Here is a 72,089-nt window from a genome sequence, read left to right as displayed (position 1 = left end):
TTCGGGGACGTTACGACACTCCAGCCCGGAGAGCGCTTATACAATCCAAACTATTTGGAAGTACTCAAGCACAAAAGGAAAGCGCGGAGATGTTTATCCTGAAGAAGCTGCAACTGTTTAAAAGATTATTCCCGGACGGAAACCAAGAAACCATTTTGCCGACCTTAATAGAACAGCTTCTGCCACGGATAAGGCAAACGCTGCGCGCCAGCCCACCAAAAACCACGGAAGAATTAATACGGCTAGCAAGCGCCATCTCAGCGGACCAGGCCGAGGACACCAGCCAAGGCCGACCAGCAGGAGCACCTAAATGCAGATTTTGTCCCGGACATCACTTCCATCGGGACTGCCCCGAAAATCACGCGGGAAACGAGAGGGCGGGAAAATACCAGACCCCTTCAAACCCGCCCCAGCACCCATAGGGGTCACACATCCCACGGAAACGGGCCCAGAAACAATCGGGCGCACGCTCTTCGTAGCGGGTTTTGCGCCAACTGGGGAGGGGTGGGATGATGTGCGCCTACTGTGGCCAAAGCCCGCTCCGCAGAGCGAAGACAATTCAAATCTCCCGGCAGCGGAGAATATTCCCCTCCACCCGCGCTCCGATGCAATAGGGGGAGAGTCTGCCACGTGGAGAGCGCGACGTCACAATGTCACGTGGTCTCCCCTCCCCCGGAGTCCCCTCAGCGCTCGCCCATTGGCTACCGCCAGGGCATGTGAGCGATACGTCACAATGTCACGTGGTCTCCCCTCCCCCGGAGTCCCCTCAGCGCTCGCCCATTGGCTACCGCCCGGGCCAGGGCAGGTATATAAGGAGGGACCTGAGACCCCATCCAGTCTGCACATCGCGACTTTCACACTATACACACACCTACACACCGGCAACTTGAGTCATTCTCAGCCGTGGCTCCGTTGGGGGGGAGGCTAACTCAGTCCCTCCTTCTCACCCCTCGGAGGTGCTCGTGCTGTGTCCCCCCAAGGTCGTCTTGTCCGTCTACCTTAGGAAGGGAGCTAGTCTCCCATTGCACTCCTCTGGGAACCGGGCCGGTCCACTTGTTAGGGCTTTAGGGCGGGAAGACTCCTGGGTACGGACCTGCTGTGCCCGCTCTGCGGATCGGCAGGGGTGCCCGTGGTGTCCCCCATCTTCCATCTTCCCTCCAGTAGGTTGTCTCAAGTTGCCTACACACACACCATTCACTAACACATTGACACACGGGTATTACCCATTACACACATATACACTTTATTATTTTTATCTTAATCTCTCAAACCCCTCCTATCTAACCCCTGAGGGTCTTAATGGGTAGCGAGGGTTGTTGATCCCCCCTACCCCCAATTTGAACTTGAATCTTTTCTCAGATTTACTCTAAGTCTTACCGTTTACGAGATAACCGCCCAACCTCCTTTAAGACGTTGTCGGTGGCGCCATCTATTGATTTTCGCCACGTACTGCATCATATATTTTCTTTACTAAATTCTAAAACTACCCCTACCACCTCCCTTAGGGAAGCAAACTCTACTTAGGGTGATCGATCCCCCCCTTTCCCCCCCACTTTGGCTTCGAATCTTTTGTCAGATTCAAGCTATCTCATACCGTTACGGAGATACGGACGTTTCTCCGCTAAGACGCTGACGGTGGTGACACGGGTGTCAGCCAACGTCACTACTTTTCCCATATCCTTATATTTTCTCCAAAATTTTTTCAAATCCAATATTCTTGGGATTTCTTAGTCCCATCTTATAGCAAGAGCTGTTGATCCCCCCTACCCCCCATTTTGGCTCTAAATTTCTTGTCATTTTTGCGGTATCTCCAACCGTTCAGGAGATACAGCTACTTAGGATCTCAAGACGCTGACGGTGGCGACACCTGTATCTCACTTGCGCCGCCAGTTGAAATCTCCAGCGCTATTAACAGGTGGGCACGCCTGTTGAAGTCTCCATAGGCTCAACAGGTGAGTGCGAGTATTGAAATCTCCTGCCGTAATAACTGCGATTTACGGCCTTTCCTGACCAATATACTGCCGGTAAGACCCCCTTAGGCAGGGGTATCCAAACCGTGGATCCCCAAGCCTCCACCACCACCTCCCTACCTATCGAAGCGCAAACCACGCCTGCTGCTTCCACAGATGAATCCTCTGAAAATCGTGCGGGGACTTCCGATCTGAAATATCTTATGAACCTCGTTCCGAAACCACTTCCTATTTCCACGAGGAGTGGAGTACAAACAATCCGAGAAGCGCCTAAAGGGACGCCCCTGCGTCCCACATCCCCCACCTATAAAATGAGTAACACTCCAACTACCATGGACAGCCCAGCGTCTCCGGACCCGGAACCCCTAGTCAACCATCCTGCAGGCAGTCGTAATTTTGAACCATCGGAAGATACCCATAAACCTACATCATCCGGTATGCCCAACTCAACGCTACTGAAAACCCTAGCGTCCATCCTTCCGAGTACGTCCATCTCAAGCCAACTCGACAACGTCGACCTCTCTCTACGACCGGAACCCATGGACACCGATGGCTTCACCCAGGTCCGTAAGCGCAAGGCACATACTCCGCCGCTAATCCCCAACAAAACCACGGCTCCCATATCCACCAATAATAGGTTCCTTCCAATTGACCCCGAATCCGATACAACCACTCCTTCGAACAATGTAGAAGGCTCTCATCCTGATAACCCCACCACCCGCAGCGCAGGTCCCAAAATCCCGCCGATCTTCCTCAAAAGCACCACCGACTGGGCCTCCAAGAACAAACTAATCAACTCCGTCTGCACCTACACACCCATCTCCCACATGACTGGCAACAATATCCGCATCCAATGCCAAAACTCGGCAGACCATAGAGCGGTTACCAAAGCCCTAACAGACAACAACTGGGAGTACTTCAGCTTTCAATTGGCCGAGGACAAGAAGAAGTTCTTCGTTATCCGGGGGCTTCCTATTGACTCAAGTACCACTGCTATTCAAGAGGAACTGGCGCAAAAGGGCATCCAACTCTCCACCATAAACCAAATGCTGACCTCCCGCCCGACCGCGGCAGAGAGAAGAACTAGAGAAGAGGCAATTGTTCTGGACCCAAACTTCGTGCCAGTGGCGCTCCCAAAGCGCCCAATGCCACTCTTTCAACTATCCCTTGCGTCCGCTTCTATGGAAAGAAAACTAACCGAAGTTCACTCCCTCCTTGGGCTCTCAGTTCACTTCGAACACCATCGCCCCTCTCCTGGACCGCCTCAGTGTACCAGATGCCAAAGAATTGGCCACACCTATAAAGGCTGCGGACTCATCCCTCGCTGTGTCCGCTGCGGCCGCAGTCACTCAGAAAATGACTGCCCGCGCCTCTCCGGTGAACTTTCCACTCCCATCTGCGCCAACTGCAAGGGACCGCATCCTTCTAGTTACCGTGGATGCCCGGTATTCAAAACATTCGCCGAAAAACTCCGTACTTCACACCGTCATCATGAAGCCCCAGCACCTGTTATCACCTCACAATCCTTTCCCCCCCTACCCTCGCAACCTGCCGCTCCTTCTCAGCCGACTCCCGCTACTGCTCCAACCGCCAATTCTGATTCCTCATTCATGGCTAAACTTAAAGAATGGATCACGAACCTCATTCGAAAACTACTCGCCCCCCCCTCTGGAAAATCCCTCCTAGATACCCTCATAGAAGAGATAATCTCAGGCGCCCTTAAATTCCTTAATGGAAACTAGACCAACAATACCGAACTCCTTAACAATCCTACAATGGAACTGCAGGAGCATTACCGCGCACAAGGCGGAACTCCAACATCTAATCCATTTACGTAATCCCCAAGTCGTGCTTATTCAGGAAACGTTCCTTAAACCCCACCATGCATTTACCATGCCTAATTACAATCTCTTCCGGAAGGACCGTGACCCCGGCCAGGGCGGTGGAGTTGCAATTTTAGTTAAACGATCATTAGTTTGCAAACAACTTACCCCACCCCGTACTAAAATCCTTGAAATAGTAGGTGCACAAATAAAAACAGTGGACGGCCCGGTCAATTTCTGGTCGGCATACCTTCCTCCCACTAATAAATATACAAAAGTAGACTGCAATGCTCTTGTCTCCATACTCTCTTCCTCAGCCGTAGTTGGCGGTGACTTTAACAGTAAGCACCAAATATGGGGTTGCAATTGTACGACCCCCAAAGGCAAAACGCTGCTTGAGCTCGCTCAATCTTCCCCCTTCACCATATCTGCTCCAACTACGTATTCCCATATCCACGAAAAAGACCCTGCCGCGAACGACATCCTTGACATAGTCCTGACGTCCAACATCCCCATCGCTCCCTCCCCTAGCACACTGGACTTTGGTGCTTCAGATCACCTCCCTCTCATCTACTCCATCGATATTCATCCGTTTCTGGCCCCCGTCTGCACCTCTCGCACCGACTGGCGCGTCTTCACTGCAGAAATAGCTAAATACTCACCTGCCCTAGACCGCCTTCCCTTAAACACAACTGCAGAAATAGATCAGGCAGTTGAATTCCTCACGAAATCCATCCAGTCCTCGCAATCCATAGCACAACGCCCTCTCAAAAACTTTACATCGCCGGATATTCTACCACCGCACATTTTACAATCCATATCAGAAAGAAACCGAGCACGTCGAGCCTGGCAACTTAGTCGGCACCCACTGGACCGCATCGACTACCAAGTCCTCAGGAATAAGGTCTGCGCTCTGATTCGCCGTCACCGGGCCCAATGCTGGGAGAACTACATCGCCTCACTCTCCCTGGAAGACTACTCCGTTTGGCGCCTCGGCCGGAAGCTTCGGTCGAAGAAGGCGCCTGCAACCCCCCTCCGGTCCGGCCCCAACATTGCCACGACTAATGAAGAACGAGCAGCAATGTTTGCCAGCTCATTAGCCTCAAGCTTCACAAACCTCATTCGCTCCCCAATCCAAGCCGAGGTCACAAACTCGTTCACATCTCTGCAGTACACTCCAATTAGTAAGCCGGACTTTACAACCCCTAAGGAAATAGCCGCCCTCATCAACCACCTAAAACCCAAAAAGGCACCAGGCACGGACAACATATCTAACCTCTGCTTGAAAGCCCTACCCCGTTGCATTATTCGCTTCATTGCGCACCTTTTTAACCAATGCCTTCTGCATTCTCACTTCCCATCCCCATGGAAACTTGCTAAAATAATAATGCTACCTAAACCCGGAAAAAACCCCTCTGACCCTAACTCCTTCCGTCCAATTAGCCTCTTACCGGCCCTCTCCAAAGTGCTCGAAAGAACAATTCATTGGCGGCTACATCCATTCATCCAGGACAGTTTGCGACCTGAACAAATGGGCTTTCGCCAAGCAACCTCGACTACTCACCAAATTGCCCGTCTCACCGAGGAGCTAGTGCTTGGCCAAAATAACAAAATGAGCACTCAAGTGGCCTTCCTCGACCTTGCCAAGGCATTTGACAAGGTATGGATCGAAGGACTCATCCACAAGATTTCACACCTATCATTCCCTATATACCTGATTAAGATCATTCAGTCCTTCGTCACCAACCGCTCCTTCCATACCTCAGTGTCCGACGCCTCCTCCGACATCTTTCCCATTACCTCTGGCGTTCCACAAGGCGCAGTTCTATCACCGTTCCTGTTCAATCTGTACATAAACGATATACCATCACACCCCCGTACAAACCTCATGCTGTATGCAGACGATACCGCTATCTCTGCCCGCTCACTACAACCAGACAAGGCCATAGAGTACCTCCAAGAACACCTGGACCTCATTCATGACTGGATGTGCTCTTGGAAGTTATCCGTTCAGCCGGCCAAGTGCAGCGTCGTACACTTCTCTCGTATAAGAAGAAAAGGCGAGGGACCACCTCTCTATTTCGGCGCCGAGGAAATCCCGAAAAAACAAGAGGAGAAGTTTCTTGGTGTAATTCTGGACAAGAAAGTTACTTTCAACGCACACTTCACCTCAGTACTAGCCAAAGGGTGGGGTGCTTATCACTCCCTCTACCCCCTCCTCAGGCCATCGTCTCCCCTAACGCTATCCACTAAAAGAATCCTCTACCTCTCCATGATCCGCCCTATTGTAACATACGCTGCACCAGTCTGGGCCCATGCTAAAAATCACCAAATAAATCGACTGACCATATTCCAAAATAAAATAATCCGCAAATTGTCTAATGCCCCTCACTTCATCAGAAACTCAGACCTACACAAGGACCTCAAACTCCCACCAATGCCGAATGTCATAACCACAATCACACAAAATTTCCATTTCTCCCTTCAATCATCATCGAACCCACTACTTACAAATCTATGGGACTACGAATACGACGAAAACCTTAAACACCCAAGACCAAAATTTGCACTCATCTAACATTTCAATTAAACGCATTTCTACAGAAAATCAAACAATAAATAAGGCCAATTAATTACACAACACACCACCAAAATTATAACTCCCCGTAGATAGCATTTACTTGCTAGGAACGAGGAAAAGCACCAGTGAGCGGGCGCTCACTGACATTTTGCCAACTGCCAACTGCCGAACAGACAGAACGGGGTGGGAGTCCCAAGGGAGCCAGCGCAGTGAGAACATCCTCGCTCTCCCAAAGCTACCTGTTGGCGCAGTGAGGATATCCTCGCCTCAGGTGCACTCTCCCTCTCCCCCCCCCAAACGCTACCTGGTGGCGCAGCGAGGAAATCCTCGCCCCCAGGCTTTTCGCTCACCAGGACCAAAGCAACCGGACGGATGCCGCGTCCACCGCGCCGCCTCCCAGCGCCAACCGAGCTCGACGCCGCACGAAGGACCGACCCGCCGCGACGCCGCCCCGCCGCTCCGACACTCGACCACCAGCACCTCCGACGACAACCCCGGGATCATCGCCGACCCGCGAGGACTACCGGACCTGGTTGGCCGAGGCCGCCCTTCCTACGTGGCCGGTGCTGAGTCTCCTGACGCCGCCCCACCCCGCAGTACCGCCTCCGGCCCCTGGACTCTCCAAGGACGCCCTACGCAGAGGTGCCGAGGCTGCCCCTATTTGGCTCGCCGGACCGTCGGGCTCCCGCGACCAGCCAGAAGCCGGACAGGACCCCGGCCGCCATCCAGCTGCTGGAGCTGCACCGGACTCCACGCGCCCTTCAGGCAAACGACACTCGACCTTCTCCCTGGGAGAAAGTCCCCTTTACTGTAATCCTGTACTGGACGGAATAAACGCCCTTCGGGGTAATCAACGGAACGGCAGGGAAGTTTATTTTCTCCAGCAACCCCAGCCCTTGCCTGGGCAGATTGCTCACTCGCTCTCGCGTTTCGGGGCGGGTCGCACAGCCAACCCCGGTCGCCAGCGACGCGACAAAGTACAACGTTGAATGTTAAAAACGGGTATTTATTTATTTATGAATGTATGACCATATTTATGGCACATTTTTACTGGGTCGTATAATTTTTTTCAAGAAGGCGCCCAGAAGCAGAGTGGGCTGTGAATCCTTCGTAGGATGGACGATAGTAAATTTCTATTGCCCGTGGCATTAATTCTTTCCATTTATACGAGACTTCTGAAGATGCTTTCAAGCGACAGAAACCATTAGATCTTTATCTCCCCCCTTTTATCCCAGCTACTCGTAGAGAGTCCCATATTTCCTAGAATCCTTCTTATTTTTTTCCAATCGTTGACTTGAAAGAGTGGTAGGTCTACAGGATGAGGAATGGAAGAGACGCTAAACTTCGTTGGCAAGTTCATCCTTGCAACGGACCCACTTTAAAAACTTCCAACTGCTCCAATGCATCGAGTCCCCGGCCCTACTTTCAAAATCTTCTACTTACCAAATCATTTCGTGACTCCTGGATTCCGTGATCAGTTGACGCATTGTCCCAACCTCCGCTCTTAAAGTCCCCCTACCTCCAGGGCCCTCTTCCTGCTCTCACAAATGACATTTCCTCAGTGGCGTTCTCTGTTGACTGCTGCTCTAACTATTTGAAACTTCGAAGCGGAAAATATTTTTGAATCACGGTCCATAAAGCTCCATTTCTTTAGTTCCCAAGTCCACAATAAGGGAAACCCTGCATGAGATCGAGATATGGAACTAACTAGCTGATTTGATAAAACGAGGGTGGTTCCATAAGTACCCGACCCAACAAATAGAACAAAAAAAATTCGAAAAATGTATTTATTTTTCAATATAATCCCCTTTCAGCTCTATCCACTTTTCCCAGCGATGTTTAATAAGTTCGATACCCTTTTTGTGATAAAAACTTTCTTGCTCCTCAAATAGCCATTAACTGCCGACATCACTTCTTCACGCTTGGAAAATCTTTGGCCACCGAGCCATTTTTTCAAGTTTGCGAACAGAAAATAATCCGAGGGGGTTAAATCTGGCATGAGGTAGCAATTCATGCCTTAATTCATGAATTCTGGCCATTGCAATAACGAATTTGTGAGCTGGTGCATTGTCTTGATGAAACAACACGTTCTTTGCAGCCAAAAGCGGCCGCTTTTGCTCAATTTCTTCGCTCAAAAGTTGCAATAAGTTGCATAAAACTCGCCGTGAGTGGTTTTTCCTTTTTCAAAATAGTCAATGAAAATATCTCCCGCGCATCCCAAAAAACCAACACCATGACCTTGTCTGCAAATGAAACTGTCTTCGCCTTCTTTTGAGACGGTTCTCCCTTTTTAATCCATTGTTTTGATTGTTATTTTGTCTCGGGTGCGAAGTAATGGACCCATGTTTCATCCATGATTATGAAACGGCGCAAAAATTCTCTTTGTACCTGTGAAGCTTTGGTAATCCCTCAATTGAAGCATCTTCACGACACTGATTTTGCTCGAGTGCGAGCAAACACGACACACATCCACCGCACAGCTTTTTCATGTCCAAATTTTCAGTTAATATACGATGTACCGCACTTTTATAAATGCCTACTGGTTCTGCTAGCTCGCGCACTTTCAGTCGACGATAATCCAGTATCGATTTGTGGATTTTCTTCACCATTTCTGGAGTCGTCACCTCCTTTGGTCGACCAATGTGATGCTCGTCTTGACAGCTCGTACGGCCTCGTTTAAATTCTACTACCCAATATTTTACTATTGCAAACGAAGGAGCAGACTCACTTAGGGTATCATCCAGTTCAGCTTTTATATTGGTTGGGCTGAGGCCTTTCAAATAAAAGTATTGTCTCACATGTAACGATGACCAATTTTCTCAAATTAACTGAAAACGTTCACTATTGTTGGCTGCCAAACAAATAATAAACAACGTGGTGTCTTCAAACTTGAAACATGTTATCATTAAAGAGATGCATCAAATATTTGTTAAAATTATGCTGCATTGATGACAGCTTTCACAGATGTTCATTAAAAGGGTGGCTGATATTAAAATTCAATGCAGATAGCATCTGAGATCACCAGTTATTTGATTACAGTCATTATGTATATGCGTATTTCTTCAAGGGGTATTTCACCCACCAAAGGAGATATTTCAAGGGCATAAGAGGAAAGGATCATAGGGAGAGCAATCATATTTGGCAAATGTTGTTCCTTTCTTCTTCTGGCTATGCATGCCATGAAATGCACTTTTCAAATCCTTAATGACATTGTAGGATTCCTTTCCCTACTATTCTTTCCTCTGTGTCCTTGTCTATTTCTCCTTTTGTGGGTGAAATAACTCCCCAATGCCATCTTCTGGTCAAAGAATCAGGACACTAGTTTGCATCAACCCTCTGCAGAATCCAGTGTATTTTACATTTCCTCAATAGCTCAAGCTGTTAAAGTCATTGGCCTGTCAAGTCGAAGATCCATATTTACACTTCTAGTGAAGGAAGCTTTTTTGAACTTTTGATCTGCTCGATTCCACCTTCCCCACCATTCCTGTGTCCATCCTTTATGTGCGTTCCTATTCCTTTTCCTTATATAATATCTCCATGTGAATAAATATGTATTTCTTCTAAAATATTTATGTTTTCTAATATTTTATTTGATACTTTGCAGGGCACTTGATCAATATTTTCATGTCATACTACAGTGATATGAACCATAGCCTAAAAAATATCTTTCCAAACATTTACCTTCTGCCCTTGATGATGAAAAAGAAAGGTATGTCCAAATTTGACACCACAGTAAAGGACTTAGGGCAAACCAGGCACCATGGATCAATGATATACTCTGGGAACTATTACAGAAAACTCAGGATGAATATTTTGGACACAATCTGGTATGTGATTTGTATGTGACAGGAGATATACTGATGGTTTTCAAATAAACCATAAGTTTTTTTAAGGTAACAATGAAGTTCTAAAGAAATTCTGAGTTTAAGGCACTGGTAGAAATACCAGTAAGCATGAAAATAAATTGCATCAGAACTGATAATGACACAGAATATATGAATTAAAGTTTACAGGGCTTTCTAGCAGGAAATGAGATATTGTATTAGGCAACTGATATGGGCATTATAGAGCAGAATATTAAGGCTACAATAAGCAGTTAAGAAGTTGTGTTTCAAAAGAACCACATAAGATATTAGATTTAAGGAACAAAGGGTATATTTTTATAGGATATTTTGGAAGTACCAAGGGTTGCCATCTAATTGATCCTTACAATCCTAAAAAGATATTGAAAGGTGTGTATTTGATAAATATTCTTTCAGAGGTTCTGAGAATCCCTTTGGGGAGACTGTAATAGCACTGCAAGATGCACTAAAAATTTTAATTGTGCCAAGAGATAGAAAAACTGATGATGTTTTAGACCTGCTGATACTTTTCACGCCTTTCGTAAAGAGTAGGCTAATGCCGACGCCGGGTTTCTCTCCACCCTTCATCCTTTCCTGTCCATCCCCTATGGCGCAAATGACCTTAGCTGTCGGTCGTCTCCCCTCAAAACTACTACTACTATACTTTTCACTGGCGTGAGTAATAAGTGGATATTCCAAATTAAGAGAGATGTAAATAAAAATACCAATATATATAAATCCAGACTTTTAGCAAAAGAGTTTTGAAAAACTATGCTCTTCATTTGACAGTAACACTCTCAACTATGGCTAGGAATTCTGCTTATAGCGTACAACAATTGAGAAATAAATTCAATTTTTGAGCGTCTAAAAATGGCATTCATTTAATGGGTTTATGTTGGTGTTCCACCAAATTGAATAACTGGGAATAAAAAATTAACTGATATAATTTCAGTAACTTCGAAAGAAGTAAATATTTCTGTCCTATGTCATGGCTAAAAGTCTCGAATTCCCCCCTGTTGCGTGCTTGCTTTTGAATAAGGACTAGGGAACCAATTCTTTCTGAAGGTAACTGAGTAAGTTGTGCAATAAGATTCATTACTAATAAACTTATTGCACAAGAATTCCCAATCAAACAATTCTGGAGTCACTTTTTGCTTTAGTTATGATCAAAAATTAATTCATATGATATGCATGAAAATGTCAATTAGTAAAATTTTCGTTCTACTTGCAGGTTGGTCCGAAATTGTCATACCCCTTCATTTACATTGTAATGTGCTTTGTGCCATGTTGACTAATTTGTGAATATTTGTTGAAATGTAATGGAAAATTTTGGAATTAACTTAAATTTTAATTCTTTTACTATTTAGAATGACTCCACAGCCTGAATGCTGTTATTAAGTTAAATGTATATTTTACAGTTTGAATTTTTTACGTTTGGCAGACAATTGTAAAGCATTGATACTGTTTCATGGCATAATTTTACTTGGCATGGCTATATTTACTTACATGTGTGTATGTACTTGTATATTATCTTGCGTTTGTTTGTTTTTCAATTTGATTAGATCAAGTGAGTAACATGTCAATTTCTGTGAAGATAAACCAATATGAAACTAACACAATATTCAATTAGCGGACAGTCTGTTTAATTTTCTCCATGTCCTTCATTTTAATACTCTTACATAAGATTTAAATAGGAATATAAATCATAAAATACCAAATTTTTCCATCAATAACGCGTGCGGTATCAATACAAAAATGTTCAGATAATCAAAAAAATAACGATGACCGTTATATAATGTAAATTGAAAAATTCAAACGCATTCGTATTTTTGCACACACACACACATCCAATATAGATGTATTTATTTTTACACACACTATGTATAATTTTTAGGCGCATATATATATATATATATATATATATATATATATATATATATATATATATATATATATATATAGATATATATACATATACATATATATATACATATATGTATGTATGTATATAAAATATAATTATATATATATATATATGTATATATACATATATATATATATATATATATATATATATATATATATATATATATATATATATATACACATACATATATATATATATATATATATATATATATATATATATATATATATATACATATATATATATATATATATATATATGTATATATTTTGTGGGTCGCAGTAGTCCAGGGGGTAGAGTATTGGACTGCTGATTGGAGGGTCCCGGGTTTGATTCCTGGGCAAGGCTCTCTGGGCACCTGCAGCTCCACCCAAGCTATGTGATTTTTCAGGTACCAGATCCTCCTGGGAAACCATAACCGGCACAGGGACAGGAACTGGCCCCCCTAACCTGATGTGTGAATTTCACACGCTGTCGGGCTTAGTACCGGACCGCGGAAAAAAAAAGTCGTAGGTAGTGACTTGTTTATTTAAATTAAGACCAGCATGGGACGAAGAATACTTTCTTGCCACACACCAAAGTTTGTTGATTCTGTAGTGGATAAGTAACTGCTTGATATATTGTTGCAGTAGGTACCTATAACCTCCACTACCTAGTGTCTGTTTTTGAGGTAGGATTTAAGCCATCTGTTTGCTATTACCCTTATTCCTCCATGTTCTTCTATTTCCAGTAACAACGGGTGGTCTACTCAGTCAAAGGCTCAAAAGAGATTGATAAAGATTCCCACAGTGAATTCATTATTATCTAAGCCTGGCACAATATTATTGATGAAACAAGCTGAAGCTGATCTGGAGCTTCTTCCCTCTTGGAAACCTAGCTGTGCTGAATTTAACACTTTAAACTTTTTCATAAAGAATATCAATCTTTCTTTCATTAAATGTTCAATAATTTTGGAGAAATTAGGCAGCAGCGAAATCGGCCGATAAGTCCCATCATTTTCCCTGTCTCCCTTTTTAAACAGAGGCTTAGTTTTATATATTTTAAGCAGGTCTGGGAACTCTCCTTTTGTGGAAGGTTAATTTATTATATTAATTCAATATAATCAACAAGCCTTTCAATATTGATACATTTTATAATAACCGTGACTAGAATATCGTAAATTCCAGTACATTGCTTATTTTTAAGATTACATGCAACATTCAGTAATTCTTTTCCTGTGACAGGAAATACAGAAATAAATGTGGATAAATGATTTTTCCATTGAAAATCAGCATGATTCACAACTGGCTTGGCCTGTTTAAGGATTAGGGTATGTATATAAATTAAGTATTTATAAAGTTAGCAAAACATTCTGGATCGGAAATTCGGTCCCCATTTTCATTTTTTAGCCTTAGGTTTACCATACTTTCCACAGTGTCCCTTTTAGTTTTCCAGTTTACAATATCCCACATAGCTCGTTTTATTTTCGGCATTTTCAATAAAACAATAATTACTAGCCTTTTTTGAATTATTTATAAGGGTAGCGTACTCTTTCTTGGCCTTCTTGCAGTCATCTTTAAGGATGGGAACCGCCTTCGATCTTTTTATTTGACCTAACTCCTTCAGCTGCTTTAATATAATTTCTTATCCAAAATGTTTTATCGGTCGTTTCATTTTTTGTTTACAGATACATATTTTTCTCTAACAGCTATATTAAGCATTTGCTCTAAGTTTTTCAAGGGCACAAATATATGCAGACTTGTTAAATGATGTCCTGTAGCCATTTATTTGAAATGGGGTTTCATTTCATACGTTTCTGTGTAAATCATGAGGAGTAATATTCTATTAACTTTCAGAAGGGATTTCCATTCGGTGTTCTACTTATTTATACTTGAGATACAGCATTAGCTAACTTTTACGAGATTTATTTAAAATTATTTATACAATGTTATTTTCTTGTGTTAACTTTTGGTGATATTACAAAACAAAATATATTCCATTAAATTTTCCTCTAGGTCCCTGGTTTTTATTGACTTTGTCTATATCACTTGGATAATAAATTTTGTGTTATAAATAATATTAACGGTGAACACAGTACACCAAATTAATATCAAGGCAAAGAAAAGAAATGATGGAATATCATCTATCAATTTAAAGTGTAACTACATTAAGGATTCACTATAAAACATCGCCATCTCTGAGCGGGTTTCTCAATCAAAACAAGCGTGTAATAAAGATCTTAATGTGGGAGAAGATGCTCCATGTAATCAATAGGGTAGGGAAGAAAGTGCTAATTTCAACATCATTGTTCATAAATAGCCGCAGGTAATATGTAATTTTAATTGAAATTGGAGATTACGGAACAAAATATTTTATTTTTTTAAATTATTGGTGAAACTACGTATGTATATGTATTGCTACTTTGGTTCCACCCCGCCAGTCCGCACATGTCACTACGTTTCGTTAGTATTGAGGCGAAACCGAAGATAAAGGAGGAGACATCTGGTGGAAGGAGTGTGTTGGCACGTTGCCTCAGTAACAAAGGAAGAACCCGAAGAACGAGAAATTGAATCAAACGTCCTCGGAGAAAACGTTTGGTATCTGTAGACAGGATATAATTCAATTTTTAGACTTATAGAGAATTACTGTAAGTACTAAGAAGGTGAACATGAATCTATCCGCGTACAGTCCAAATATACATCGCATGTTTCACTAAAAATATGAACGAACATCGTAGTAATTGAGATGGGATTTTCAATTATTTTAATGATTCGATTCATGTGATTTGGTTCATGTCAATGACTCGATCGTCGAAATGAATACGTTACCATGGTGAGCCACATTCAGTATGAACGATTATTAAGGTCAGCATACGAAGCTTGGGCAATATCTTGTCGGGGAAATATGAAATGAGTAATTGAAAGCTTAAATTCAAAATTTTCTCGTGGATGTTTGTGAATTGACGAAAGTCGATTGCATGATTAAATAATGTTAATATCCTGCCATTTAAATTGGTTTGTTAATACCTCTTAAAAGAATATTTCTGTTACAAATAAGTTTTCTAGTTTAGTTGGTCATTAAGATACCGCGTAACTATCATCACGTTATCATAGACATTATATCGTCATGTAAAATCATAAGCGTATTAATTTGTCTACATATCGTGATTTCATAATGCCATAACCAATAATTAATCCATACTAACCTAGAAGTACTTTATTTTACCAGGTAAATTACGCAAATGAAATCTTGATGTTATATGGCACATTTATTCATTGCTATTTTCCTCGGACAAAATTATTAATGCGTTAAGCTGTGTCTTCGTACATTGTAATCCAGAGGATTAACACTTTCAGCGCCTTTGTAAATTTAGCCTCGTAAAGCTTTTCATTTTATGATCGACCTCTCGTATAAACCCATTTAAATGTACTCCAATTTCTAGTTAGTAGTACGACTAAATCCCGGGAGCAGTTCACTGTCAACGCCCTTGGCAAATGGTCAAAATAGGGAAATGTTGGATGAATAAGGGCCCTGTAAGAATTGAAAATTTTGCCTTATGATATCGTAGTGGACTTATAATTATTGCGATTTGAAGTTGTCAGAATGAGTAGACTTCTTCAAAACATTTTTACCAAGCAAGTTAAAGAAATTTTTCTTCCCTCAAAGCAAATGCCACTTAACTAGGCACAATACGCATTTTCCGTAATGCATAGGTCCTTCGTTTTTGATCATCATTTCATGAACACCGTGGTTCAGTGATAGGTCACAAGTTATTGTTAGTGAAATAGCGAAGGTTCGTTCTTTTTGAATCGTAAACGAATGGTGTCGAGGAGTCGTTTTTATGAACGGTTCTTTTTTTAAGTTACATCCTTAGTAATTGCTGGTTTAATATGGTTTTTGCCGATATATCATTCCCAGTTTGAATAAATATATATAAGATATTAAGGGGTCGTGTCAAATTTTATTCGAGTTATGCGTTTTAAAAGTAATTTTACGTTCCTATAGCAATAATGGTTATCGCGCCCTCATAGTTACACATAAAACAATAACGAAGCGTAATAATTATTATGGCATGCAATCCTGCCATTTTAGAGTGGGCGATATTTCTATTCATTGAATATAAGCGGAATTAAGACAGCAATATTTATTAACCTGATTGCTCGTTAGACACATCTAAGTGTCACTCAGTGAAGGTCTTAATCTAACAGATCAGTCCATAAAACTGATGTATTTAATATACTTTTCACCGTTATGAAGTATAGTAAATCTCTAATTTGTAAGCAATCCTAATTTACTCAATGGCAAACGGCCAATTAAACCAATGCTATTTGTTGTCAATTTGTGAATGTTCTTTTTGGCGCCCTAATGCTTGATTAGGCGTTTAAAGATATTAAAGTCCAACATTCATTTACTTAGCATTTGTAATTAGATTATTTATGCTCCTAATTTAGTACAGGTTATTAATAATTAAAATGATTTGTTGAAAGAGCATCTGTAATGGAGACTTGGAATGAGGAACCTTCGAGAATGGAGAATGAAAGCTCGCTGGGAAGGTCGACCAACATCTGCATTAATGGTAATTTCATTGGTGTTCCCTGATGTTATTTTATGTTGGTGAATTAATTTCTTTTAATTGGATGAGGATGGTGGCTTTTAAGCCTTGCCCTCCGTATCTTGTCACAAATATGTAATGGACTGTGATAAATGCCTTCCTCTTAGAAATTTAGTATCGAGAATTGTTCCTTTTCGATGATATCCTGTTGATATGATGATTCCATGATGATTGTGGAAACCTTTTTTTAAATTTGTTATCTCCTGATTTCCACGTTTACCCAGCCTGTAATTTACATTTTTAAGTTACAATGATGAAGTTCTCTACTTTTGAGTCTTCTATCTGCTGAGCCACAAGTTGTATTATTTACCTCGCTATTTCTTATGCTCCAAGAAGTCCATTGTAAAAGCATTTTTTCATTTGAATTAATCCTCAGTGGTAACTTTCTTAATTTGGTTAAAATATACTTAATTATAATCTTCTGATGGGGAGAACATTTACTATTCCTACTGCACATTCATACCTCAAGCTAAAATACTATTGTATGTCTTGTATTTGAGCTTCAAAAGGATAATGATTTCATTATTATGAATATCGGAATGATTAAAACTTCATTTTTAAATTTGAGTATCTTTTGGGAGGTTTTCATTGTTTTGATGGAAAGTATTCCTTCAGAATATCAATTCCAAGCTTTCGTCATGAATAATTAATGACGTGGATGTCCAAACAAAAAATGTAATTATAAATGCATAATAGACAAGAGAAATTATGAATAAATGGTGTGGAGAAGAAATAAAAGAAAAGGCATATCAAGTAATCAATGTGGAAATCCATTTGGCTTTCCATTTAATTATGCAAGGTGGAATTGCGGAAAGCTCTGGAATTAAGAATTTTTGAAATCGTAGGGTATTTGAAATCAAAAGAAGAGTGGGAAAAAATGTGAGAGTGGACCAAATCAAATTATTCCTTGGGAAAGACCTAATCAGTTCCAGTCATTCAACCAACCCAAAGATTGTTTGGATTCTATTAAATCCCATTATAAAAGATTTTTTTTAGCCTTATTTAATAATTCTATCTCCTGATGTCCTGTTAAACTTTGAAGTTTGGTTGATTATTGATTTGTGCAGAAATTAGTGTCTAATGGCCAAAAGAGGCTAGGCTATCAAAGTCCTGTGAACAATGGCAATACAGTTAAACCAATTTAAATCACAATGCTGAAGAGGCTGTCTCACTTAAGATGCGTTTGAAACCTGGTCCCAGGAACTTGGCAACCGCAGAAAATCTACTGTTTAAGGGGTCCTTCTGTACGGTACTGGCACTCTCATTTTTTCCATCACTGGTGGACCTTTAACCTGCTCATAAATACCATCCTCAACCTAGGGAGGGGAAAAGTCTCATATAGATAAAAAGACTAGATTAATTTATTTGCAACTCCATTCCTATTTTGTATTACACAGTTTTCCATTAAACGATCTTTTATTAAATCTTTCATTTTTTTACTGGTAACAATTGTTTTGTATTTACATAGAAAATTTACTTGGTAAAATTCAAATGATGGACACAGTGTTTGTCAAAAAAACAGCCTTTCAAAATATGACTGGAAGTCACACAACACCACCTTGCTCAGTAACAGGTTCCACATCCCTCAAATGTTCTTATATCTTCAAAATCAGTTAGTAGACAGTTAAGGGATAGGCAGGGGAAATTAACTGTGGCAAATAAAGTCATGTGCAAGGTCCTTGGAGGGGAGAAATAATTTTTTTTTAATTAGGAATAGAGGCTATCAAAACATTCCCATAAAACAAAATCTTATAATAGGTCTCATTATTTGCTAGTAACAAGGAAAACCCATAGTTCACAGTTTTGTGGGAAGACCAATTTGGAAATACTTGCAGTATAGACTAAAAACAATGGCTTGGCCCTATGAAAATTCTGCCAGGAATCTGAATCCAAAAATCAAGAAAATAATGAATGGTATGGCATCACTTGGTCACAGTTAATTAAAGTATGAAAGTTACTCATTATCTTACATTGAATTTACTGAGAAAGACTATACCATAACAAGGCCTGAAATTGTCACTAGGGAAAGATTGAGTGAAGACTGGTTGTCTGTGCAAAAGAGGAAATGCACATGATGAGGATGAAAGGAAGGTTGTGAGAAAGTTCAGGAGGATGTTTAAGAATGTTGATTACCTTTCCTTTGAATTTATATCCTTATCAAGGAATATGGATGTCAAATTCAGAAAATCACTTAATTTTTAATGCTAATAGCTGTAGTTTTGAATGGCACGCCATTTAGCCTTAGAGTAAATAAACTTTTCTAAGAGATGTTACTCGGCCTTCTATGTTCAAGTGTGCTTCATTCAATGATGGAATGCCAGGGTAAGAATTTTCCAAAGATGTAAACGACTACCAAAATGGTGAAAACTAACTTTATTATACATCATATAACGTAAGTTGTCTGTGTAAGAATTTTTTGAGCCACAGTTCACCTGTTGGGAAGCTAGCTCCCCAGCTTGCAAATGTTTTTTTAATTACATGTATTTGCAAAAAAGCAGAGCCATTATTGCTCAAACTTATGGCATGAACTGAGGACCAAAGCTATTTAAAAGCTCCCTTGGATTTCAAGCAAACATTGTAATTATAACTTAGTATCACACTTTAACATTATTTTTATCAGAACAAGGTAGAAATGCAAAACTACCAAGAATTGAGACTCGTGGGGATAATTTTCTTTCTCGTATACCTTTTTTAATGTCCCATGACATCCAGTCATTATTTACGGTGAACGTTAACTTAACTGGGAGATTCCCGATAAATCCAATTTTAAAGACAAGTAAGATTGCTCATTAGTGAATGTGGGTATTTTAACTGTACTGACATTTTCTGTTGGTTATTGAGGTGTGTTAAGGTCGCTTTTGAACTTAACTAGTGGTCATGAAAGTGAGTTATGGCCTATCCAAAAAGTTAGTGTGAACCTTCAGTCAATAAGACATATTAAAACCTGGTGGTGCTGTAATTATTTATATATATATATATATATATATATATATATATATATATATATATATATATATATATATATTATAAAGTTAAAATGTAGATTTCATGTAGTGTGTCTGTTTTGATTTGAAGTTAAATGATCTACTGGAACTGCATTCAATTTAAAATTAAAGGGGCAGCAATGTAATTGATATTATCTTCTTTTGAATGTCTTGTTTGTTCAATTATTCTTTCTTTGGGAAATTCTCTTTCTCAGCGAAAGGTTTGGGATTTCCATGTTCCAAATTCTTTGAAATTTGATAGACATTAGATCTTAGATTGTAATCTGGTAGGCATTTTTTTTAGTTTTATTGCTAAGTGGTAATCAATGGATAATTAATGGAAAGCTATAATATTTTCCAGATGTTGTTAGCCTCCATGATGCAAACCAAATGATGTATTGCAGGCTGTGTGCAACTGTAAATAATGATGCTGTGTCCATTTATGGAGAAGATGGTGTCAAACTGAACTTAGCTAAGAAAATCAATGTTGCTTTACCTATATGGGTAAGTCACAAGTTTCAGGTACAATGCAAGACCAATAAAATTTGTGAAATATTTTATTTAATTGTTTTAGGTACCATAATTTAGACAAAATATCATTGTCCACGCTTTTGACACTAGTCAGTATTTGGAAATCAAGTTTGATCTTGGAATTTCTGTTAGCTTTAACATAGTGGGATGTTCTGGGTTAAACTTAAAAGAGTTTTTTGATCGCAGTTGCTGGAACATCAAACAAAAATGGGATGTTAAGCATGCCATGGTGGTCTTGAACATGGTCTTATTGTTCATATATAAGGTCTTCAGAATGAATGCCAAAATCGTAGCCACCAATAACTCCGTTAATCTTTTTGTATTTTACACTGTTGAAGAAGCAAAGAATATGAAAATTGCTCACACTAAGACCTCCCCGATTGCAGAAGTTACTTTCTCTGAGGGTGCGTTGAGGGATGAATCATTGGCCTTAAGGAAATGAATACATGATTGGAAAAAGTAAGCTCCTTAGGAATTTCGAAATTAATGAAATGGCTTTATTTTCCCTGAATTTCGAAAAACCACTACATTCAGTAGCATAAATTACATTCAGTTTAAAAACTTTGTAATAAAATTCGGAAATAGGATTCCACTGGGCCAACTGTCACACTTACAATTCTTTCCTAAATGTTTCTAGTCCAATTCTGTGTGCTTCTCAACTGAGACTATTCTCACCCCCTTCCATTCGAGGCAGTCTGGGAGTCATCTGACTTCAATCGCTGCCATCCTAGGAGTATTAGTTTAATGGGGGGCGACCGACAGCTAAGGTCACTTGTGCTGTTAGGGATGGATGGGAAAGGATGAAGGGTGGAGGGAAACTGGGTGTCGGCATTAGCCTACTGTTATCAAAAGGTGCCAAGGGGTCCGCAGTTTAAGGTCCCATCTGATGGACATCGTACTCCCCTAAAGTGCTCTCCAAAAAACACTTCTAGTAGGGATGGAGATGCCACTGAAAAATATCTGTTGTCTCCAGGATTCAAACCCGGTGGGAAGCCAGTACATTAGCCACCGCACCATCTCGATCCGCCCTGTCATCCTCCGTGACCACTTGGGACAAGAGTGGACCCATGGAAGAGTGCCAGGGACAAGGGGTGTGGGAAAAGGGATCAGGAGTGTGGAGGTGATGTTTACGTGGGTTGAAATTGGTTGAGTTGAGGGGCTTTGGAGAAAGGGTCATTGCAGACCGTGGCTGACCATACATGACTCGGACTAAAGTGGAACCAAGGGAAGAGAACAAGATGGATGTTGCCATATGTAATTCCCTATGGCTTTGCCTCGACCCCACCTCATGCCAACCCAAGCTTCCTCTTATTGTGAATCAAGTGACAGGGCAGAAAGGAACTCTCAGGAAAGCATTGTTGTCTGTCGCTGCGATACATATTGAGAAACTCATCTTCAAATGGAGGAAGTACCACTGGCACTAATTGTGCATCAAATTTTGTTGCCCGCCTTCTAAATGGTTCATATCGTAGATTAATTTAACTTATATTGTGGTGCTAATGATGCAGCTGAATTTCTTCGTGAAGCTTGTTCAAAATAACCTGCTTATCTTGTAAAGGCAACACCATCACAATCTTTTTTGGAATCTTCTGTAACACTCCCAGCTGGTCTTATTGGGCCCATATTGAGAATTATGATGAAAATCAATGTGAACTACGTAGAAAAATCCAGGGGTCAATGTTTGTCCTACAATGCGAGGTCTGCTGCTATGTCAAAGTATTGGAGAGGGATTCCATGTACCAATCTTCGCCTCCCCCTTCTTCAGTCTCTTGGAGAAGGGGGGGGTGGTATTACTCTGGGGGAAGGTGGGGCTTTCATGATTATCTTTTTGGGAGTGGCGCTCTTAGTTGATCAAGAAATAAAATATCACCGAGTGCTAACAATCCAGAACTTATCTAGTCTACATACTTATGTGACTTGACTTGTACAGCCTCCTCATTGAGTTTTGTGCATTTATCAATGAGTAAAGATAGTTGTCTTGTTCTTGATTATTCCCAAACGCGGAAGAGGATTATGATTAACAGCTAGCTGGGTTGTATTGATGGTGAGAGGGGATTTGGTCATCAGTTCCCTGAAAGAACTTAGGATTTTAAATGACAATGTTAAGTTTAGTTATTTGGTTAGGTTGCAGAGGAAAGTGGCTGTGACTGATTTTTCTGTGATATTTTTTATTTAATATCTTTACTGTGGCATGATTTAGATTTTAAAGTCCCTTCTTCCACCTAGTCCCTAAACATTACATTAAAGACAATTACAAACACCCAAGCCCGATGTGGAGGAAAACCCACCTATGTGGGAATTCAACCCGTGACCTCTTGGTTGGCAGTTGGAGACATTACCTCGAGGCTACTTTGGCCAGCACAGAGAGATAATTGGGAGGAAGGAGGATGTGTGGCGGTGCATATTCCTCCTTTACCTTGGCAGTTGCTCATCATCTTATTCCCAGTCAAGAAAGTAAAAGTTAAGCATAGGTTTTCTTATGTATATTAGCCATTAGGGATGGGGCAACAGAATTCTAGATTTTGGCCAACGTTTCCTGCTTACCTAGTTCATTGTAGGTTTGAGGTGGCTTGTGTCATTTCTTGCTTTTAAGGGCATTATGTGCCAAATATGAAATGCGTAAAGGGGACAATAATGTCAAAAATGTCTAAATATTTCTGTTGTAATTGATTAAATAACAAAGCAAACCACAAACATGTGGGGGCCCTATACCATTTTTTAAACATGTTGAGCCCCCTTAAGTTCATTTGTATTGTGTCCTTATGAATCCATGTTCAGAGAGAAAATATGTCTTCCTGAGGGAATATTCCTGAAGCCATGACATCCGTCAGATTTACAAAGGCGGTGACTTCTTTTTAACAATGCTAGTTGGGTGTTATCTCGTGTATGTAAAAACTATGACAATTGAACCTTATCTCCAGGTTAAAGTTAAACAAATTACGTGGGTCTCTCAATAATTCCTGGGAAAATCCAAGAGGTGGCAAAGTATAGTATCGGAAGAGGTTGGCTTTTGGTAAGCCTCATCTCTCACTGGACTGCTGTCAATGTGTCACCCATATCTATCTTGTGAACTCATTTCAATAGTCAAAGCCACAAACTTTCGTTCATTTAAAGAAATGGAAAGAAATTAGTTTCTTATGGTGATTGAACACTTCTATTTCAACGGCCACCAAAAAAGATGAAAGCAGAGTGAGAAGAAGTCCGTGGCACATCTGCTCCCGCATTTGCGACTGTCTACAAATTGGGCAGAATCAGTTTAAACTGGGCCGTGCATTCACAAATGTGGATATTCTTTGGGGTGTCCAGTGGAAGTGACTTCCTCCGAAATGAAAGGTGGTTGCGAGTGATCGACCAATCAAAGATGGCAAAATAGTTGAGGCCGCTGGAATATCATGAGGCACAATGTTTTCAATTCTGCACAAACATTTGGGTGTGAGCAAAATCTTCGGCAAGATGGGTGCCGTGTTTGCTCTCATTGGAGAATAAATGCAATTATGTGGTCCATTCGGAGGCTGCTTTGGTGTTTTTTTGTCACAATCCTGACAAGATTGTTTGCATTGATGCATAAGTATGGATGAAATGCAGATACATGACTAAACGCCAGGGAACAAAAACTGTGAAGAAGGTGACTTTCTGAAGGTTATCCAGCTCCAAAGAAGGGGAAGATGGTTGTGAAATCTGCCCAAAGGCGATGGCCACCATTTCTTGGGATGCATACAGATTTATCTATTTATCGAATTTATTGTTTGCAAAAAGGACAAACAATATGCATCAATATTGTAACGTTTTAGTGAAGAAATACAGATTAAAAAGGTCCTCATTTGCTAAAGAAAAAAATCTCTTCATCAAGGCAATGAATGCATGCACACCTGCTCAGTTTCAAGGGTAACATTTTCAACTTAGAATTCAAGTTGTAACAATGCCCATCATCTTCACCAGATTTGACCTCCAGTGTTTTTTTTATTTCCCAACTTGAAAAAATGATTCCGCAGAAGACTATACTTTGAGCATTGGAGTCTTCTTTAACACAGATGCCAATATTGAGGACTTTCCAAAATTCTACTTTTTGAATGGCTTAAAAAAGTGGTAAGAACTAGGAAAAGTGTATTTTGCTCAAAATGGAGATTATGTTGAAAAGTAAAAAGAAATCTCCCCAAAATAATTTGTTTTTCAATTTTTTTCCCAAGGACCCAATAAGCAATCCAAATAGTTCATGATAATTCAAAGGTAGCAGTTGAAATGGTATAACATTCTCTTTTTGGTGAAGTGGCATCGTTGAAAAGCGCACAAATTGGAATGCACATTGTAAGAGGTTTTCTCATGCTCAGGGAAGTTTTACTGTATTTTTGCTTTCTACTGTATCTTTGCACTTGCATTAACCTCTTCCACTCGGATGTCGAGTGTGACTCGACACGGTTAGCAGCGGCAGCAGCTCGTATGTCGAGCCACACTCGACACGGAGTTTCACTACGAAGGGAATTGGGATTTTTGTCTATTTTTCCAATAACTTTCCTTGTAATCATCTGCATGAAAGGAAAAGGAAACTTAAAGCTTAATTAATAGCATGGCTTGTTTTATTAATGAATAGTATCGACCCATTATGTTGTCGTCGACATAAATGCCGTCTCCCAAAGGATGCCACCACCTACGCAGATGTTTTTTGTTATCTATTTACTGTGTTGTAAGTTCTTTTTCATTTGCATTGTTTGCTCTTCATTACTTGGAAGTCAGCTAAATGTAAAGCAATGTCTTTTAGAGATTATCGGTGCCTGAAAAAAGATCGCCAGAATGTAAAGTTACCTCAGTCAGCTGATCCTTAGTTCATTGCTTTCTAGTTTTGACTCATTCATTTCCTTTTCTTCCTAGTGTCCGCTGTCTCATCAAACATTCGGCCTGCTCTTTCCCTATCTATTGCATAGTCAGGAATCTTGAGTAGGAGGGTCCAAGATATGATCTATTATATTCATAGCAAAACAAGAACCTTAGGCCGTTTCCTGGAGTCGTGCTTTATTGAGGTTGCATCATCCTCCTGTGGTAAAAAAACCTTCCTTATCTTAGTCTCCGAGGTTTACTTACGTTTCTTGAAGCATAACGCAGGTGTTTTCCCTAATGACAGAGGGTTCTCTTACAACAGATGCTTTCCCTTTAGTTGGACGAATGCTTTGCCAGCAAGTAGTTGCTCGTTCTGAACGATTTTCCCCTCCTCACGATGGACAAGTATTCCAAAGAATTAGAAAGCAGCAGCTGTTTCATGAGGAAAACTCTAAAATGGTGGCGTAAATTGTTTTTCTGGGGGCTTCAGGTCAGTGTTGTAAATTCATTTATATTGTATAAAGAATGCCAACAAAGAAAAAATGAAAAATGGATCTCGCATGTGACATTTGTAAGGAAACTAGTACATAATCTCTTTGGAGAATTCCGAGATGGTGCACAAACGTCCAGGGGTTAGGTTACCATGCACAAACATAGAGCAACGTTTAGATGGAAAACTCCATATAATCACACCTCACCCTAACAAAAAACATAAAGATTGTGCCGTTTGCTCTGACCGAAAAATCAAAGGAGGAAGAAGAGAGACTATGTATATCTGTGAGACGTGTGAATCTAAACCAGGTCTTCATGTTGGTGAATGCTTCCAAAAATATCATACCATGAAAATTTATAGAGTTTAAATTATGGTTTATCAATAATTTTATCAATAATTATGTCAAAAAATCCAAATAAGTTTGTATGAAAATAAACTCCAGTTTTTCATTCTAGTGCCATGCTTAGCTAATTTGGGGTATTTAAAAAATTGAATCCCGAGTAGACTGAGGCAATCGAGAGAAAAGCACCCGAGTGCAAAGGGTTAATGAATTTTTAATACTTATGCACTTCGTAATCTTACCAAGCAAGCCACCCTCTTCATCATTTAAGCATGTGGCAGGGGGTATTAGATCACCTACTATCAGGGGAATAAGTGATTATTAGCATGTATTGCATGTAATATTGCTCTTTGAGTGGAATGCTTTCCAAGGACTTGGACATTAAATGACTCAGCCATTGCATTTAAAACTGCAGAACATATGATGAGATCATTCCTTTCGTCAATTTCTGCATGGCCACACTGGGAGATGTCTTTTGAAAAGTTCAGGGAGTAATTTGACCCAGTGTGACATGTAGTTTTGCGAGCCTTGCTGAAAAAATTTGAAAATTGTTTGAAAACAAAAAAACTTGAAATCCCATGTGCTTTTATTTATCATTTTATATATTTTTATTAAACAATATACATTATGTTCAAGCAAAAGTATATATTCATAATTATATCACTAGGAGACAAAAATGATGCTTACCCAGATTACTATCCTAATGCACTGGAACTAAATAGTCTACTTTCCCTAGCCATCAGATTGCATAACCAGTTGCCTGTTTTTTTAAATAATATTCAAGGATTTTGTGCATTCAAACTCGGGACATATTGTATAGAATAATAATGTTGTGTCGTAAAAGAATTTTCACATGTTACATTTATATGCTTTGTCTGCAAATTTTATGTATCTGACATAGTCATGTATGCTGTGATATGCCGGTATAATTATGTGTACTTATTATCTTGGCATGAATTATATTTGAAAGTAAAAATCATTGGATAGAATAAATATTTTTATATCAAGTGGAAATAAAGTTATTTGCACTAGTTTTGTGGACTGTGACACTTGTCTTCAGATTTTGTGTGTGCTTCATGGCATAGCTGCTATGGTTTCAACAATTTTGAAATGCTTAGTGAGCCTCACTATTCATAAAAACAAGGACATCTTTTAATTATGCCTGTCACTATAATTAGTTTGAAAACATTTGACTGCTGGTAATTTAAATAAATTGATTTTAATGAATGATCTAGAGAATAGTTGACTCTTTCTTTAGGTTTCGAGTAATATGGGGCCTCCACTACTTGTGTGCAGGAAATGTATAGCAATGCTGGATGTTATTGTTGATTTTATCAGTCAAGTTGTTGCTGCCCAGAAGAAAATCAATGCTATTTTTAAGGTAATTGAATCAGAATTTTGTTTAAAGAGAATGTCATTAAATTGCAGGAACTACTACCTTGATCAAAAATTTCCCGGAATTTATTCAGAAAATTAAAAATACAAGTTTATTCATCTAAATCTATATTGTCCCCTTCAAAGTAATCCCCATCGACTGCAACACACTTATGCCAGCGCTTGATCCAATCCTCGAAACATTTTTTATATTCGGTTTTCGGTATGTCCATCAGTGCTTCCTGCGATTTTTCCATTACTTCCTCTCGGCTGCTAAAACGCGTTCCCCGTAATGGTTTTTTAACTCGATTGAACAGAAAGAAGTCACAGGGAGCCAAATCAGGTGAATTCGGTGGCTGTTGGATGGTATTTGTTGCATTTTTCGTCAAAAAATTACGAATAATGATAGCACTGTGCGACGGTGCGTTATCATGGTGCAAAATCCACGAGTTTTCTGCCCACATTTCTGGTCTCTTTCGGCGAATTGCTTCACGCAAACGTCTCATAACGCCCAAATAATACTCTTTGTTTACTGTCTGGCCTTCTGGCAAAAATTCATGATGCACTACACCGTTGTAATCCATGAAAACCGTCAGCATTGCCTTCTTTTTTGACTGAAAACGACGTGGTTTTTTTGGTCTCGGCTCATTTGGTGAACGCCATTCACTTGCCTGATGTCTGGATTGCGTGTCGTACTCATAAACCCACGTCTCGTCTCCAGTAATGATCCTTTTGATGAATGTGGGATCGGATTCAGCCTCGCATATCATGTCTTTTGCGACGTCAACACGGTCTCTTTTTTGCATGAAATTGAGGTCTTTTGGAACCAACTTTGCTGCTACACGACGGAAACCCAAATCATTAACCACAATGTCTTGGGCGGATCCATAGGCAATGTTCAAGTCCTCCGCTATTTCTCTGATGGTTAATTTGCGGTTATTGACCAACATTTCTTTTACTTTATCAATTTTTTCACCGACTTTCGATGTCGATGGTCTGCCACTGCGTTCATCATCTTCGATTGACTCACGACCACTTCTGAACCGCTCGTGCCACTGGTAAACGACCGTTTTTTTTAGAGAATTGTTGCCGAAACACTTTTCCAACATTTCCAACGTCCGTGCGCCACTAAATCCGTTTTTTACGCAAAATTTAATACAAGTTCGTTGTTGCAAATTTAAATCCATTTCTGAAATTGTAAAAAATCGCCAACACACACAGAGATAGATGTACTCTTGGCTACGTAACTTTTGCAAATGTCAAGTTATGACACTAAGATTTAAAGGGAATATCAACAACAGATGTACCAATTTAACAAAAAAAACAAAACTCAAATCGGAACGATGGTAGCGCCACACGGTGGTTATTCCGGGAACTTTTTGATCAAGGTAGTACTTTCAGTGTCTCTGCTTAGTTTCCCTCCACGTAAAAATAAAGGGAAAGTAAATCAGTGATCTGTGTGGTTGATGTTTTACTTAAATGCATTCATTTGCTTCCTCATTGGCTTGAACTCTGATCATAAGTCTTTCAAGAAGTGAAATTTGTTTGTTTGTTGAAGTTAGTGAAAAAAGTTGCCCTGACCAACTTTTAGTCATTTGAAAAATGCTGGAAAGTCATGGAAATTTATTGAGATTTTAATAAATCTGCATTCATTGATACAAGTCAAAATTAAATGGCTGTTTCTAAACTTGTTCTCCTGCTTAATTTCTTAAACATATAACCTTAATGACCTTGAGTTGTCCTTGAAAAAAAATCAAGGCATACAAAGGCTAAACCTTCTATCTGTGCTCTTATCTTTTTTGTCCTTCATGTATGTCTTTCATATCACCATTTCGCTAATTAACATCCTCTATTGGGATGATCAGTTTGGGTTTAGGAAGGGAAGAGGCCCTCAGGATGCCATTGCAGTAATGAGATCACTAATTTAGAGGAATATATAATACAACCAGGAGGTATTTGCGTGTTTCGTAGATTTCGAAAAAGCGTTTGATAGAGTGAACTGGGAAAAACTAATGAGTACGTTGCAGAAAATAGGAATAGATTGGAGGGACAGGAGGCTAATCCACAACCTGTACTTGTCTCAGACTGCTCAGGTGCGAGTGGGGAACGGGGAGTCCAGATGGGCAGTGTTGGGAAGAGGTGTGAGGCAGGGTTGCCCATTATCACCGTTGCTGTTCAACCTGTATGCAGAGGAAATGATTAAAGAGGCATGGGAAGAACTGTAGGTAGGAATGAAAGTGGGCGGGGAATTTGTTAAATCAGTTAGGCTTGCCAATGACCAAGTTCTATGTTGTCAGTCAGCCAAGGGGTTGTAAGCATTGCTGAGTGAATTGGGGATTAGGTGCAATAGATGTGGATTGAGAATCATTGGAAAGAAACCAAAGGTTATGCGATTTTGGAGAAAGAGAAGGCTAAGCGTAACATTAAAATAGGAGGGCAAAAACTAGAGCAGGTGGAACAGTTTACATATCTCGGAAGTGTTTTGGACCAAAATGGTTTTAGAAGTAGGGATGTAAGGAGAAGAATTGCACAAGGCAAAGAGGCTTTTATGAGGAAGGAGTTGATGATATGGAAGTTGAGCAAGGATGTTAAGAAAAGACTCAATGAGAATTGACTTGGGGCGTAGTTATGTACTGCACGGAAATATGGTCACTGATGCAGGATGATAGATGTACGAGGGCGATTTGAAAAGTATGGTCTCCTATTTTTTTTCATGAAAAATAAAATTTATTCTCAACTTTGCGTACATCGTTGCAAAGGTTGAGCATTTAGCTATTTTCCTACATAGTCCCTTGATGATCAATCAATTTTTGCATCCTTGTGAGCAGCTTTTTATTAATACTGGCTTCGCACCTTTCTCCCACTGCATCGCGAAGCCAACTGACGACTGCTCCGATCTCAATTTATAACCATTTAGTGGAAGTGTATGGGCATCAAAAACGAGCGGGAGTGGGGCTGGGAGGTTTTTGATGGCTGGGAAAACGTCCACGATGAGCAGCGGTCGGGGTGGCCGAGTTTGCCAGAATCAACGGTGGCTCCAATTGACCAGATGGTGCGCAATAACCGGAGAATTACCCTTCATGAGATTAAGGAATGCCTTAATGAAGAGAGTGGCTACTTCTCCGTGCGGAATATTGTGTCTGAGATCCTTGGTTACAACAAGGTGTCTCACCAAAGGAGTGTGTTTGCATCATGACAATGCACGTCCACATGTGCCACATCAAACGACCACCCTACTGAATGAATTCGGCTGCTGGGATATCATCGACCACCTTCCTTACAGCCCGGACGTTGCCCCCAGCGACTACCACTTGTTTCCCGCTCTCAAAAAACACCTTGGAGGACAGAAATTCAGGTCAGACGAGGAAGTGCAAGAAGCAGTCGCCAGTTGGTTTAGTGACGAGGTGGGAGAAAGGTACGACGCCGGTGTTAAAAAGCTGCTTACAAGGATGCAAAAAGTGATTGATCATCAAGGCGACTCGGCAGAAAAATAACTAAATGCTCAACCTTTCCAAAAATATATGCAAATTTGAGAATAAATTTTATTTTTAATGAAAAAAAATTGGAGACCTTACTTTTCGAATCGCCCTCGTAGTTTGGAGGCTCTTAAAATGTGGGTGTGGAGGAGGTGAAATGGACAGAGAAGAAAACAAATGAGGAAGTACTTTGTATGGTGGGAGAGGATAGGGGATTATTGGGAGAAATAACAAGGAGACAGGAAAAATGATGAAAAGGATATTGATTAACAGCGGGATGTTGAAGACTGTGATAGAAGGGAGAACATTAGGCAAACGAGGAAGGGGTAGGAATAGGATTGGGATGTTGGAAGGGGTGAAGGAAGCAAGGAAGTACTAAGAGAGGAAGAGGGGCTTTTTGCAGGTTGTTGGGTTGTGTTTTGTTTGAAGAAACAAATTATTTATTTGGTAGATGTGTCAATCCAAAACCTACCTTAACTGGTAGATTATCTAATTAAAAAATCCTGCACTCTCTCATGGGGAGAATTAAGAACTCTATGGTACCACATAAAAAAAAATGGATTTGCAAAATGAAATATAATGTTATGTGAGTTTGTCCATTAACTAGGAATCTGGGGCTACAAATTGGGTTCGTTATATGGTACACGAAAGATTTGTCATGAGACTTCTATGAATACAAATCCCATTCTCACTACTTGAACCAAATGTTTGATTTGTCATAGTGAAGTGGTTGGAGTATTTTCTGGCAATGTTTGTGCTGTGTATTCTAAGTGGAGTATTTTCATTTTGATTTTCAGGTTTTACAAGATGTAAAAAAGCTCAATGTACATTCAACCCAGAATAAAGATCCAAGTATCCCTGCTTTCATCACATATTTTAGGTAAGAATTAGCATAACTTTAAGCCATTTGGCATAGAAGAGTGAATTAGAGAGCACCCTATACCGTGGAATCCTGATGTAATGAGTGTAATGTGAAAGTTGAATCTTAGTTTATTGATTAAAGAGCTTGGTACATTTTACTGCCAGATCAATTTTGAATGTCAAGACCTACATACCACACACCCATTGGCTTGTGTTACAAGTATTAATTTGAAATTGTAGCCCTGCATCTGTATTCCTTCTTCCATGAGAGTATCTGTAGGACTACAGTTTGCTCTGTCATGGTTTTGTTTGTCTCTTCTCCTGCCTCAACTTCTTGATTCTTTCCTTTCTCTCCCTGAAATTTTTAGTATCCTCTTCCCTTGGTTTTCCCTTTGGTATTTCTCTCACCTGTCCTCATTTTTTGTTGATCTCCTATTTACATTAGCTGGTGTTTACTTATTGCCCCTGTTTTTCTTTTCTTCAACAGTGATTCACATCTCAATCCATTCCTTTCCCAGTTGAACAACCCACTTTGTCTTTCAAACCACTCCGTCTTTCCTCCCTTCTTACCCATTGTCTCCCATATCTTTCTGGTCAATCTGTCCCTGTTCATCCTTAATACATGTCTAGAAAATGTTTCCCATTTCATTCTGATTTCTTCTGACTCATTTTGGTCTCTGAATCTTCCTCTCTTCTTTGTTCTCTTGTTCTTCTCCATGTCTTCCTTGTGTTATTGTCTCAGCTGCATATGGTATAGTGTTCCTCGCAATTGTCTCATTGTGTCTGATCTATGCATCTGTTGTTATGTTCTTTTTGTTATACACCTCCTTGGTCACAAGTTGGGCTTCATCCTCTCTTTTATATCCTCACTGCCACTATTTCTTCCTTTTATATATCATCCAATCCCTAGAGGTGTTCAGTTCATCTTTTGTCCTACCTTTCTGGCTTCTCATATGGATGCTGTTAAGTGGTTTCTTTGCGCCCTCTTCCATCCCTTACTATGCCATCCGCAAAGGCTAGGCCTTCTGCCTCTGCTCTATTATCCCTTTTGTCCTCCATGAATGTCTGTGGTATCTCCATTTTGCCATTGCATATCCTCTATTGTCTCATCACTTCATCCAGTACTGATTTGACCATCATTGGTGATGGTCCATCTCGCTGTTTGACTCCTGCCTTCATGTCTTCAAGCTCTTTTGATAGAGCTCCCCTGAAAATCACCTTTGCCTTAATGTCCTTCAGAACTTCAGTTGTTCTTGTGTAGTGCCTTCTCTAGCCCTCTTTACTTCAGATTCTGCTTTTATCATATGCTTTCGTGAGTACCACAAAAGTCACTGTTGTCTTCCTTTTTCTTCAGTTCATCTTCTGTGCGTTCTTATTCTTTCCTAACACCCACATGGTAATCTTCTTCTGCGCAGAAGAACAGCTAGGAAGTACAGCGGGCTCCTTTCAGCGAGAGTCTCGATAGTATCTCGTGATTGGCCTCCAGTAATGATAGGTGTTTTTTGTTTGCATCCCTCTTATCTCCTTGCTTTCTTTTCTTTCAATTTTTGTGTCTAAACCTTGGGTCATTACCAGTGACTGGACGGTGACATTTGAGAAGAACCTAGATTTTTTGCCAGATGTTTCAATTTACAGAAAATCACGCAATGGATAGTATCAGTCTAGTTGAAACTCTCCATTTCCTAGCACTGCATCTTCCACCATTCTTTTTTTGCTCTATCTGTCGCTCATTCCAATCAATTATTCAACTCTTTCATACTTCATCCTTCCTAACTCTGTGGTTACATTCTTCCATTTCATTCTCTAATCTACAAGGTCTGTCCAATAAATGCACGAACTGGTGCAATCTGGCAGCCATGACGCGGACTAAAGCCCGGCCTGCTTCCGGCACTAGTTGCCTGAGACCCGATGAGGAGACGTCTGTGCTTGGTGAGTTACGCACTATGGTGCCAGTTACGTTAGTTTCTGTTGCCCTTTTTTTTACTCTTTGTCAACAATTGAAATTGACGAAGTCATGGAGGAACGAATCAACATATCCAGTTTATACGGTGAAGTGCGGTAAAAGTTATCTAGAAATTACTGAAATGTTGACAGCTATTTACGGTGACAATGCTCTGAAGAAAACATCCGTTGTAAGTGGATTAAATCAAACCAAAAAATCAAGAAAAAGCCGATCGAAAATCTAAGTCATGCTCCTTTCTTTTCTTTGATCTGGAAGGTGTTGTTCATCATGAATTTCTTCCTGAAGGACAAACAGTAAATGCTGAGTCTTACCTTACAGTGCTCTAGCGTTTGAGAGATTGCGTGCGTTGTGTGCGACCAAATTTGACTCAAAGCGATGGATGGATCCATGACAATGCACCCGCTCATCCAGCATTTATTTTTTGCCAGCTTCTGGCAAATAATTGAATCGCCTTGATCCTTAATCATCCTCCTCATTCGCCAGATCTCGCCCCCTAGGACTTATTCCCAAAATGCAAAAATGTGATGAGGGGACATCACTGGGAAGATGTGGACACAATAAACAAGAAACGAAGAGGAAACTAAAAAGCCTAACTCCCAAGGACTTCCAACAATGCTTTGAACAGTGGAAAAGAAGATGGAATAAGTATAGCATAGCAACGAATGGAGAGTACTTTGAAAATGGGACAAAATCTACGTGGACTAAATTTTGCAAAATTACGTTTTTATGGCCTCAGTTCACGTATTTATTGAACAGACCTCGTATCTTTCTACTCATCTCATCTGTGATCCATCGTTTCCTTGTCCTTTTCATATTAACAGTTCGTATAGTTTGCCCTGCTCTGGTGGTGGCGGGGTAACGCCCTCGTCTCCCAACCCCGAGGTCACTGTTTGATTCCTGCCTTGGGGGGTTTCTCTTTCCCAGGGCTTGGGCTTTTGTAATTATAAATTTAATATACAGGGGCAGGTAATTATAAATGCCATGTGCTGGGTAATGAGCTATAAAGCCCAAATCTCGCCCTAACAGAAAGACGTTAAATAAATAAATAGTTTTTTGTGTGTTTTGAAATCTCTTTTTTGATATATTTCCATTTTTCTTTGATAGTGCTCAGCTCCTTTCCTTCTCTCATGATTTTCTCTACGATCTGCTGATACACCATCCTTGTCATGCCAGTTAATGTATCTATACGAGGGGGTACCCAAAAATAGCAGGAATGTTGTTATAGATTCTTTAGTTCTCAATATATTTACATTATATTTTGTTCACCTTCAAAGTATTCCCCATTGACCACAATGCGCTTCCCCAAACGATGCTTCCATTGTTCGAAACATTTCTGAAATTCATTTATCGGGATGTCCTTCAGGCCTTCTAGCAATTTTTGTTTTATCTCCTCCTCCACAGTGTCAAAGCACTTTCCTTTCATGTCCCTTTGAGTCTGTGGAACAAAAAGAAGCCACAGGGATCTAAATTTGGTGAGTAGGGAGGGTGGACAATCGATGCCATACTGTTTTTAGTCAAAAACTGCATCACGGAGAGGGCGGTATGAGCAGGCGCTTTGTCATGATGGAAGAACCAGTCGACTGTGTGCCAAAGGTCTGCTCTTTTCTTCCGGATACTCTCCCTCAATCTCTTCAAAACCTCCAGGTAAAACTTCTGGTTGACAGTTTGACCCAGGGGGAACGAACTCCAAGTGCACAATACCTCTGCAATCGAAGAAACAAATGAGCATTTCACTTGGTGAGCTTTTTTTGGACGAGGAGAGCCAGCTGTTTTCCATTGGCTTGATTGCTGCTTCGTTTCAGGATTGTATCCATAGCACCATGATTCATCAGCAGTAGTCACCTTGAAAAATAATCAGGGTCCTCTTCGAGCTGATCTTGAAGCTCAAAACATGCCTGAACTCGATGCTCCCTTTGCTCGTTAGTGAGATGGCGAGGGACAAATTTGGCTGAAACCCTTTTCATATACAAATCTTCAGATAGAATCCTCTGAATTGAACTCCATGACAACCCAGACATCTCACAGAGTTGATCAATGGTTCTGCAATGGTCTTCAAGAATGAGGGCATTGATTTTGTTGACGTTTTCGTCAGTTCTTGATGTTGAAGGGCGGCCTGAATGTGGTTGGTTTTTAATTGACATTTCACCATTTTTAAAACGTAAACCACCCGTAGACTCTGGTCTTGCTTAGGGCAACTTCCCCATAAGCAGTCTTGAGCATTACAATAGTTTCCGCGGCCGATTTCCCCAACAGGAAACACAATTTCACTGCAGCGCGTTGCTCTTGATAATCCGCCATCACGTTTTTTGCTGAAATGAAAAAAAGTTGTTTCACTGAAGAAACTCTCACGGACAGACAAATCAGTCCGGTCCACATTGATGGTGCTGCACATACTGATGCAGGAGGCATGAGCCTGAAGTACGAGAGGCCAAACAAAGGCTTCCCCCACTCTCGCTCCCCACCGCAGCCCGATTCCCGTTACTTTTGGGTCCCCCCTCGTATTTAATTTCCTATTCTGTCACTCCTGCCTTGTCTTTTTGAATTCGATGCACTTCATGATTGCAAAATTATCATCTGAGCCTTCTATGCATCTACTCCTGGGAAACTGCAAATTGATGACGCTGTTCCTAAATCTGTGCCTAACCGTAATATAATCTGACTGACGACTTTCTGAGTCACCTGGCATTTTCCATGTATACCTTTGCTCTTTGTGGCATCTAAACCAAGTGTTGGTGATGACTAACCTCTGTCTCCTGCAGAGTCCATCCGCTTTCTCCCTGTGGTCATTCCTCGTATCTAAACTGTAGTCCTCCACTTCATCTCCATCCTCTCCTTTGCCTACCATCACATTCCAACCCCCCATCACTATCAAATATTTCGCTGCTGAAACGCACCCTATTGAGAACACACACTATTATAGTCTCTAACTAATCGTATATCCTATCGACCTCTTCCTCCTTATGATTGGTTGGTGGCATATACCTGTACAACGACCAAGTTAGCTGGTTCTGCTTTTATCTCTGCTGATAATATTCTGTGCATTGCTTGCTCTATGTTGACTATGCTTCTTCTAACCTTTTTGTTCAATATTGTGGCAGCCCCTCGCTGGCTCTCATCCTCTTTGCTATATTAATATCCCTGATATGCTTCCATTTCACCTCGCATTAACTTAAAACATTTATATTTCCTTTTTCAATCTCTCGCTTCATTTTCTCTAATTTTTCTGTCCTCAACATTGTCATAATATTCAAAGTTCCTATTCAGAGTGATTTGGTCTTCTTTTGTGCTGCTGCTGTCACCTTGGCTTTACCAGGATTTCATGAGATGATGGCTGTGTAAGATTTGCCTTTCAAATATATTGACCAAAATTGCATATGTTTAAGATTACACCAACTGCAATCCCTAATGCATATTTGCATGATAGTATTACTAATCTATTGATTATTGAATCTCTCCATTTAGACCCTGTCCAATAAATACATGAACTGAGGCCACAAAAACTTTATTTTACAATATTTAGTCGGCCTAGGTTTGTCCCCTTCAAAGTACTCTCCATTCGTTGCTATCCACTTATTCCATCTTCTTTTCCCCTCTTTAAGGCACCTTTGGAAGTCCTCGGCAGTTTGGCTTTTTAGTTTTCTCTTCGTTTCTTGCTTAATTGTGTCTTTCACATCTTCCCAGTGATTTCCCCCCCATCACATTTTGGCATTTAGGGAATAGGGAAAAGTCGCAAGGGGTGAGATCTGGCGAATTAGGAGGATGATCAAGGATGGCGATTGAATTATTCTTGCCAGAAACTGGCGAACAATCAATGCGGAATGTGCATTGGTGCATTGTCATGGTGTGAAGGAGCCATCCACCATGTTCAGTTAAAATAGTGTGCACTGTTGATTTTCTTCAATTCAGTTCATCCGCTAGCATTCGGACAGTTTTTCGACGATTGGTGAGGACAAGGGACGGCACGCGATCAATGTTGTCGTTGAAGGTCATCCTGGCCTTCATCCGTGGCATCTTGTCGGCCACCTTTAAAATGCTCAACCCTCTTGAAAGCGAATTATTTCTTCAGAGCATTATCGCCGTAAACATCTGTCAACATTGATAACTTTTACCACTGCACTTCACCAAAAAACTTGATGTTGATTCGTTGCTCCGTGATTTCTTCAATTTCCAATTTCGACAAACAGCCAAAGCAAGGGCAACAGAACACAACATAACTGGCGCCATACGCAAGCAAGCTCGACGATGCGCCAAGCACAGCACAGGCGGCGGCTCATTGGCTCTCAGGCAACTGGCGCCGCTGGTGTGCGGGGATATAGTCCACGTCATGGCTGCCAGATTGCGCCAGTTTGGGTGTTTTTTGGGCAGACCACGTAAATGAAATGATAATGTATTTAGTTATAATTTGGAGTTTCATTGAATAATATCATGAGAAACTGTGGAGTTGAAAAGTACATATGTATGCATGTAGGTGGCATCATCTGCTTCTGCTAGAGTATATGTACCATACTGCATAACCTTAATGGTTATTTGCCAAATTGTGGATGGACTGTACTCCATTCCTGGCTCTGCATCATCTTCTCTTTTTGAACTTTAATATCATTAAGTTAAAGTGCATTATAATTTCAGTAGAATATACCAAAAAGAATGGTAAGGGTTCTGACTTTATTGGTCAATAATTTGATACTCTGCTGTTACTGCTAATTAGTAATATTTTTAAGGCAGCCTAATTTGTTAGAATGGGCTATCAAATAAACTATTTTTGCTCAACTTAACACCAAACCTTTCTTCATTTTCTGGGTTCATTCTGACTTATAATGGGGACGAGGGAATACTGTGCATACTCAAATATAGGTCAACCTTCGAATGCAAAATTCTGATTAAAATGATCAAGGGACGACCTATGTACACGAGAGAGAGAGAGACAGAGGTATTTATGGTAAGCTTAAAAAATTTTGTTTGAGAAACAAGATGAAGTTGCTTTTTGCAGGACATCAGTTAGGGCAAATAATTTTATGCTAAATTAGACTGGAAAGAGTTGAAGTTTTCTTATTGGACGGATGGGTGTTTCTCTTCCCTCCTGCAATCACCAGAGCTGAAATTTTCCTCCACGCATTTAAAAATGTTCGCTCCACAAATTCCATGCAAAACCATTTCTATGCTTGGAAAATATTTTTATAAAACCTCTCTAGTCACTGCTACCTTGGACTCTTTTGATATTTTCTTCCGAACACACCAGGGGCTCTCACTTTCTCGACATGTGACCCTGCACCCATTCTGTTCCCAGGGAGTTTCCTTAAAATGTTTTTTCTTATCATCCCATTGTATTTAAGAACTCCTTTACTATGAAGTGGAGGTCAGCTGCTGGCAAGGGAATCTCCCTCTCCACATTTAAGAATCTCTTTCATTAGCTGGTCATCTTCTTCGTGTATAGAATCGTTTGTCCCCCAGATGTCTTCCGCTGCTTTTTTTCTTCAGGTTATCTTGTTGGGCTGTTGATTTGGCTCCTTGCATGTTGACCTAAGTGTTGTACTTCCATATTATTTTGTACAGAATGTGCTATGTTGTATCTTTCTATGTCTGGAAGACATGATTAAATCATATAACAAAGTGAACTTCAGGAGAAAACAATTTAAGTACCAGCCGTCTAAACTTGCCCCTTATGGTACATTTCTCCTCGATGTGGTCAATGCCTCCTGGGACAAAGACAAGTGTTGTATTTATGCCATAATTGTGTCAAAGAGCAGAACAAGTGTTGCGTTTAATGACATAATGGTGTGAAAGAGTGGTACAAGTATTGTACCTGTGCCGTAGTTGTGGCAAAGGTGATAATGCAATAATCACAGGGCGATTTTATGACAGAGAATGTGCATGGAGTTGCTAGCAGATAAGAGATCATTGATATATACACATCTTACAGTAAAAAACATCCAAATTTCAAGATTTTTGCATCATTTTGCACTCTCCATGAATTCTAAGATATGGCAAATTACCTCTTATGATTCACAATGCCCCTTGTATCAAACTAGTGCAGCTAAAATATTTTCAACTGCTCTAACTTGTTTATAGTATAATACTATTTTATGCTTTACAAACATGAAATCATATAAATACTATTAATCATTCATCAAGCATCCCAGTTTATGTCCTTATACTTATCACATAAAATATGCACAGTGATGAAAATGCAATACTGAAAGTCACAGAAATTAGGTAATGAGTGTTGATAAAATCACCATTGATGTAAAGTGCTTTATATTGCCAAGTATTTATTTTAGCTCTTGAAAATACTTTTAAAATCAAGATTCCAATGTTAGATTGCACATGTAATACTTTCCTAATGGAATATTTTTTGTTTTAGGTCTAAGAATTACAAGGAATTGGATGCCATTAGCAAAACTCCTAATCAAGAACCTGGAAAAGTAAATAGGCATGAAAAACGTGATATAGAAATTCCTGAAACTGAAAAGGAGGAAAGCCAGTGTAATAAACACCCCGTAGCAGTTGGGCACATTGCAAAAAAAGTTGATGATCCAGTGAGTTCTTTGGGGGTTGAGAAAAGATTGAGCAAAGTGAATGAAATTACCGCCAGTGATCAACCAATTGTGGTTCTCAGCGGTGATGGTAGTTTAGGCAATGATGTGAGCGAACCTAGCGATGATTTAAGCGAACGCGTCGAAGATAGCATGGAGACTGATGCAAGCAGCAGTGCGCCTGATGAAGCCGATCAAGCGCCTCCTGAAGGCAACGCTGCAGTGAGTACATCACCTGACTTGACATCCGACGAACCCATGGTTGAAAGCTCAAAAGAAGTTTATGGCAATGTTTGCAAATATTGTGATCGAAGTTTCAGGTATAATGCTGAGCTATTGTTCCATCATACTAGTGCACATCAGGAGTTTGTGTTTTGCTGTCGTGTTTGCTTTAAGGTTTTTTACGATGACAAAGAAGAATTTAAAAAGCATGTCGTGTCTCACTCAGCAAATACAGAAGCTGGTATTAAAGGATTAAGTAGTGGGAACACATCTTCAGATTCAGACCCCAGCAGTGCTCCAAGTGAAGTGGATGATTGTGGCTTACAATCTCCGAGCAAGACCCGAGAACAAGTACACTTGAATTACATCTGCAAGTATTGCAGCTCGAAATATTCAAAACTTAATGATCTTTTCTCTCACCAAACAGTGTTTCATCCAGATTTAGTATTCCGATGTTCTCACTGTTTAAAAGTATTTTATGAAAATGAAGAGGAATTACATAAGCATGAAGAATCTCATGGGATACATAGGAGCAAGTCATCCAAGCCTTCAGAAGGTACTGATAGAATTATGGGAAAGGATTTATCTGGTGCCAGTGTTGTTTATTCGACACTCACAGAAAAGCAGCAGGAATGGGTTAATAGAATCCTTTCAGAAAAGCCCAAGAAGAAGGGAAGCTATGCACTTTATAATACCTTGTCCTCAGCTAAGGAAAATGCTTGTATTTCTCCCTCTGAAAATGCTATTGTCACACCCCCTGAAAATGCAGATTCAAATATTTCATCTCCTGTAGATTCCAATGCCAATATTTCCTCTTTAATTTCAAAGGTAAATTTTCCACACGCTGGGAACATTCGCACTCTGTCCTCTGTAAAAGCGAGCATTAATTTTCTACCTACTGCAAGCATGAGTACAGCATTGGATTATCAAGATAAAGTGGCCCATCCCACTGGTGAAAGCAGTCCTTCAAAATGCTATTCTGTGAAAGTTTTAAATCCTGGAAATTCAACCCAATCAGCCAAAGTGATCTATCAAAGGGTGAAAAGCTACATTTGCAGGCCATGCCAAATAGAATTCAAAACTGATGAGGAGCGAGAGTTGCATCGCCTTTTCCATCATCGGTTAAAATTACCATGTCGCTTTTGCCCACGGACTTTAGCTCATAAGTCAAAGCTCTTGGAACATGAGGCTACGCATTTTAGAAAGCCTAAACTTGAGTGTAAAAAGTGTAAGGAAGAGTTTGAAAATGTGGATATCTTGAAGAAGCACAGGCGCACACACTCTGTTATTCATACCCTTCCACGCTTCAGTTGTCAGATTTGCAAGAGGCTCTACATTCGTGAGAAAGAACTGAAGATTCACTTAGAGAGCCACTTAGATGAAAGGCCTTTCCTTTGTGAAAAGTGTGGACAGTGCTTCAAGGACGTCCCAAGCCTGAAGGAGCACAGGAGTACTCCATGCAAGGCCAGGGGATTTTCCAAATCCTATGAATGTGACGTTTGTGAGAAGAAATTCCACAATGCGAGGCTCCTGTCTCGCCACCGCATCCTCCAGCACACGGGTGAGTGAAGGGCTGTTCTATGAATTTGTCAATGCCATCCATGCATCTTTCAATTTAGGTCTTCCTTCCAAGCTCCTCTATCCTGCTGCACCTTCTCTTTCATATTTTTATGCTACCTTGCCTTTTAGGTTGTCCACTCCAAGCCTTTTGTCTGTAACCATTTTGTTTTCCTTGTGCTGTGCACATATTTTTATTATACCTTGTGGCCACTTCAGAGCAAGGGCACTTGCTGTTTTGCAAATACAGAAGCAAAACCCCTCCCCTCCCCTCCCAAAACCAAACCGCCCAAAATCCCCTAATCTTATCACCACTTTCTTCCCCGGAACACACAAAATTAAACATCTAATCCGTGACCTCTTCCCAAGTATCAATAACACTCAGTCCACATCACTTTTATTCCCACACTGTCCCTCTGTTTCGTTTAAACGCCCGTCGAACTTGCGAGACATCTTCAAGTCCTCAAATCCAACTTCAAGCACCCCCGTCTCTCCCCCGCCCCTATCCACACCATGAAACCGCCCACGCTGCAAATGCTGTCATCTTTTAAAACCCTCCCCCTCACTCAGTACCAACTCCCAACCACTCGCCACCTGTACCTCAAAAAATATTATATATCGCCTCTCCTGTAACTTCTGCCCTGCCTTCTACGTGGACGAATGCACGACCGCACTTTCCCTCCGCATGAATAACCACCGATATTCCACCAAATCTCCCACTTTTCTTAATTATCCCATCCCTACTCACACCGCTTCCCACAATCAATCTTTTGACGACTGCTTCTCTGTTTCGGTGATTGAAATCCTTCCCAAATCTGCGAGTATAATAGAGGTGAGAACCCGCGAGATGGGGCATATCTGGGTGGCCCAATCATTCAAACCGCCCGGGCTGAACCAAGCCCACTGAATGCATCAATTGGCTGCCTACATATCCCCTCCACCCCCTTGTTAATTTCCTATTGGTCCCTTTACCTCTCCTTCCCCCACCTCTCCCCCGCACATCCTCTCCGCTCTTCCTCGAGAACGCCATTCTGAAGACGACAGCCGTGCTGTCGAAACGTCAAATAACAAATTGTGAGTGTCCTTTCTTTGTGTTTCTATATTCTAAAAATCTAAATCTTTGTTTTTACATATTTGTGCGTCGCCGAAGAGCGGTCTATTTCGAAGATATTTTATGTATATATATATATATATATATATACATACATATATATATATATATATATATATACTACAACCTTGACGTGGTGGAAGGGTGCTTGGCCAAGAAGTCCGACACGAAAAGCGCGGTGTGAGACGGTGCATTTTCGTGATGCAGCCGCCAGAAGTTTTTGATCGCTGGCCGGACGCGGGTGACTCGCACTTGGACGTAAAATGCAGCATTTACAGTTTGTCGTTCAGGTACAAATTCGTAGTGGACGACTCCCCTTTTGTCAAAAAAGGCAATGAGCATCGCCTTGATCCGAGATTTGCTCTTGCGAGCTTTCTTTTGACGGGGTGATGATGGGGTGTGCCACTCCGCACTTTGTCTCTTCGACTCCGGGTCGTACTCAAAGATCCACGTCTCGTCACCCGAAACAACGTTCTCTAAGAAATGTGGATCATTTTTGCAGTGATCCGCAAGTTGTGTCGCGATTTCCAAACGATTGAGTCTTTGATCATCACTGAGCACTTTCGGCACCAACTTTGCTGAAGCTGAAATTTTTCGCATCTGTAATTGCTCCCTAATAATCTCGTGCACTATTATTTTTGGCACATTACACTGCTCTGCTATCATCCGAACACTAAGACGACGATCAGAGTTCAGTACATCGCGAACTTTTCGCACATTTTCGTCGGTGAGTGTCGTTGATGGGCGTCCAGGCCGTGGTTCGTCGTCGACCTCTTCTCTGCCCTCCACGAACATCTTGTGCCACCGAAAGATCATGTTTCTGGACATGGCTGACTCCCCGTAAGCCTGGTTAATCATACCGCCAGTTTCGGTAGACGATTTCCCAAGCTTTACCGCAAATTTGATGGAATAACGCTGCTCCAAAAACTTCGGCATCGCGTTCCGTGACGTGGGTCGAGCGTGGAGGTTCGCGTTGACAGAGCTCCTCATTACACCACAGCTCAGAGCCGACTGCCTTTTTCAGCGTCGCTTGCAAACATACCCCCCTCCAATCGCAGCCCGTCAGAGCGGTGCTGGGCGGACCACTTTCGAGAACGGAGATATTTGTTTTTTAGCACCCTTATATTTTCTTAAGAACTGCTATTTGTCGCGTACTTTCCTACTCTAGATGTTTTTTCCAAAAATCGGAGAAAGGGAGATAAGGACGGTAATTGACCAAAAATAACAAAGGACATTCAAAATTTCAGGACGTTTCAGGTTCTCTAGACTAATAGTTCTAATTTTTTTAGATGGTTTTTCCGTAATTTATAACACTACTGATTAAACGAGAATTGTTGCATTCATACAAATAACGGTAAAAATCCCTTTATATTGAGAGAAATCTCTTTAGTTGGTGAGAAATATCCACATAATGAAAGATGAGAAGAAATTGAGATGGGGTAAGGCTTATTATCCAGGCACGCTGGAATTGGGTATTCATGGGAAGGAAGTGCGCTCCATGATAGGTCCATAATCACAGCCAATTTGCAAGGAAAAAAAACAAATCATGGTTGCATGAAGACCCGCAGATCTCAGCGTAAATTACGTATCCTCGATAGCTGGACGTGCCTGTGTTAACCGAGTGTCTGATTTCGCCGGCGTCCGAGGCATCGGCCGCAGGGATTTGGAGAGCGGCATTGCCGGACTCAATCGGAAATAGAGGTTCTGATCCTGTTTTGTTTCGAGCAGCGGTTGACCGTCTAGTTCTTCCAGAAGCGTGGGGTTTGACTCTCGACTTTTTTCCGCCGGGAAGGCCGTGCATTAGTTTTGTTTACTGGATCAAGACTGACCTTGACTCCTTGTTTAGAGCTGGGCGCGCCGCTCCAGGCGCGCCCAGCCCAGGAGTCAGTACACTTATTTTCCGGACGAACCCTGTATATTAGTCATTACCGTAAGATACTTGTATTGGACAGTTATTGAAAACCGCGTATTTTAATATCCTTTTATGTCCTAACATTCTTTGCTAAAAGCCTGTTTCTTCCTTTTTAACCACCTTTGCTCACGGCGTCCATGCATCAAATTTTTTCTCGATGAATCATTTGCATTCCCACAATTCTCAATCCTAATTAATAAATTTCAACCAATCATACTCTCCTCCGCCAATAATACCACCCCCATTCTATTCGACAAGGTGACATCGTATGATGGTTCGAAGACTTAATATTTAAATGGTGAATTAAATGAAGGAAAAAAATCAGGGCTTAGCTGGTGTACTATAATTACTCAGGGTAATCAATACAATAGAACATAAATTATCACCGCATTGTCAAAATTTCATGTTTTCCACCGAAATCAAATTCCGATGCATCAAATTTTTAAACAATTAACCTTTATATTTATTCAGAGCTAAGATTAACGCATGACCGTTGGGAGAGTCAGACAAATGAGTGGTCCATCTTGAGGTATTCATGGTAATTCGGTGAGGGGATGCGAATTTACATTCCTTAGAGATGGCAGCAATCAAGAAGTGCGTAATCCAAGTGTGGTCGTGACATGAGAAAATGAGATTACTCGCCAGCCCTGGCTTTGTTTGGAGTTATACAGGGGAGCAGAGGGCTTTGGTTGGGAAAAGCACGCAGATAACATTTATTAAACCTGGAAAATAATTAGAAAATTACCATTTTAGTACATTACGCCGGAAGTTATTCTCATGGAGAGTGTATAGTTCGTAAATGGAGATAGCTTATGTAAATATATCTGTACATAAAATAGTAGAGGTACATTAATAAACACCATTCACTTTGCTAAAATAATTGTCAATAATATAAAAGGATAACTCGTAATATAACGCTCACAGACCTTTCCTTGGAACGTCTAAGGGTAACATTTTTAAAATTATTAATGCCTTCATACGCTTTATCTAATTGTATTGAGGTACTACACGCGCACACACGCAATACATGTGTGTGAATATATATGTACGTGTATATATATATATATATATATAAATTTAAAGATATACATATATATATACGTTTTCATATATATAAAGAAACATACATATCGATGATCAGTATAATAAATAGGCAGTACAATAGAACACAAATAAAATAGTAACACTTAAAAGGACACTCACATTGTAGATTGCTTGAGCTTTCGGCCTTCGAAGAGGCCGAAATTAAGACTGTTAGGACATGGAAAGTTTGCATAGGAAGGGTGAAATTGGTGCGCTGTACAGCGAAGTTAAATCTTTATCGGGAAGCAAGAAAGGGAGATCTATGCTAACAGTTAGAGATAAGGCGGGCAAGAGAGAATCAAAACGAGAGAATCAATCTCTTAATACTTTACCTTTAACTTCTATAAGGCTACAAAATATTGCATTAGTTAACTCCAATTCTTGCTCCCTCTTCCCTTAATCAGATTAATAAAAAATATATATTTCTATTAAAAAAATAGCTCTGGCCCCATAAAAAATCCTTAGGATAAAAATATGCCTAACGATTTTGTGGACATATTCTCTTTTTAGCAGGCTAACAGATATATTTTAGTGTGTACAATTTAATACAAATAACCCTATGTTTCGAAATAAGGTTGATGAGTATCGGTTGCCTCTTACAATTGCGATTTTCAAAAAAACTCAAGATGATCTAACTATTTATAAACTTTTCCAGTTGTGTTTTTCCTAAATGACTGACTTTCAAATAGCCATAGCTATAATTTACCCATAGAAAATCATAATTTCTTATGCTTGCTATCACCAGGCAACCTGCCAAAGCATCAAAATATAACTACTTTACTGAGAACTAAAATCTGTGATACTTTCCATTTTTAAATGTGTGTACGGAGGCCAGCGACTATGAAATATTTAAAATGTATAGGGATTCACCAAACCTGGAAAAACCAGAATTTTGCAGAGAGGCAGAATACTTGGTGAAATGTTGCAAAATTGTGCATGAAGGTTTCAAAAATGTTTCCTCATTTAAAATAATGAAATAAAAGGCTATCTTTAACAGAAAATCATTTTTCGTGACTTCTAAGCTGTCCAAGTTCACATACCCATGAAACTCTTGCTGTATGTTTTTATTATTACCTTGTTATATTGGGTACACTAAAGCACAAAATGGAAACAATCATGGATTTTTCAACACACTAGTGTCGTTCCAAGAAACTGTGGGAGATGTTGCAACAGTTGATGGAGTCATCCGCTAATATGCATTTCATTGCAAAAATTTAAGTGTAAAGATCATTCACCTTGAATTGAATTCGAACCCGGATCCCTCAATGTCCGGTCAAAAGCCAGTTGAGCTATCGATGCATCCTCTTAAACTCTGAAATTTTGGGGGTTTTAAAGGAATGAGATGTCGTGTCGTGCATGACTACCAATGCCTGTGGCATTGTGTGTATGGTATTTCATTGCAACATCTTGTTACTTTAAAGCCCTCAAAATTTCAGAGTTTAAGAGGACGCCTTGCTAAAGCATTTGGCCGGACATCGAGGGATCTGGGTTTGAATCCAATCGAAGGTGAAAGATTTTTACACTGAAATTGTTGAAATACTAGTGTGGTGTTGGTTCTATGAAAAAACCTGAAAATCAGGTCACTTTCATCGCCTAAACTAGGTAAAAAGTTCAAGAGTTTCTTTCTAAGTATCACTTAAACCATGAGTAAACAGATTATCATTGGAATAAGTGAAAAAATTTTTAATTATTGGTGGTATAACTTTGATTATTATTTTTATCCTTTGGAATACCAGCCACATAGGACGCCTTAGGCATGTCAGGAAATACTGCCATTTCAGGGCATCGATCATGCTGATGCCATTGCATAAGTGCAAACCAATTTTCACCACTTATTATAATGCAAAGTTAGCCTTGCAGGATGGAGCAGAGCATATGGTTCCATTTCATGATATTTTCCATTGCATCAGTCTTTTGATTTGTAATGGGAATTGGAAATTGCTTACATCAGGAACCTTTTCAGTAGCTCGGAGAGGGGAAGCTGAGCTGAGTGTAATGTTCCAAATATCCTACGGGAATACTGTGAACCATAGATCCACTTTATGTTAAACTTTTAGGAATTTATTTTTGGCAATAAAATATGCTTAAATAATTGTGGACCTTGCTGGAGAGAATAGGCCATGTGGACTTTTTCTAATTGGATGTCTTGCTTCTCTTCTGTGTTTTCCATCTCCAGCATTGTACCCCTGCCCGCTCTGTGGGCTCATCTTCAGATCCCGACCTGCAATGAACAGTCACATGGAGGGACACAGCAAGATGCTTTGCTTGGTGTGCGATGAGCCATTTGAAACTTTGGATCAGCTGCAGAAGCACAGGAAGCAGCAACACCCTGAAGAGGAAATGACTGAATTTTCTGCTTTCCAGTGCGAAGGACCGAGGGTTGTACCCAAACTGATGTGTTCCGAGTGTGATAAGTGTTTTGCAACTGAGCTCACGCTAAGCATCCACAAGGCCACTCATTCGAATGAATCCGTATGGCAATGCCATCTCTGCAATGAGAAGTTTGATAGCAAGTACCAACTGGAGAATCACATGTCATCCCACCCGGGCGAACGACCGTACAAGTGCAGCATTTGCGATCGAACTTTTGCCACCCACAGGAGTTTGCTCAAACACGAAAAAGTGCACTTTCAAGAGGAGGGCTACTCCTGCAACAATTGTCACAAGTCCTTCTCGACAGCAGTCGAGTTTTCCAATCATCTGGTGGAGCATATCTCTTATAACCCCTTCACTTGCAAGTTCTGTCCCATGTCCTTCTCTCGAAAGATATGCCTTTTGATGCATCAGCGCAGTCATACAAAAAGGGTTTATTCCTGTTCAAGTTGTTCTGAAAATTTCTCCCAGCTTAAGCTTCTTCAGGAACACGAAAGGACTCATGCCCAGTATAAAGGTGATACGGAAATGGCTGCCACTGACATGGATGAAGATTCCCTCGCTGTATCACTTCTAAATATGAGTGAAACTATTGTAGGGGTTGGTAGTGATGACCGCATGTTGGAGGAGGTCATTAAGTCAGCTCATGTGGACCAGAGTGACCACGTGGCTGGCAATGAGGTGGTGAACACGACCATCGTAATAGACCCTGAGTATTCAGAAGTGGTATATGTTACTGATGAACTGGAAACAATTTTATGAAATAAAGTGGTTAAATGTCGCATCATAAGACATTCTTGATGCTTATCAAAGGGAGTTGTTATTTTGCAAAAATTTATATTTTCAATATGGTTATTTGAGATGCAATATTGTTTCAGTGTACTCAACTCAATGAATATTATGTTGTTTGTGCAGAGTTGCCATGCTGCTATTGTAAAGATACTCATCTTAATTGTGTTAAGAAATTTATTGTCTTAAATGAGCAGAAATTAATTCTGTAAACTTTTTTATTCTGTAGGACTATGTATATTCTGTATAGCTATGTAAAAATAAGTAAAAAGAGAAAAAGTTTTATTCTAACGAGCCATAATGTTTTAAAATTAATTTCTCCTCTGCCAACTCCTAAAAATGCAGAGAAGCAACTTCTAGTTTTTGTATTTTCCCAGCCAATGATTGCAGTGAAGTCTTGTTGGGTTTTTCACTCTGGGTCATGATATCAACTGCCAACATTTTGATGGCTAATTTCATCATTATCCTCAGGGCCTCAGGACCCCGAGGACAATGATGGAGTTGATCATCAAAACAGTAGCTGACACCCTGAGCCAAGGGAAAACCTGCTAATACTACTCCGAGACGTCTATTTAATCAACAATTTACATTTTAAGAAGGCATCTTGCAGAAAATGCAATCAAGGTGAGCAAGACTTACCTTTGAAGCAAGGTCTGAACCTGCCAAGAAATCTAGTCCCAGGAGCAGTCATCTCAAGATTGCAATCCTGCGATTCAAGATTATATTTCTTAGTAAATAAATAAATGGAGCAGTTTAATGCAACAATTTCAGAGCGTAAAAATCATTCGCCTTGACTGGGACTCGAACCCAGATCCCTCAATATCCGGTCGAGTGCTTTAGCCACTTAAGCTACCGAGGCGTCCTCTTAAACTCTGAAATTTTGGGGCTTTTAAAGGAACTAGATGTTATGACGAAATACCGTACATAGCAGTTATATAACATTAGTCATATTTCACTGTGTAAAATATTGCTAGTCAAAAGCACGGCTTCACTCTAAGAACTCTTCTATTAGTATGTGGGCTAATCAATAGGCAGGTTTTTTTACATTAAATACTAGCAAGCATTAATGCAAAGTTAATTTTTAGTACAGATGAAAAATTTTTGTGTATCTCCATGTGGATTTTCTATTTATAAAAAAAATTCTTTTTAAAACTGTTAAGAAACCTCACAATACATAATTGGAATAAAGAAAGCAATATTTTGGTTTGATGTGGCTTGTCCTGGATATAAATGTATGGTCAAGGGTAGTAGTTTTTATGGGAGGTGACCAACAGCTCAGGTCATTTGTGCCATTTGAGAAGGAGAGGAAAGGGTGGAGAGATTAGCGAGAGATGCCAAGGGATTGGCAGTGTAATGTCCCATCCAACGGACAGCATAATCACTCCAAGTGCCCTCCACAAAGCACCTTAAGTAGGGATCGGGACACCACTTATAAAAATATGTTGTCGCCTGGATTCGAACCTGGGTCTCTGGATGGGAAGCCAATACGTTAGCCACTGCACCATCTCAATCCCCTACAGTAAAGGGCAAGGTCATACTGACATATGTGATCAACCTAATTTGAGTGTAAGACAATTCTATACCTATAATTGTTTTTCTCCTCGCTCTTTGATTTTTAACTAGCATTGAGATGGCACCATATCCTGTTTGTGCGTATTTAAAAGCCAAACTAAATAAATGAATTTATCCCTGAAGTGAAGTAGGAATTAGTTTTTTAGGGTTAATAGTTTACAATAACGCATTGAGGAAAGTTTTTAAAAAGAAGCTCATGACCAACAGTATCAAAAATATTATTGAATTTGATAAGAGTGAAATCAGTTTCTAAGCTTTTTCCCATTGCTTACGTAAGATACTTTTGAAAAACTTACGGAGTAGTGAGTGTTGATATTCGCTTAGTGAAATCACGCTGCTTAGGGATGGTGATTATGTAGTGGTTAGTTTAAAGAAGACCAATAAGAAGACCAGTAAGATTGTTGCTATAATTGAAAGCTTGATAATTGGAGGATAGATATAATACTTCTATTACCCTGCTCGTATATGGAGACTATTTTTAGATTTGAGTATTCCAGGAAAAAACCATGAGGAGAGATTCATGAAACAGTATAGACAAAGTATTAAGTAGTGGACCAAGGCAGACTGAATTAAGTCAGAGTTCTTCCGGACCATCTTTGGAGATCAAATTGGCATGGTATCATTTTGATGTCTTCTAATGAGATTGTTAAGAATGAGATTGAAATAGAGGTTTGTTTGAGTAGCCAAATTGTGCCAAGGAGTACTGTCATGTTTGACGTACACAGATCAGAAATACTCTGTGAGAAGTTTTGTTATATCAACACATGATCTTGCGGAAATACTCTAAATACAAGACATTGGGTAGTCTGTCAATCTTACTCATACTAGTGACATGATTCCTTGAATATTTTTTTGCTTGATGGTTTAGTCGAGTTGTGTTCTATAGCAAATGTAACAGTTCCTTATTATTTTAGCACATTCTTACCTTAACTATAAAAATTTAGCATAATCTGATTACAATCCAGTTTGTTCATGATTTTTACCATAATTTATTTTGATTAACTAGATTCTTCAGCTCAAAGCTGGAAACCACTGCGGAAAACTGCTAGTTTTAAAAGTATTAATCGGAATAAACTTATGGATGCTCTGGTGTAAAATTTTATGCCATAACACCCGGTAATATTCAATGAGTAATTTTTCAGAGCAAAGAAATCTCATTTCATGGTTTCATACTGGCGCAACACAAGATCAATTACTTGCATTGAACATTAGAGTTTAAGGGGCACATTAATGGCAGGGTGATGGAGATCACATGATAGTGGAGAACACATCCTGGGATATGTAATGAAGTCTTGAGTTTTTTAAAAATGAGGGCTATTAATTTACCTTTATAGCTATAGGTGATATTAACTTTTCAACATTTCAAGTAGCCGATAGAGTCAATCAGAACATGAGCCAGAAGAGAATGGAGGTTAAACACACTCTGATCTGCCCTGATTGACAAATCCCAGGAATAAACTTGAGGAAGGTTGAAATCACTCATTATTAAAACCTCAGAATAATTATTTGATCCAGTGAGATTTTTGATTGTATCAAAACAACAAGCATTGTAGCATCTGCTGACAAGTCTGGAGGCGAGTGAACTGTGCCAGTCAATATTTTTGATCAGGAAGTTATGATAGAAACAAAAAGAGATTCAAGATTCAGATAACATTCCAATAAACTGCACAAATATATGGATCTCACTGCAATCAGGAATCCACCGCTCCTTGTTGAGCTAATAAGATCACTTTGGTCTTTCCTTTAGATGTTAAAATTGCCGAGCCTGAATTGACTCTGAAATATTATTGTTTTTTAGTACCCTGCAAGCTACAGCCAAGGTGTGTGCCAGGGGGTAAATACACACCCGCCTAATTTAAAACCAATTAATTTTTACCTCTACCATGGTCTCATGGCTGGACAATGTTATTCTGATCCCTTATCGTTCGTGGGAAAAAATGACATTTTAAATTTATCTGTTCTACACTTAATCTCTCTAATTGTATTGACATGATCTCTCCTACTGTAGTACGATGGGGACAATAATAGATTTTCATCATCATTGCTAAGGAGATATCCTTCCAATTTATGCAAGAGATTTGATCTGTAATATAACCTTCACTCTGTGAGTGATTCCCAGCCTAGCTCCCCTAACAATTTTGATATGCTAATCAGTTTATCATAACAAAATTTTAGCTAAAGAATGATACCAAGCAAAGAATTCAATAAATGCAGAGTAAAAATTGGGAACCATGGATTTGTATGGGAGATATGCATATGCAATGAATTTGAGACATGGTCGACGACTGGACAGAGCTCTGGGGCTACTGACCTGAGGGCTCGGTTTCGATTCCTGGGACCAGAGGTTCTTGTGAAACCTCGCCGGGGCAGAGAAATGAGCTTTTCCAGCATCTATCTTGATGTGCAAATCTCACACACTGTTGCATTTATCGCGTGTATTAGGTTAGTTCTACCCTATCTTGTCAAACCAACCTTCAGGTTGATTTTTAGGATTTTTCTTTAAACATAGTGTATTGACTAATTCCTGAAGAATTCCTACTACCTGCACATTTAAATTACTATAAAGTAGAGATATTGCAGGTTTGCCACTGATGCAATCCTTTATCTCTAACGATATATGAATTACGCACGTTGCCGACCATGTGTTAAAACTGATGTTAAACAAGTGTGCCTTGTGTGTTCACCACCTTCAAAGTATACCATGGCCCATTCATTAGCTGATGATAGCTTTTGCCGAAATGCATATGCATAGTGGCAAGGAATACTACCTGGTTAAAAGACATTGAACAGCAATGATTTGCCTGAAAGGTATATTTTTGGGGAGTCGACACATGGAAAACAGTTTAAATATTTTCCTGAGCATAATATTGCCATATTAATTTTTTCGAAATTATCATTGAATTTCAACTGGATAATCATATTTGAGTCTTACACAGGGATGATATCCATGAAAAGCATGAAGCCAAGTCTCGGTGAGGACAATTACAAGTACACCAAAATCACTTGTTTAGAATTGAGTTCCCCATAGTTGGTAATTTTGAACACAGGCCCCTAACATATTGGTATGAGTAATAAGCTATGAGGCTTAGTTTTCTTCCTTCTTCAGGTACAAGACAAGATTCAACATGTGGTACATAATGTTTATACCTGTTTGAGGAAGGGGGGGAAGAAGAAAAAAGTGAGGAGTAAGGTAGGTGGGGACAATGAGGGAAACATGAAAAACCCAGGGAAACTAAAGAAATGGTGAGGTAAAAAGAGGTGGGGGGGATAAAGCACTTGCGATCATTATTTGAGAGGGTGGTGGCGGGTAGCTAGTGTCTGTGTGGTAGGAAGGAGGGAAGAATGAAGAAGGGTTAAGCGGGAAGGAGACGTCGAAGGGATGGAGGCAGGTTGAGGGATGGGGTATAAGTGATTCTAAGAAGGGCATTATCAGGGAAGGGTTGTTCGACACATACTGAAAGTGGAGGGTAGGGGTGGTTGGATGGGAAGTAAGCGAAGGGTGGAGTCAGAGGGAAAGAGGGAGTTTCTCTTTTTTGCTGTGGAAACGGGATTCTGAGGACAGGAGAATAGTTTACAAAAATATTGTTGATTAAAAGACCATTCATATTTAATTTTATGATTTCAAGTTGCTCTAAAATATCAAGTCTCTTGCCCTTGTTTTCGTGGTGAAAGCATCTCGGGATTACATTGATGTGAGTGGGATAATTGCAGTTAGATGCTTGGATAGGAGAGATGCTTCATCAAAAGTCCTCCAGCATTTTTCATGTTCTTTTGTCCTGGTTTCCAGTCTGGTCTGTGTAGCACAAAAAAGTAATCACACTTCACCTTGTATGTGCCGTATTGTAAGAGGGGTTCGGATTTGTCTTTGTCGTGGAAAAGGATTTTTCCCAGAGTATGCAGATTATGAAATGAGATATTGAATTTTCTTTTATTACATTTTCGGGCAATCTTTTTAGAAAGATCACCCACAAACAATAGACGACACCACTTTTTGGGCTCTTCTTGTGCTGGACTAAGGGAGCATAACTGTGAAATAGCTTCAAATTTTAATTTTCTTTAAGAGATTGACGAAAATATTTACACTATAGCCATTGGATACTGCTAATGATTTTACAGTGTCCAGCTCATGGTTGAAATTTTTCAATGTTAGGGGTAAATCAACAAGTTGGTGTATCATTGAATGGAAGATTGACAGTTTCTGGTTTGTATGGCGGCAGGAATCAGCTGGCATGATCGCATCACTGTTACATAATTTCCTGTGTACGCAAACACTAAGTTTATCATCGATGATGGATTGTGGAAAGGTCAAGAAAGTTCAACTCTTTCCTGGATTTGATTTCCATAGTGAACTTCATTTTGGGGTGTTGGGCATTTAAAAGATTGAGTTGTCTTATACTCCCAGCCCAACAGCAGATGATGCCTTCCACATAGCGACACCGGTAGAAAATATTAGTTAGGATAGGACAGCGGGAGTTATATAATGGTGATTCTAAATAGTCCATGAATATTTCTCTTAATGGTGGGGAAAAAGGAGATCCCATTGCTAAGCCATCCATTTGATGATAAAACACATTATTGAATAAAACGTAATTCTGGTTTGCTCACAGTTCCATGAGCAGATGGAGTTCTTTTATAAACACAAGGTTCATGCTGGTGTCTCTCTTTGAATCTTTAGTAAGTAACAAAGTTTTTTAAATGGGCACAGAGGTAAATAAATTTTTCACGTCAAAGGAAACTAGTTTGGAGTTCGGAGGTAAAGAGATATGGTGAAGATTACGTGTCAAGTGAATGGAATTCTTAGCACTATATTTTGCTGAAAAACTAGTGTGTTGTGTAAAGATGGTATTCAGTTTGGAGGCTAATTTATATGATGGTGAGCCTATGCATGATACCACTGGGTGAACAGGTGTTCTATCTTTATGAATTTTCTGGAAGCCATAAAATCTAGGAGGTCGAGGATTCATTTGTAACAATATCCTATCTTCACTTTCTGAGAACAATTTAGAGCATACCCTTTTTGGAACCTAGCAGTTGGGTCTCGAGGGAGTATCACAAAGGAGTTATCCGTCAACACATTGTCACATTTTTTGAAATAAAAAGATTTGTCTGCTTTAGAGATGATCAGGTTTTCTTTTTCTATTTTCTGCATGATGAATCTTAACACATTGTTATATTGTAGGCCCACTTTCTTGAGGTTGGAGAACTGTCTTGGTAAGATGGAAGTTTAAAATATGTGCAACATTTTGTTTAATGCCTGAATGTTCATGATGGACGGTGACTTAACATTCCACTATCAAAGATTTTAAGGGGCATTGTGTCAGGAGTGGGGGCAAACTTCAAGCCTTTTTGTAGTAGTTCAAAGTCGGAGCCGATAAAGGAAGATTTAGATAAGTTGATTACTTTAGGATGAAACTTAAAATCACTTTTGGGAGAATAAGTTGCGTTTTCCCGTTCACACTGCAAATAATGTAATTTTTTGTTTATAACGGAAATTTTCTTGAAGGAGACGTCACCTACCAAAGATTTAACACGGTTATAAAGAGAGTGACACTGAGCAATGTGTAGAGCCGATGATAGTTCCATGTGGTGGTGATAAAGGTAATGAGTAGGCATCCCTCTTGCAGTACCAGTCTCTCAGCTATCGTTTTAACCTGCCCAAACTCTTTTTAGTTATAAGTCTATTTTTTGATGGAACAATCAACAAATTTGGAAATGTTGAGTTTGATGTAATTATGCGAAAAAATTGAAGGAAAATACGCGATTTCATCGGAAACACCAAAAATAAATAAACACCGGCAATATTTTCTGGACCTACTAAAACATACTCGTTTTAAATTATAACTACATTTTCTGCGATGGAAAAGGGAGTTTCAAATACTTGGAAAGAAAAAATTGAGATATATACAAATAAAAAGGGTATGTTTTGTAGTATTTCCACAGGAATCTGTTAATTTCTTTTCCTTTTTCATATTTTCGATGGGGATCGTGCATTTTTCTCAATTTTTTCCTTCAAAGTATTTCAAACTCCTTTTTCCATCGCAGAAAATGTAGTTCTAATTTAAGACGATTATGGTTTTTAGTAGGTCCACATTAAATTTCCCGGGTTTTTTTAAATTTTCGTGTTTCCGATGAAATCGCGTATTTTTTCTCAATTTATATATATATTAATATATATATATATATATATATATATATATATATATATATATATATATATATATAAATTGGAAAATATAACTATTTAAACTCCAATTTTCAAAAATTGTTTATTTTTGCATCGGAAAATTTTGTTATAATTTAAAAAGTGTATGTTTTGTGGTATGGCCACAGAAAATTTTCGTTTTTTTTTTTCGTGGCTTTTCAATTAAATCGCGTATTTTATCTCAATATTTCCTTTCAAGTATTTCAAACTCTTATTTTCAATATTCATTTATTTTTTCACCGAAAAATAGTGTTATAATTTAAATAAGGTATGTTTTGTAGTATTTCCACAGGAATCTGTTTGATTATTTTCCTTTTTTGTGTTTTCGATTTGGATCGTGCCTATTTCTCAATTTTTTCCTTCCAAGTATTTCAAACACCATTTTTCTTCGCAGAAAATGTAGTTATTATTTCAAACGAGTATGTTTTTTAGTAGGTCCACATAAAATTGCCTGTGTTTATTAATTTTTGCCGTTTCCGATTAAATCGCGTATTTTCTCTCAATTTTTACGCATAACTTTTTCAAACGCAAATTTTCGAAATTCGTTGATTTTTCAATCGAAAAATGGTGTTATCATTTAAAAAGCGTATGTTTTGTAGTATTTCCACAGGAATCCTTTCGATTCCTTTTTTTTCGTGTTTTGGATGGGGATCATATATATTTCTCAATATATCCTTCCAAGTATTTCAAACACTATTTTCCATCGCAAAAAATGTAGTTATAATTTAAAACGAGTATGTTTTTTTAGTAGATCCACATAAAATTGCCCGTGTTTATTTATTTTTACTGTTTCCGATGAAATCGCGTATTTTCTCTCGATTTTTTCGTAAAGGTATTTCAAGCCGCAATGAAAAAAATTAAAAATTTTCAACTGCTCTAACTTGTTTATAGTATAATACTATTTTATGCTTTACAAACATGAAATCATATAAATACTATTAATCATTCATCAAGCATCCCAGTTTATGTCCTTATACTTATCACATAAAATATGCACAGTGATGAAAATGCAATACTGAAAGTCACAGAAATTAGGTAATGAGTGTTGATAAAATCACCATTGATGTAAAGTGCTTTATATTGCCAAGTATTTATTTTAGCTCTTGAAAATACTTTTAAAATCAAGATTCCAATGTTAGATTGCACATGTAATACTTTCCTAATGGAATATTTTTTGTTTTAGGTCTAAGAATTACAAGGAATTGGATGCCATTAGCAAAACTCCTAATCAAGAACCTGGAAAAGTAAATAGGCATGAAAAACGTGATATAGAAATTCCTGAAACTGAAAAGGAGGAAAGCCAGTGTAATAAACACCCCGTAGCAGTTGGGCACATTGCAAAAAAAGTTGATGATCCAGTGAGTTCTTTGGGGGTTGAGAAAAGATTGAGCAAAGTGAATGAAATTACCGCCAGTGATCAACCAATTGTGGTTCTCAGCGGTGATGGTAGTTTAGGCAATGATGTGAGCGAACCTAGCGATGATTTAAGCGAACGCGTCGAAGATAGCATGGAGACTGATGCAAGCAGCAGTGCGCCTGATGAAGCCGATCAAGCGCCTCCTGAAGGCAACGCTGCAGTGAGTACATCACCTGACTTGACATCCGACGAACCCATGGTTGAAAGCTCAAAAGAAGTTTATGGCAATGTTTGCAAATATTGTGATCGAAGTTTCAGGTATAATGCTGAGCTATTGTTCCATCATACTAGTGCACATCAGGAGTTTGTGTTTTGCTGTCGTGTTTGCTTTAAGGTTTTTTACGATGACAAAGAAGAATTTAAAAAGCATGTCGTGTCTCACTCAGCAAATACAGAAGCTGGTATTAAAGGATTAAGTAGTGGGAACACATCTTCAGATTCAGACCCCAGCAGTGCTCCAAGTGAAGTGGATGATTGTGGCTTACAATCTCCGAGCAAGACCCGAGAACAAGTACACTTGAATTACATCTGCAAGTATTGCAGCTCGAAATATTCAAAACTTAATGATCTTTTCTCTCACCAAACAGTGTTTCATCCAGATTTAGTATTCCGATGTTCTCACTGTTTAAAAGTATTTTATGAAAATGAAGAGGAATTACATAAGCATGAAGAATCTCATGGGATACATAGGAGCAAGTCATCCAAGCCTTCAGAAGGTACTGATAGAATTATGGGAAAGGATTTATCTGGTGCCAGTGTTGTTTATTCGACACTCACAGAAAAGCAGCAGGAATGGGTTAATAGAATCCTTTCAGAAAAGCCCAAGAAGAAGGGAAGCTATGCACTTTATAATACCTTGTCCTCAGCTAAGGAAAATGCTTGTATTTCTCCCTCTGAAAATGCTATTGTCACACCCCCTGAAAATGCAGATTCAAATATTTCATCTCCTGTAGATTCCAATGCCAATATTTCCTCTTTAATTTCAAAGGTAAATTTTCCACACGCTGGGAACATTCGCACTCTGTCCTCTGTAAAAGCGAGCATTAATTTTCTACCTACTGCAAGCATGAGTACAGCATTGGATTATCAAGATAAAGTGGCCCATCCCACTGGTGAAAGCAGTCCTTCAAAATGCTATTCTGTGAAAGTTTTAAATCCTGGAAATTCAACCCAATCAGCCAAAGTGATCTATCAAAGGGTGAAAAGCTACATTTGCAGGCCATGCCAAATAGAATTCAAAACTGATGAGGAGCGAGAGTTGCATCGCCTTTTCCATCATCGGTTAAAATTACCATGTCGCTTTTGCCCACGGACTTTAGCTCATAAGTCAAAGCTCTTGGAACATGAGGCTACGCATTTTAGAAAGCCTAAACTTGAGTGTAAAAAGTGTAAGGAAGAGTTTGAAAATGTGGATATCTTGAAGAAGCACAGGCGCACACACTCTGTTATTCATACCCTTCCACGCTTCAGTTGTCAGATTTGCAAGAGGCTCTACATTCGTGAGAAAGAACTGAAGATTCACTTAGAGAGCCACTTAGATGAAAGGCCTTTCCTTTGTGAAAAGTGTGGACAGTGCTTCAAGGACGTCCCAAGCCTGAAGGAGCACAGGAGTACTCCATGCAAGGCCAGGGGATTTTCCAAATCCTATGAATGTGACGTTTGTGAGAAGAAATTCCACAATGCGAGGCTCCTGTCTCGCCACCGCATCCTCCAGCACACGGGTGAGTGAAGGGCTGTTCTATGAATTTGTCAATGCCATCCATGCATCTTTCAATTTAGGTCTTCCTTCCAAGCTCCTCTATCCTGCTGCACCTTCTCTTTCATATTTTTATGCTACCTTGCCTTTTAGGTTGTCCACTCCAAGCCTTTTGTCTGTAACCATTTTGTTTTCCTTGTGCTGTGCACATATTTTTATTATACCTTGTGGCCACTTCAGAGCAAGGGCACTTGCTGTTTTGCAAATACAGAAGCAAAACCCCTCCCCTCCCCTCCCAAAACCAAACCGCCCAAAATCCCCTAATCTTATCACCACTTTCTTCCCCGGAACACACAAAATTAAACATCTAATCCGTGACCTCTTCCCAAGTATCAATAACACTCAGTCCACATCACTTTTATTCCCACACTGTCCCTCTGTTTCGTTTAAACGCCCGTCGAACTTGCGAGACATCTTCAAGTCCTCAAATCCAACTTCAAGCACCCCCGTCTCTCCCCCGCCCCTATCCACACCATGAAACCGCCCACGCTGCAAATGCTGTCATCTTTTAAAACCCTCCCCCTCACTCAGTACCAACTCCCAACCACTCGCCACCTGTACCTCAAAAAATATTATATATCGCCTCTCCTGTAACTTCTGCCCTGCCTTCTACGTGGACGAATGCACGACCGCACTTTCCCTCCGCATGAATAACCACCGATATTCCACCAAATCTCCCACTTTTCTTAATTATCCCATCCCTACTCACACCGCTTCCCACAATCAATCTTTTGACGACTGCTTCTCTGTTTCGGTGATTGAAATCCTTCCCAAATCTGCGAGTATAATAGAGGTGAGAACCCGCGAGATGGGGCATATCTGGGTGGCCCAATCATTCAAACCGCCCGGGCTGAACCAAGCCCACTGAATGCATCAATTGGCTGCCTACATATCCCCTCCACCCCCTTGTTAATTTCCTATTGGTCCCTTTACCTCTCCTTCCCCCACCTCTCCCCCGCACATCCTCTCCGCTCTTCCTCGAGAACGCCATTCTGAAGACGACAGCCGTGCTGTCGAAACGTCAAATAACAAATTGTGAGTGTCCTTTCTTTGTGTTTCTATATTCTAAAAATCTAAATCTTTGTTTTTACATATTTGTGCGTCGCCGAAGAGCGGTCTATTTCGAAGATATTTTATGTATATATATATATATATATATATACATACATATATATATATATATATATATATATACTACAACCTTGACGTGGTGGAAGGGTGCTTGGCCAAGAAGTCCGACACGAAAAGCGCGGTGTGAGACGGTGCATTTTCGTGATGCAGCCGCCAGAAGTTTTTGATCGCTGGCCGGACGCGGGTGACTCGCACTTGGACGTAAAATGCAGCATTTACAGTTTGTCGTTCAGGTACAAATTCGTAGTGGACGACTCCCCTTTTGTCAAAAAAGGCAATGAGCATCGCCTTGATCCGAGATTTGCTCTTGCGAGCTTTCTTTTGACGGGGTGATGATGGGGTGTGCCACTCCGCACTTTGTCTCTTCGACTCCGGGTCGTACTCAAAGATCCACGTCTCGTCACCCGAAACAACGTTCTCTAAGAAATGTGGATCATTTTTGCAGTGATCCGCAAGTTGTGTCGCGATTTCCAAACGATTGAGTCTTTGATCATCACTGAGCACTTTCGGCACCAACTTTGCTGAAGCTGAAATTTTTCGCATCTGTAATTGCTCCCTAATAATCTCGTGCACTATTATTTTTGGCACATTACACTGCTCTGCTATCATCCGAACACTAAGACGACGATCAGAGTTCAGTACATCGCGAACTTTTCGCACATTTTCGTCGGTGAGTGTCGTTGATGGGCGTCCAGGCCGTGGTTCGTCGTCGACCTCTTCTCTGCCCTCCACGAACATCTTGTGCCACCGAAAGATCATGTTTCTGGACATGGCTGACTCCCCGTAAGCCTGGTTAATCATACCGCCAGTTTCGGTAGACGATTTCCCAAGCTTTACCGCAAATTTGATGGAATAACGCTGCTCCAAAAACTTCGGCATCGCGTTCCGTGACGTGGGTCGAGCGTGGAGGTTCGCGTTGACAGAGCTCCTCATTACACCACAGCTCAGAGCCGACTGCCTTTTTCAGCGTCGCTTGCAAACATACCCCCCTCCAATCGCAGCCCGTCAGAGCGGTGCTGGGCGGACCACTTTCGAGAACGGAGATATTTGTTTTTTAGCACCCTTATATTTTCTTAAGAACTGCTATTTGTCGCGTACTTTCCTACTCTAGATGTTTTTTCCAAAAATCGGAGAAAGGGAGATAAGGACGGTAATTGACCAAAAATAACAAAGGACATTCAAAATTTCAGGACGTTTCAGGTTCTCTAGACTAATAGTTCTAATTTTTTTAGATGGTTTTTCCGTAATTTATAACACTACTGATTAAACGAGAATTGTTGCATTCATACAAATAACGGTAAAAATCCCTTTATATTGAGAGAAATCTCTTTAGTTGGTGAGAAATATCCACATAATGAAAGATGAGAAGAAATTGAGATGGGGTAAGGCTTATTATCCAGGCACGCTGGAATTGGGTATTCATGGGAAGGAAGTGCGCTCCATGATAGGTCCATAATCACAGCCAATTTGCAAGGAAAAAAAACAAATCATGGTTGCATGAAGACCCGCAGATCTCAGCGTAAATTACGTATCCTCGATAGCTGGACGTGCCTGTGTTAACCGAGTGTCTGATTTCGCCGGCGTCCGAGGCATCGGCCGCAGGGATTTGGAGAGCGGCATTGCCGGACTCAATCGGAAATAGAGGTTCTGATCCTGTTTTGTTTCGAGCAGCGGTTGACCGTCTAGTTCTTCCAGAAGCGTGGGGTTTGACTCTCGACTTTTTTCCGCCGGGAAGGCCGTGCATTAGTTTTGTTTACTGGATCAAGACTGACCTTGACTCCTTGTTTAGAGCTGGGCGCGCCGCTCCAGGCGCGCCCAGCCCAGGAGTCAGTACACTTATTTTCCGGACGAACCCTGTATATTAGTCATTACCGTAAGATACTTGTATTGGACAGTTATTGAAAACCGCGTATTTTAATATCCTTTTATGTCCTAACATTCTTTGCTAAAAGCCTGTTTCTTCCTTTTTAACCACCTTTGCTCACGGCGTCCATGCATCAAATTTTTTCTCGATGAATCATTTGCATTCCCACAATTCTCAATCCTAATTAATAAATTTCAACCAATCATACTCTCCTCCGCCAATAATACCACCCCCATTCTATTCGACAAGGTGACATCGTATGATGGTTCGAAGACTTAATATTTAAATGGTGAATTAAATGAAGGAAAAAAATCAGGGCTTAGCTGGTGTACTATAATTACTCAGGGTAATCAATACAATAGAACATAAATTATCACCGCATTGTCAAAATTTCATGTTTTCCACCGAAATCAAATTCCGATGCATCAAATTTTTAAACAATTAACCTTTATATTTATTCAGAGCTAAGATTAACGCATGACCGTTGGGAGAGTCAGACAAATGAGTGGTCCATCTTGAGGTATTCATGGTAATTCGGTGAGGGGATGCGAATTTACATTCCTTAGAGATGGCAGCAATCAAGAAGTGCGTAATCCAAGTGTGGTCGTGACATGAGAAAATGAGATTACTCGCCAGCCCTGGCTTTGTTTGGAGTTATACAGGGGAGCAGAGGGCTTTGGTTGGGAAAAGCACGCAGATAACATTTATTAAACCTGGAAAATAATTAGAAAATTACCATTTTAGTACATTACGCCGGAAGTTATTCTCATGGAGAGTGTATAGTTCGTAAATGGAGATAGCTTATGTAAATATATCTGTACATAAAATAGTAGAGGTACATTAATAAACACCATTCACTTTGCTAAAATAATTGTCAATAATATAAAAGGATAACTCGTAATATAACGCTCACAGACCTTTCCTTGGAACGTCTAAGGGTAACATTTTTAAAATTATTAATGCCTTCATACGCTTTATCTAATTGTATTGAGGTACTACACGCGCACACACGCAATACATGTGTGTGAATATATATGTACGTGTATATATATATATATATATATATAAATTTAAAGATATACATATATATATACGTTTTCATATATATAAAGAAACATACATATCGATGATCAGTATAATAAATAGGCAGTACAATAGAACACAAATAAAATAGTAACACTTAAAAGGACACTCACATTGTAGATTGCTTGAGCTTTCGGCCTTCGAAGAGGCCGAAATTAAGACTGTTAGGACATGGAAAGTTTGCATAGGAAGGGTGAAATTGGTGCGCTGTACAGCGAAGTTAAATCTTTATCGGGAAGCAAGAAAGGGAGATCTATGCTAACAGTTAGAGATAAGGCGGGCAAGAGAGAATCAAAACGAGAGAATCAATCTCTTAATACTTTACCTTTAACTTCTATAAGGCTACAAAATATTGCATTAGTTAACTCCAATTCTTGCTCCCTCTTCCCTTAATCAGATTAATAAAAAATATATATTTCTATTAAAAAAATAGCTCTGCCCCCATAAAAAATCCTTAGGATAAAAATATGCCTAACGATTTTGTGGACATATTCTCTTTTTAGCAGGCTAACAGATATATTTTAGTGTGTACAATTTAATACAAATAACCCTTTGTTTCGAAATAACGTTGATGAGTATCGGTTGCCCCTTACAATTGCGATTTTCAGAAAAATTTTCTTCCATTGTAAATGAGCCCATATTTGTTGTCTCAGGCGTAACTTTGTGGAATTTGCATAACATATTGAAATGTAATGAAATAATTGACTTTGTAATTCCACACACTTTATTTAAAAAACACACCTGATGATGACGCCACTGATGAGACCACCTGATGATGACGTTCAACGTCGAAACCTGGGTCGTGTGTTTTTTAAATAAAGTGTGTGGAATTACAAAGTCAATTATTTCATTACATTTCAATATGAGCCCATATTTCTTAAAATTATGCATAAAACGACATTTGAAACGATTTGTTTTAGAGCTAATGTTTCGGGTCCTCAAAAATGATTTATTCCACTTTTATAATTTTTTACTTCTCTCATTTCAACATGAAAAGTTCCCATACCCCCCGTTTGGTTAAATGAGAAATATTCAATCGTAAAAAAGAACCAAAATGATTCAAAAGTTTTTATTACTGTTCATTGTTACGTTAGAAACAAAAAAAAACAGAATTAATTCTAATTGACATGAAAATACCGTTATAAATTTTTGAGCAAAATTTTCTTCCATTGAAAATGAACCCATATTTCATAAAATTATGCATAAAACGACATTCTTTAGTTTTAGAGTTAATGTTTTAGGTGTTCAAAAGGAGTTTATTCCATTTTTATAATTTTTTATTTTTCTCATTTCAACATGAAAAGTGCCAATACCCACTCGCTCCTATGTAACGAGAACTTGTTTACTTTTAACTTTTCTCTGTTTATATTTTCTTAATTTATTGAATATCCAAATATATATAAAAAAGAATTTTTTCCCTTGAATAAATGAAGTTACATACACCTACAATTAACCACTTCATCAAACGAAGGGCAGGGGTTGGTTTATGGTTGGTTGGTTGCTCGGTTGGGTTGGGTGTTGGTTTGAAAAGCCGAAGGTCTTTCGTTCGGTTCTATATTACGATATCTTTTTTACTTTTAAATTGTTTTTCACTACATATTTTCTTAATCTTATCAATTTAAAAAAAATAACCAAAAGGAAGTATTATTTTGCTTTGAGTTACAAACTTTACAGAAGGATATTGATTTTATTTATTGATTTCACTTTATTGATTAAATAAGTAAAGTTACCAATAAATATATGAAGTTACCAATGACTAAACTACATAATCGAGGGAAGAATTTGGATTTGGGTATTTCAGGTATGTAAGCTTGAAAATGCGAAGGTGGTTCGTTCGCTCGAGATATTTTTTACTGAAATTTGTGCTCATTATAATTTCGTGACCTTATTAAATTTAAAAATATAGCAAAAAATTTTGGTTTCCTTCAATAAATGGCTTAGAGTGACACACCACTCAAGTGTAAGATTGTGGGAGTCCAATTTGTCAGGCTGGTTTAGGGAGTTTTTTTAGAAAATCCGAAGGTGGTTTGGTCGCCTGTATTTTACGAGCACTTTTGTTCTTGTAATTTTTTATAATTGTATTATCTTTATTTAATCAAATTAAAAAATTTATTCAAAAGGTATTCAAGAACAAATGGATTTACACATCAATGGAGTTAATCTAATCAATTTCAAAATAGTATTGTTTTCCTTAAATAAATGCCTAATATTAGAGACAACTAAAATGTAACAACTTCATCGAAGTGCGGGCCAACTGATACGGGGTTCGGGGGTCTTAGGTTCGGTTCTGTATAACAATCACTTCTTTACTTTGAATTTGTTTAATTTGTTCTTTCAATTTAAATAATCTTATTATACCCAGGAAAAAATGTTTTGCTTGAATAAAAGTTACGCACTCCGAAAATGTAACTTTCAATCGCAGGAATAAGAGAGCGGCAATGTAAGGTGGTTATGATGTTGGATTAAAACTCCGGAGCTGTTTAGTTCACTCTTATTTACTTCAAATTTTTTCTACATATTTAGATAATTTAAATAAATTTAGATAAATTCAAAAAATATAACCGAAAATGATTGTTGTTTTGCTTGAATAAATGTAGTTACTTATAAATAACTTCTTAATCGAGTGAAGTTTGAGGGAATCTAGTATTGTGATACAACCAAAAGATATGCACTTCATCGAAGGGTGGTGGTTTCCGTGGAAATCCGTAGGTGTTTGGTTCGCTTCTATTTAACGAGCACCTTTTTTACTTTTAACTATTTTTTACGAATGTTGACGATCCTATTACATTAATATAACCAAATAAAAGTATTTTTTGCTTGAATAAAAGACAACTCAAATGTAAATACTTCATCAATGGTAGGGTGGTTAAGGCGTTGGCTTGAAAATCCGTTGGTGTTTAGTTTGGTTCAAAATCAATTTTTTTTACTTTTACTGTTTTCATGGGGGACAACTAAGGCTAGTTAAGGTAAAGTTGATAAGGTGAAGGTGTTTGGTTCGCTCCTTTGTAACGAGAACTTTTCTACTTTTAATTTTCCTCTGTACATATTTTCTTAATTTAATAAATATCCAACTATAACAAAACCGTATTTTTCCCTTGAATAAATGAAGATACACACACCTTTAATATAGCAACTTCATCAAAGGAAGCCTAAGTGTTGGTTTGTGGTTGGTTGGTTGGGTTGGGTGATGGTTGGGAATCAAAACTTCTAAAAATGGAATAAATGCCTATTAAACAACTCAGGTATTTACCATAAAAATGACGTTTTATGTATGATTTATGAAAATATTTATAATCGAAATGGTAAAATTATTAAAATGTATTCGAGCATTATGGGCTCTTGTTTGAAATGGTAACAATGAACATTAGTTAACATTGAAAACATTTTGTTTAATTATTAAGGATCGAATATTTCGTATTGAATTGGTGTGGAACTTTGGTGTGGAACTCGTATTGAAGCCAAATGGTACGGGCACTTATTATTTTGCAATGAGAAAAATAAGAAATTTAAAAATTAAAATAAATACCTTTTGAAGAGCTGAAGTTTTGCAACCGAATTGCGACCTAATTTGCAATCGAATAAAATTTTGGTTAATCATTGTTATACATTTACTACATTGGTCTTCGAGTTCGGTTCTCCATCTTATCAATTTTAAAAATATAACCAAAAGTATCGTTTTGCTTGAAAAAATGGAGCGACTAACTTCATGGAAAGATGGCAGTTCAGTTTTTAAAATCCGAAGGCGTTCGGTTAGATTCAATTAAAGAGCAATTTTTTCACTTGATTTTTTTCTACCAATGCCGACGATTATTGATATAAAAGTATTGATTTTAAAGAATGAACACTAAACTCTAAAAATGTAAACTACAAGGAAAATATAAATTCGGCTCCTATAAGGTGCTTCATTGTGGCGGTGCACTGCGCACTCTGTTGGCTTAAAAATCCGAAGGTGATTAAATCGCTACTTAGTAACGAGAACTTTTACTTTTAATGTTTTCTCTCTTTAGATATCCCTAAAAATAAATCTGATCAACTTCAAAATATAACAAAAAAGTATTTTTTCCTTGAACAAATGAAGTTACACAAAACTAAAATGTAACAACTTCATCGAAGTGTTCGTTTGAAAATCCGAAGGTGTTTAATTCCGCCCTTTATAAAATCACTTTTTTACTTTTAATTTGTTCTAATAATAATATCATAATCTTATTTTTTATATTATCTTAATACATTATCCCAGGATGTTCCCAAGTGTTTTGCTTGGATAGATGAAGTTACACACTCCGAAAATGTAACTTTCAATCGCAGCAAATGTAACTTTCAATACAGCAAACTTGTAAGGTGGATTTGGTGTTGGATTAAAAATCCGTAGGTGTCCTGTAACAAAAATGTAACAACTTCAACAAAGTGCGGGCAAACTGGTACGGTGATAAAGGTGTTCTTGTGCAAATCGGAAGGTGTTTGGTTCGCTGTTATTTACCGAGCACTTTTTTACTTCAAATGTTTTCTACGTATTTAGATAATCAAATCAATTTGAAAAATCTATCCGAAAAGGATAATCTTGAATAAATGAAATTACCCATAACTAAAATGTAACCTGTTAGTCTAGGGGAAAAAGAGTTGGTAAAAAGTAGTAACATTTGAGTTGTAGGTATCTTTCATTAAAATGAGTTCGCTTCTATATAACTAGCACTTGTTTTACTTCTAAATTTTTCTCTAATGATATTCTCAATCTAATCAGGGCGCTTCGCTTCGAGTTCGCTTTTGTATTACGAGCACATTTTTGATTTTCATTTTGTCCCTACACATTTTACTATATAACTTTAACCCAGACTACTACTAACTATAACCCAGAAAAAGTATTGTTTTTCTTAGATATATAATGATACAACTTAAATGCAAATCCATATCAACTTGGATGTATGATTTTTAAAGATTTAAATTAGCTACAAAGAAGTTTTTTTAAAATATTTTTTACCTTGAATTTGGACGACAGGGTGTGAAAACAAAAGCTTTAGCGTGAAACATAATAATTTGAAGCATGTGTTTTCCTAGCATCCTCAAAGCGCCAAAAATTCTAGCATTCCAACTTTAATTTCTCCTAAACATTTCACGAAATTTATTTCAATTCAAATATTCAAATTTTTGGATGGACCAATGTTATTAGTACTTAACTAGTATTTTAAACAATTATTATTTTAATAATTTGACTCTTAAAGTAGAAGATCATTTTTTCTAATCAAGTAATTAGAACAACATATTTGCACATTCCATGCCGAGCCCAGGAGGCTGTGCAATCGGCTCGTTATCCTTTATTTTACGTGGCGATTCCCCTTGGGTCCCCTTGAGGCTCCCTTCAGGCCTATACTCAACGATATAGCAAGACCTGTGGAAAGACGGTTTAATAAAAAAAAATTACACTACCCCATTTATAAAAAGCGTATTATCCCTCGGCAGGATCCTATCTCGCAAACACTTGCACCCTGGGTGCCTATCTAAAACACGACCTAAGCTTTCTTCACACTTCTTTCTTCATCCAGGAAGTCTTCTCTTTTCTTTCTTCATTCTTCACATCCATGATGTTCTTTTCTTAAAGTCACCTGTGGAGAAAGGGGATTAGTACACATATAAATATAACACTCCCCACCAAAACCGCGTAAAAACCCACGGCGGGTTGCCTTATGGGCCCTAACTACGCAACGTTTTTGCACCGCTTAGTGCCTAACTAAAACACGCGCCCTAACCTTTCTTCACACTTCTTTCTTCATCCAGTAAGTCTTCTCTTTTCTTTCTTCATTCTTAATATCCATGATCTTCTTTTATTGAAGTCACCTGTGGGGAAAGGGGATTAGTACACATATACATAATATAGTCCCCACCAAAACCGCGTAAAAACCCACGGCGGGTTGCCTTATGGGCCCTAACTACGCAACGTTTTTGCACCTCTTAGTGAGTAACTAAGACACGCGCCCTAACATTTCTTCACACTTCTTTCTTCATCCAGGAAGTCTTCTCTTTTCTTTCTTCATTCTTGACATCCATGATGTTCTTTTCTTGAAGTCACCTGTTGAAAAAGGGGATTAGTACACATATACATAATACACTCCCCACCAAAACCGCGTAAAAACCCACGGCGGGTTGCCTTATGGGCCCTAACTACGCAACGTTTTTGCACCGCTTAGTGCCTAACTAAAACACGCGCCCTAACCTTTCTTCACACTTCTTTCTTCATCCAGGAAGTCTTCTCTTTTCCTTCTTCATTCTTGACATCCATGATGTTCTTTTCTTGAAGTCACCTGTTGAAAAAGGGGATTAGTACACATATACATATAACACTCCCCACCAAAACCGCGTAAAAACCCACGGCGGGTTGCCTTATGAGCCCTAACTACGCAACGTTTTTGCACCGCTTAGTGCCTAACTAAAACACGCGCCCTAACCTTTCTTCACACTTCTTTCTTCATCCAGGAAGTCTTCTCTTTTCTTTCTTCATTCGTGACATCCATGATGCTCTTTTCTTGAAGTCACCTGTTGAAAAAGGGGATTAGTACACATATACATATAACACTCCCCACCAAAACCGCGTAAAAACCCACGGCGGGTTGCCTTATGAGCCCTAACTACGCAACGTTTTTGCACCGCTTAGTGCCTAACTAAAACACGCGCCATAACCTTTCTTCACACTTCTTTCTTCATCCAGGAAGTCTTCTCTTTTCTTTCTTCATTCTTGACATCCATGATGCTCTTTTCTTGAAGTCACCTGTTGAAAAAGGGGATTAGTACACATATACATATAACATTTCCCACCAAAACCGCGTTAAAACCCACGGCGGGTTGCCTTATGGGCCCTAACTACGCAACGTTTTTGCACCGCTTAGTGCCTAACTAAAACACGCGCCATAACCTTTCTTCACACTTCTTTCTTCATCCAGGAAGTCTTCTCTTTTCTTTCTTCATTCTTAACATCCATGATGTTCTTTTCTTGAAGTCACCCGTTGAAAAAAGGGATTAGTACACATATACATATAACACTCCCCACCAAAACCGCGTTAAAACCCACGGCGGGTTGCCTTATGGGCCCTAACTACGCAACGTTTTTGCACCGCTTAGTGCCTAACTAAAACACGCGCCCTAACCTTTCTTCACACTTCTTTCTTCATCCAGGAAGTCTTCTCTTTTCTTTCTTCATTCTTAACATCCATGATGTTCTTTTCTTGAAGTCACCCGTTGAAAAAGGGGATTAGTACACATATACATATAACACTCCCCACCAACACCGCGTAAAAACCCACGGCGGGTTGCCTTATGGGCCCTAACTACGCAACGTTTTTGCACCTCTTAGTGCCTAACTAAAACACGCGCCCTAACCTTTCTTCATCCAGGAAGTCTTCTCTTTTCTTTCTTCATTCTTGACATCCATGATGCTCTTTTCTTGAAGTCACCTGTTGAAAAAGGGGATTAGTACACATATACATATAACATTTCCCACCAAAACCGCGTTAAAACCCACGGCGGGTTGCCTTATGGGCCCTAACTACGCAACGTTTTTGCACCTCTTAGTGAGTAACTAAGACATCCGCCCTAACCTTTCTTCACACTTCTTTCTTCATCCAGGAAGTCTTCTCTTTTCTTTCTTCATTCTTGACATCCATGATGTTCTTTTCTTAAAGTCACCTGTTGAAAAAGGGGATTAGTACACATATACATATAACACTCCCCACCAAAACCGGGTAAAAACCCACGGCGGGTTGCCTTATGGGCCCTAACTACGCAACGTTTTTGCACCGCTTAGTGCCTAACTAAAACACGCGCCCTAACCTTTCTTCACACTTCTTTCTTCATCCAGGAAGTCTTCTCTTTTCTTTCTTCATTCTTAACATCCATGATGTTCTTTTCTTGAAGTCACCCGTTGAAAAAAGGGA

At 39.4% G+C, this 72,089-nt stretch overlaps 2 protein-coding genes across 4 annotated transcripts; both read left to right on the top strand.

The window, feature by feature from the left end:
• Window positions 1–14,863: 14,863 nt before the first annotated feature.
• LOC139687964 (zinc finger protein 585A-like) lies at window positions 14,864–49,475 on the top strand. Of its 3 annotated transcripts, none has more exons than XM_071585339.1 (7): window positions 14,864–14,954; window positions 16,610–16,698; window positions 20,080–20,222; window positions 27,153–27,275; window positions 31,542–31,624; window positions 39,927–41,881; window positions 48,160–49,475. In XM_071585339.1, exons 2-7 carry the CDS (start codon window positions 16,620–16,622, stop codon window positions 49,116–49,118), a joined length of 3,342 nt encoding a protein of 1,113 aa, XP_071441440.1. In that variant the 5' UTR covers window positions 14,864–14,954; window positions 16,610–16,619; the 3' UTR covers window positions 49,119–49,475. The 3 variants fall into 3 exon arrangements, with proteins under 3 accessions (XP_071441440.1, XP_071441439.1, XP_071441441.1); XM_071585338.1 differs by lacking the exon at window positions 14,864–14,954 and adding an exon at window positions 16,217–16,398; XM_071585340.1 differs by lacking the exon at window positions 14,864–14,954 and having other exon boundaries at window positions 16,619–16,698; window positions 20,123–20,222.
• A 3,424-nt stretch (window positions 49,476–52,899) lies between these two features.
• LOC139687504 (zinc finger protein 85-like) lies at window positions 52,900–60,065 on the top strand. The gene is made up of 3 exons (XM_071584692.1): window positions 52,900–53,061; window positions 55,897–55,928; window positions 58,103–60,065. The coding sequence occupies exons 1-3, from the start codon at window positions 52,900–52,902 to the stop codon at window positions 60,063–60,065; spliced, it is 2,157 nt and encodes a 718-aa protein (XP_071440793.1).
• Window positions 60,066–72,089: the final 12,024 nt, after the last annotated feature.

This window comes from Hetaerina americana, unplaced genomic scaffold, assembly GCF_022747635.1.
Source record: "Hetaerina americana unplaced genomic scaffold, ioHetAmer1.1.p SCAF_2, whole genome shotgun sequence".
NCBI classification, from domain to species: Eukaryota; Metazoa; Arthropoda; class Insecta; order Odonata; family Calopterygidae; genus Hetaerina; species Hetaerina americana.
Note: the sequence above shows the minus strand (reverse complement) of the source record. Positions and strands in the feature narration are given on the sequence as shown.

Excerpts from the sequence above, each read along its gene's own strand:
- LOC139687504 (XM_071584692.1), top strand. The coding sequence starts at position 52,900 with ATGATACCAAGCAAAGAATTCAATAAATGCAGAGTAAAAATTGGGAAC. Across the intron at positions 53,062-55,896 it reads TTCGATTCCTGGGACCAGAG|GCCCACTTTCTTGAGGTTGG; the intron begins GTTCTTGTGAAA and ends GTTATATTGTAG. Across the intron at positions 55,929-58,102 it reads GAGGTTGGAGAACTGTCTTG|GTCTAAGAATTACAAGGAAT; the intron begins GTAAGATGGAAG and ends TTTTTGTTTTAG.
- LOC139687964 (XM_071585339.1), top strand. The coding sequence starts at position 16,620 with ATGGAGACTTGGAATGAGGAACCTTCGAGAATGGAGAATGAAAGCTCG. Across the intron at positions 20,223-27,152 it reads ATGTTGCTTTACCTATATGG|GTTTCGAGTAATATGGGGCC; the intron begins GTAAGTCACAAG and ends CTCTTTCTTTAG. Across the intron at positions 27,276-31,541 it reads AAATCAATGCTATTTTTAAG|GTTTTACAAGATGTAAAAAA; the intron begins GTAATTGAATCA and ends TTTGATTTTCAG.